Below are 72,089 nucleotides of genomic sequence, written 5' to 3'. Positions count from 1 at the left end.
AAGTTAACACCTCAAACTGTACCAAACTGCTCAGTGACTACCTACAACTCTTGTTCACCCTGTGTCATTTAGGTGATCTCTTTAAACCTGAATGACTGGGATCCCTGGGTGGCGCAGCGGTTTGGCGCCTGCCTTTGGCCCAGGGTGTGATCCTGGAGACCCAGGATCGAATCCCACGTCGGGCTCCTGGTGCATGGAGCCTGCTTCTCCCTCTGCCTGTGTCTCTGCCTCATTCTCTCTCTCTCTCTGTGACTATCACAAATAAATAAAAATTAAAAAAAAAAAAAACCTGAATGACTGTATCGCAGATTGTTGGTAGTACTGCTTAGCTGGCATCTCACATTGTACACTGTTAAAATTAGCTCTGAGACTCACGTTTTCTAACCTGATTTCAAGCCCGGCATTCATTATTCTGTCCCAAGGGTGTTCAGCTGGACACCTCTGCTATGCTGATCCAGAAGTGTAGCTTCACTTCATTCAGTCTTTTAAGTTTCTAAGGAAATACGAAATCATCTGTACTATGGACAAATACTCTTTCAACAATCAGAAAATAAATAAATATGGAAAACATTATCCTTACATATTCCCTGTCCACATGACATTACAAGTTCCAGCCTTGGTGGCATTAACTATTTCCAATTGATGTTGAGGGTTTTTTTTCCAGATGTACAATCTCTTGCTAGACACTCTGAGGTTCCTGAGCATCTTGCTCTTCACCAGCTTTAGAGCTAGAACGAGCCACTGAACTTTTTCTGGGTTTCAGTGTACACCCATGAAATATGAGTAATATGGCATTTGATTGTACTTGAGATCACTTCCTTCCTCTTCAAATGAAGCTTCCACCTTTAATTAATAGTGGTCTGTATCCTATTGTCCCACAAAGGGAAGGGACATGGGGAAGCCAGCACCCTGGTTCTGTGGGGTTGGAGGTCTATTCTGGGAGGACTAAGGAGACATACTCTTACAAGCATCTTGGGGGCACCCTCCCATGTATACATACACAGAGAATTTGTTCTCTTTCCCCTCAACCCACTTAAAAAAAAAAAAAGAATTGTGTTTAAAAATCAGAATTTTTTGTTTGTTCATAAAGTAGACAAAAATATAGCTCTCCCCATTTCCATTTGTAACCTGCAGGAATAGCATGAAGCCATGCCTCTGTAACAACTAAACTCTCCTGAGAGAAAGCACAAAAGCATGCACATAGGATAGCTTTGCATAATAATGGGGTTCTGAATAGAGTAGGAGGGATTTGGAAGTTTGCCTGTGTGCTAAACAAATGAAAGAGTATATTCTTGTCCATGTCCATCCATTACCTTTCTGACTAGGCAGCAGTCTACATAACTTGTTTCCATGGTACAGTTGATTGGAAGGGTGGTTGTCTCTTACCGTTTTCATATGTAGTATTTGAGAATCCTAAACAAAGCTGACTATGAGCTTGGCTGCCATAACTGGGAGGTCATATTGATGCTGGTCCTGGGGCTGCCATTTTAGGGAATGATAGGCAGTAGAAGAAGTCCTAAAAAAATTAAAGGGAGAGGAAAAAAAATAGAGGAGGTAAAAATTGAATAAATGTCTGGTGAAGCACAAACACTCAATATCCCTGTGGCAGAAGCAGAGCAGTGGCTGGACCTTAGAGTTGCCTGCATTTCCGCCATTCATAAGAATGACTGCTGAGACCCTCTGGAGTTCCCATATATGGACCTGCTTTTAAAACCTCCCCACTTTCCTAAGGTTGTTTGATCAAATCTCTGTTCCCTAAAACCAAAATTATGTGACAGATACAGTATTTGGAGGAGAAAACATTAAGTATAAGGAAGAATAACAGAAAAGAAAAACTCATGAATCTGGTAGGAGAACCTACCAAGGATGGAGATTAGAGCATGGATGTAGGGATGCGTGGGTGGTTTGGTTCAGTGGTTGAGTGTCTGCCTTCAGCCCAGGGTGTGATCCTGGAGTCCCGGGATAGAGTCCCCCATCGGGCTCCCTGCATGAAGCCTGCTTCTCCCTCTGCCTGTGTCTCTGCCTCTCTCTCTCTGTGTCTCTCATGAACAAATTAAAATAAAATAAAATAAAATAAAATAAAATAAAATAAAATAAAATAAAATAGCTTGGATGTATTTAGTCACACAGAAAAGATAAAGGTGGAAGAACTTTAGTTGGAGGCTGAAATGAGCAAAAAGGAGTCAAACAAGATGTGAGTATAGGGTAAGGACAGTTTAGGATGAAGTGAAAATATTGTAAAGGAGTAACCAAGAAGGTTATGTTTTCATAGATCTTCTCCCTTACAGATTCTTCAAATCCAACATTCTTACACCTCCTTTCTTGTACAAAAATCATGAGAAAAGATAGCTTTTCTTTTTTTGCAACATGTTTTGTATTAGCCTTTCCTAATTAAAATGTGAACTTTTGTTTTATTTATAAGAGATACTAAATGTTATTGCTACAGTATATACTGTTTCCCCCTTTAATAATTTGCAAGTAACATAATTCCTTAATATTTTTATGGAAAGGTCAGGGAGGCCACAGAGCATATTCAGCTGACAACAGTGGGAGTTTCTGCCTTTGAAAACATGTTCAGCAATTTCCAAGTCCATCTATTTCTTGTTTATTTGGAACTTTATTTTGTGAACTGTAAATGTCACTTTTTATTTGTCAATTTATTTATTTGCCTTCCCCTTGGGTCATAATGGGGACTGAGTAAGGCTTACTTACACTGCTACTTAATTTTTATTGTGGCTCCTAACAGAAATCACCCTGAAAACTTTGAATATGACACAAGAGTATCTTCATTTGGAGGTTTTGCTTAGTGTGGATCTAAAGGTCTTGATGCAGAAAGACTGCTTTGTTGGGGAGATGCTTTAGGGTTATTTGAAACATGAAGTCCATCATTAGAAACCAGCAGCTAGCAGTCCTTGACAATAACACCATATGCACAGACTGAGCCAACAGGCTAACTCATATACAAACACTGCAGCTGCCAGGTGTACAGATTCTCTTTGCCTCAGTGGCTCTCAACGTGGTCCAAGCCAGAGTTGGCTGCAGAGCTTTTTCAAATTACTCATGATATATATCGGTATGTATGTGTGAGTGCCCAGTTATCTTTATATATCCATTTTCATACACATAATACATGCACAGATTCATTCTTTTTTTTTTTTTTCACAGATTCATTTCTATGGATAAGAATGCTTCAGTATTGTACTGATCAAATGTCTGTTTGCGCTTACATCCATTCTTTATAAGGGAGGGTAAGGAAGCAGAGAAAGGAGGGTATGGGTGCTTGGTCCTTCTCACTTCTTTTTGCTGCAGGTTTAGCCACTGTGGAAACTCACATAATCTAATTAGTGGGTGCAGGAGACCTTTCAAGGCTAATAGCATATCACATAAGGATCTTTAAGGCATCGGTGGCTGCAAGCATCTGCGATTTCTGTAACCCAAGTAGTGAAGAAGGGGCTCAGGACAACAAAATGAATCTTAGTATTTTTCTGGGAGGGGGACTGTTCTGGTAATATAGGTAGAACAATTCAAATGAAATGTAGGCAACATATATACTCTGTATGCTTAGAGAAAATGTGAGTGGGTGACATCAGGGAAATAAAATCTCCTGTACTTTTTGTGAGACAAAAAGACTTGATTCTGGCTTTCTACACTTCTAAGGAACTCTCAGAAGGTTCAGCTAAAGATGGGGGGCATGTGACTTGAGTTTATTATAATAAAAGGAAAAATCTTTTATTATGACAAGAAAATGACATCAAAGTAAAATCACATTCCAGTGAAACAACTAGATTATCTGTCTGCTTTTCTCTATAGTCAGGCACAGTTCTCTCACTTTAAAACTGGAGTCATAGTAGCATTACTTTCATTGATTATTGGAAAGGATAATTGAGTTGATAATTGGTATTTGGCATAGTACCAGCCACCAAAGTGCTGAATACATATTAGCCATTAGTTCCAGTATTATAACAGGTCTTGAGTAGTATAATTTCTGATTTAAGGAATTATTTGAGAAAGGTGAGGCTTGAATTGTGTATTACCTGTGGATAGTTTAAGAGTTTAATATAGTACTTTGACTTTCCTTTCTTTCTAAAACAAGAGACTATGTCCAGTTTCCAATTGGCATAATGAAATACCCAGATACAATTACATACTTTCCCAAGGAGGCATTTCCAAGGCAACTCCCAAGGAGGCAACTCCCAAGGAGTTTCTGAAAGGTCTCAAACTCAGATCTTCTGACAGTTATAAAACAACATAAACTATGATAAGTCCTAAAAAAAAAAAAAATGTGTGGATAAATTCTATTGTAGTTCAGATTAAGAAGTGGGGGAATGTGTTATCAGAAGCTGGGATAAGGAAAGAGCATCTACTTGAAATTCTGTTCATTTGCTTAAGTTCTGCCTGAAAGTTTCCACAGATTGCACTGAATTAGTCCCCCTCAGTGCTGTGAGCTCCCCAATGTCCAAAGAATTTGGCCCTACAGATATTCCTCCCTAATCCAGTTATAATTGGCCTTTCCCTTTTCATTTACATGATAAATCAGGCTCCAGTTGCCCTATATTTGAAAGGTGTTGGGAATGAGTTCTAATTCAGAACAAGACCATTTACACTGTATGTGGGCAGCCCATGTGTGGCTCTACCTTGCTGCCAAACTAATTCTGAGTATTTCAGGGTATAACTTACTGGACTTAAAGTCCTAGATCAGCCAAGTTTTATTTTATTAAAGTCCTTTTGCCCTTTCTTTGGAACTAGGAGGTCTGTGTCAAAGGCAAAGGGGGTAGAAGAATTGGGCAATTCAAGATTGTTACCCTGGATGTCTTTTCCCAAACACCAGTCCTAAATGCTCCATGCAGAAGAGTTCTGTGATCACTCCACTTAGTAAAATGCTCTATTGCTGATTCATAATGAACATTTCCTTGGGACCAAGACCAGAGTGAGGAGAGTGGGGCCCCCATTTTGGAGCTAAAACCTTGATGGGTGCCCAAAATTTCAGTAATCATGATAGAAAATATTTAATGCAATATTAATTAAAAATCAAATGAAAAATGAACAATACGTGAAACCCATGATGAATATAATAACAAAATTTCAAATGAAGACAGGATTCAAGGCTGCATTTTATACTCCTTCCTTCCTCAACTCACCCTGGTTCCAATAAAATTTCATCTGTAAAAACAGGCAGCCAGCCTGTGGGCTGTAGTTTACCAATTTTTTTTTTTTTTAAGATTTTATTTATTCATGACAGACACAGAGAGAGTGAGAGGCAGAGACACAGGCAGAGGGAGAAGCAGGCTCCACGCAGGGAGCCCAATGCGGGACTCGATCCCCGATCTCCAGGATCACACCCAGGCTGCAGGCAGCACCAAACCGCTGGGCCACCGGGGCTACCCAGTTTACCAATTAAAAAAACAATTATATTAAAATATTTCTTTCAATTACTGAGTTTTTTGGGGTCTGTTGAAGTTTTGCTTCAAAGACAATTACCTCACTTGCCTTACCATGGTCCTAAATTAGGTTCTGAGTGATCTTGTAGCTAAGATGCCGAGTTAAGTAGTTGTAACCCATTGTCCACCACACTAATTTGCTCACATAATAATGTGTTTTGCATAATAACTCATAAAACTCATCTTCCAAAAAAGTCTTGGTGTGGAAAATTCTAGAGAATAAAGAATAATGGTACCTATTCATTTCATGCTCACAACAACCATAAGAAGAGGGCACTTTTATTATGATCCCCACCTTATGGATGAAAAAGACAAAGCGATAGTAATTAAATATAATTTTCCCAGGAGTGAGTAAGCACGAAGCTGAGTTTTAGATTCAGCTAGGCTGATTTGACAGCCCATACCCTGGCCTACTACATGAAGTGGCCTATATTTAGCAGGAAGCAAAAATGAGAGCCAGTGCAGTCACAGAAAGAGAGAGGAAAGAGTCATGGAATGTGGGAAGACTGTTTCTGGGGCGCCTGGGTGGCTCAGTCTGTTGGGCATCTGCCTTCAGCTCAGGTCATGATCTTGGAATTCTGAGATGGAGTCCCACATCGGACTCCCTGCGCAGAGGGGAGCCTGCTTCTCCCTCTGCCCCTCTCCCTGCTCATGCTCTTTCTCTCTCTCAAGTAAAGAAAAAAAAATTCTTAAAGAGTGTTTCCTATGGGTATTCTGGTTCCTAGTTCTGTCTTATGTGAGGCAAGCTACATATAGTCCTGTTCTTGGATTCCACAAGATCTTCAGGTATGCTCTTTAAAAAAATCCCTATCATAAACTCTGCTAGCTAAGGTAGATTTCGCTTGCTACCAATAATTTTTATTTATTTTTATTTTTTATTTTTTGGATACCAAGAATTTTTAATTAAAAAGATGCCTGGGATTAAGACTGTTTCTTTCAAAACTCTACTCTGACAATACCCATCTCTCTCACTTTGATAACTCTACTCATTTTCATAATTTCAACGATTATTCTACTTTTTAATGAAATGTTTAAAATTTTGTTGCTAGGTCATTTTAGAACTACTTTTATTTTTAAGAATAAATGTTTATACAAGTACTCACATGTCTTTTTTTCCCCCTCAGTTGCAGTAGCTTTCTGCTCCCATGGTATCCAGTTGTGTTGTATACACAGTGTCACACAATCAATATTTTAGAAAGAATAAAATCCACCTAATGGCCATTTTTATTTTTACCTAGATACAAGGACAAACATCATCTCCAACACTTTTAATACGTGGCCATATATTTTAAGCATAAAAAGATGTTCACTTTCTGTGCTGTTAACCCTGGAATACACAAGTCTGAATTATGAGATGCTGTAATTCCTCAGAGCTGCCGATGACAATAGAAAACATGAGTGCAAAGCTCAAATGGTTTGTGTGCTCACCAGAAACTCAATTTGAAATTATAGCTCAATAATTCAACTTTCTCCCTATGAGATTGTTTTATTTTTGTATTTATTTTTTTCCCTTTTTTAAAAAAATGTTTATTTATTTATGATAGTCACAGAGAGAGAAAGAGAGAGAGGCAGAGACACAGGCAGAGGGAGAAGCAGGCTCCATGAACTGGGAGCCCGGCGTGGGATTCGATCCCGGGTCTCCAGGATCGTGCCCTGGGCCAAAGGCAGGCGCCAAACCCCTGCGCCACCCAGGGATCCCGAGATTGTTTTATTTTTAATGTTATATCCAACCTAGATTAGAGTACCAAGTACCTAATATACATAGGCAAAATCAAACAGGCCCTGGAGAAAAAAAAATAAGTATTTGTAATTATGGGAAATTATTTTATGTTCATAATCTATACAATGCTGTGTGTGTGTCTGCACTGGTTTTGGATGGCAGTTCCTGAAGTTGTGCTTTGAGGCAAGTGGGGTTTGGAAACCCTCTTTGTGAATTTTTATACCCTCAAGGTTATCCACCTCTATGACAGGCATATTGAAGCCCAGCCAGCAAAATGCAGAATCTTAGAAAGAGGTACCGGTAATTCGAATGCAGATCTTAAGAGCTAAGCATCACTGAAAGGCCTCTGCTTGATAAAATAGATAAAATTACTATACTGAGTGAAACTTAGAGACTGGAAAAAAAATTCTATTCTCCCTCTATTTTGATGCAAAGTCCCAAGTGAAGGCTTAGCTCTCCCTCTCCACTCTCAATCTTAAAGGGTCAAAAACACATCCCTAAGGAGTCTAGCATACTTCCATTAGATTTCTGGGCCCCATATCCTCTCCTGTAAATTGGCAATGAGCATATATATTCCAAAAGATGATTGTGATGATTTAATCAGTTAACGTAGAAAGGTGTATTGACTGTATTATAAATATCTAACATTTCTGTTTTTGTTACCTGTTATGATTTTACGGTTAGAGTTTATCTCCTCACCATTAATTTAACTAAATCTTCCTTGAAACTATATTATGAAACTCTAACTTATAACATCTTTGAGGTTAACCAAAATATTCTCAGGTTTTTTTTTTACTCACTATACAAGGAGGACTTGGTTCAAAATTTAGCCTTTCAAATTTCTGAAAGTACATTTTACTTGCTGTCTACATTTACTTGTCTGGTTAAGGATGAACTTTGTTCTCCTCCGTCAGTGTTTGTCTTGACTGAGATTTCCCAGGTCATGCTGCACTTGTCTCTCTCTCTGGAAATATGTTTTGTTTAACTTGACTACTGTAGTCCTCACTTTTTGTTTGACCATGACTTTTCCTTCAAGATCGAATGCAAGCATCAGTCTCCTACTCAGGAAGACATTTTGGACCACCCTGCCATCTAACCAAAGAATGCCCGTCTTTTTTGTCTTATTTTCACTTTTTGTCTCATTGTCACTTATCTGACCTTCCGACTAGAATCTAAGCCTAGATCAATGCCTGGGTCATACAAGGTGTTAAACACATTTTGAATGAATCAATGAAAAAAATGTGTAAAATACATTTAAAATTTTAATATAATACTTAATTTTCATAGTCAACTGTTTCCTTCGTTAAAAGAAACCATCCTGAAAGATTTCATCATGCAGGCATTCATCACTTAGTGACTCTACTTGCCAAAAAGATCCTGACTGCCTAAAATAATGCCTATGAAACTCAGAGGTGCCAGTGGCATTCTAGGCAATGGGAGGATCCAGCTTATCCCTGTTATCAATAATAACAACAACTATGGGAATGAAGTGTGAACAAAATCATTTAATATTGTCAATTTCTAAAAATAAGCAGATGACAAAATCCTTCTAGGTGCTTATTGATTCTGTTTTGTTGTAAAGAATTCGGATATGTTTCAAGTGGGTATGTTCAGCAATTACGAATATTGGCTAAGTGTTATAATGACAGATAGCATGTGAATGGGTTTAATACACATTCTTATTTCAACCAGTAGCTGTTTAGTTTATGTAAAATTACAGAAATTTTTCATCCATGTTAGGGAACTCTATCAAAGTGAAAAGATAATCTATGAAAGTTCAGAGTATGTGATGCACAGATATTTTCCTAGAATCCTTTTTATGAACTTTTCATAGATATGGATCATTTTGCCTAAAACAAATTGAAAACATAAAGGCTATATGCATTGAAAATTCTGGTCCTGTGTGTAATGAAAAATATTATGTTAGATATTAATAAGATGGAACAGCCTTATATTTATTTCTAATCTAATTTGTTATGTTTGCACAGACATAACCTATGCAAAAAGTATATAATTAAAATGCTAAAATTGTGCTGACTATATTTAATTCTAATGTTATTTAACATGCATCCTTGATCAAATATGAGAGTTTACCAAAATATACAAAGAACTAACTGCAGCATTTTCTTTTTTGATATACTCTGGGCATGTGCCTATGATATTAATCATTGGAGACATCATGGACCAAATGCTTAATGAATAACTATGCCAAATTCATAGGAATTCAAAAATCAAAATTTCCAAAGATAGGGTAATACGTTGGAACACAGCGTGATTTGCCACTATTTGTACCTAACTCTGGTTTTTGCTTATCTTTCCTATTATCTTATACTCTGCCAATGACAACTCGAAATCATTTGGACCTTTAATATACGTAGAGAACCCCTCTGGAAAGTGTTACATCTATTTATTGAGCTAATTTGAGGAACACTTTTCTTCCTGCATATATATTCAATTACCCAGTGATTCTAGAGAAATGTTATGATTGTATTTTAAAAGTTTGAGTATTTGAAATTAGGAAGTGGCCAAGTTACTGCCCAATGTTGGGCCGGCGGGATCAAGGAGGATGGGGAGGCACCAACAAAATGAAGGCGGACACCCCCCCACCTTGTGGCCCCCACCTCAGAACATTCCCACTTCCAGCAGACCGCCCAAGGACAAGTCATCAGGGGAGCCTGGACCTATGCAGGAAACCTGAACCTACTTTACCCAGAGCCCATATAAGGGCATGGGCAGTTATTGCTCCAGGCCGATTTCACCAGGAATATGCCTAATACCTATCACCCCATACAGACACCCAACCCCTTACTGCCCCCCCCCCCCCACCAGAAGCCCACTTTCCCTGGGTGCAACTTCCCTGCCCTGGGGATTTCCCCACTCTCTCCCCCGCTGCGGGCCACATCCCATTAAATGCCTATTTCGACCCACCTTTGCCTGGCCTCTCTATTTCATTTCACTACCCATCGGATTGACCCTGACATTTGGTGCTAAAACCCAGGAGGAGATGGAGGCCCCACGCTGGTGGGGAGCCTCTCTCCTCTCACCACCAAGCCCTCAACTGAACACAGTGCCTGGAGATGCCAGGTAAGTTCCCCGATTCCGTGCCCCCGTCCGGGTGATCCTGCCTGAAGCCGCAGGAGCACCAGGGCACCTTCCCTGAGCCACCAACCGGGTGGCTCTCTGACGGTCCCTGGGGATCAGGAGATGTCCTCATCCTCACGGTGACCTCCGTTTCTGTCCATGACCCTGAGCTGCAGACTGGGAGGCCTCTTTTCAGTCTCTGGGTTACCTGGCGGGAATCATGGGAGCTGCCCAATCCAAGTTTGACCCCAAAACTCCCTTGGGTTGTCTACCCTCCAATTTTGAGACTCTGGGGTTCTCACAGGATCTCAGAAAATGCCGTTTTACCCAATCCTCAGGGACCTGGACAATCTCTGTAGATGCCAGGATAAGTGGACTGAGGTCCCACATGTGCAGGCTTCCTGGGACCTCCGCTCCCGCCCTCCCCACCCTGCTCCCAATGTTCCAGCACCCAGGTCCTTCAGGTGCGGGCACCGCTCCCTCCCCCCCTCCACCTATCCCCTCAGCTCCAAAAGCCCCCAATCCTTTCCCCTTCCCCTCCCTCGGAGTCCCCTGAGACCTTGGCCTGTCCACCTACTAAGGGGAAGCCAGCCCTCCCCGCTCCCTATCCAGAACCCCCTGCCCCTCCTTCTCCTCCTGCCTCCCAACCACACACTTTACCCATTTCCGACCCCCGACCTTCATACCCTACCTCCCCTCCGATCTCCACGTGCACCAGATCCCACAACCAGATCCCACAAGGTCTCCTCCTCCCCTGACCTGGCCTGCCCCCTGGAGAGGTGGTGGGAGCTGAAGGGGTTGTTTGGGGCCAAGACCTTTCCCAAATTAAACAGCAGCTAGGCTCTTACTCTGCTAACGTGGGAAACTGTACCAAGGAATCCCAACATTTGGCGCAAGCATAGGACTTGACTTGGCATGATCTGCATGTTGTCCAGACCACCACCCTCACACCGGAGGAGAGGGAGGTATTCAGGCTGCTGCCCGAGAGTACACCGACCAGGGCCATTAGGCTGATGACGCTGTGCCGGTCAGCGCTCGGCCAGACGGGCTTATCAGGCTGGCCTGGATGGCCACCGTCTCATCGCTGGCATGTGGCCTCTAACAAGGCTTTCAGCTATGATAAACTCCAGGAAGTCATTCAGAACCCAGATGAATACCCTGCAGTTTTCCTTAATAGGCTCACCGAGGCCTTACCCAGTACATTCGCCTGGAGCATGCCTCCCCGACCTGGGCTACTGTCTTGGCGACCCATTTCATCTCTCAGTCCTCCCCTGATATCCATAAAAAATTAAAGAAGGCCGAGGAGGGTCCTCAAACTCCCATTCCCGACCTGATGAAAATGGCATTTAAGGTCTTTAATACCCAAGAGGAAGCAGCTGAACTTAAGAGGCAGGCTAGACTCCAGCAGAAGGTCCAACTCCAGACCCAAGCCTTGGTGGCAGCCCTCTGGCCGGTGGGTTCCACAGAAAGGGGGAACCAATTGCACCCTGCCTGGGGCTTGCTTCAAATGCAGCACCGAGGGACACTGGGCCTGTCAATGTCCCAATCCCCAGGAGCCAACGTGTCCATGCCCTCAATGTCGAATGATGGGCCACTGGAAATCCTACTGCCCCAGTCTTGGAGGATCCTCTGAGCCGGTAAGTCCAGCCTTCCAACTTCTCGGATTGGATGATGACTGACAGGGCCCAGACTCGGACACCCCGTGACCCAGGCTGAGCCCAGGGTCCTGCTCCAGGTAGCGAGTTAGTCCATCTCTTTCCTGTTAGACATGGGGGCGACCTACTCTGTTCTGCCTTCATTCTTGGGGGCCAGTTTCCCCTCTCTGGTAGCAGTGATGGGTATTGATGGCACCTCCTTTATTCCACAGATTACCTCACTCCTCTCTTGCAGCCTGGATGGGTTCCCTTCTCACATTCCTTCCTTATAATTCCTTCCTTCCCAGCTCCTCTCCTTGGTTGGGTTATCCTGCACAAACTCAAGGCCACCATTCGTCTTTCTCCTTCACCCACTGTTTCTACTCACCTCCTCTTCGATGAGAATCCTGACATCTATCTATCAACTCCTCATCTAAATCCTGCTACCCTCCTACCTACCGCCTCTACTAACTCAGAACCCTCCCATTCCTGCCCTCAACTCCTGGAAGAGCTGATTCCTCCACATCCAGGACTTTCTGACCAACCCCTCCCGAACTCTGACTGAATACTCTTTGTGGATGGTACTTCTCTCATCACCCCAGATAGCCAGAGACATGTAGTATATGCCGTCTGGTTACCCTAGATGCCATCTTAGAGGCAGTTCCCCTCCCCCTGGGGACAAGTTGTCAGAAGGCAGAACTTCTAGCTCTCACCAAGGCTCTTCACCTGTCCAAAGGGCAACAAGTTACCATATACACTGACTCCAAATATGCCTCCCTCATCTCACATACATATTCTGTCCTCTGGTAAGAGCGAGGGTTTCTTACAACCAAGGGAACCCCCATAATCTATGGGCCCCTGATTTCAAAACTACTAGAGGCCCTCAGCCTTCCCACTGAAGTAGCCATTGTCCACCGTCATGGACACCAATCCTCCAAGGACCCAGTGTCCCAAGGCAACAACAAAGCCAACTCCACTGCCCGAGCCACTGCCTTAGGCTCCTCACCAGCTCCCCTCCTCTTCCTCAACACACCACATTCCCCCTCTTACACAGACAAGGAAACTCAGACACTAAAAAGGATGGGAGGAATAGCCGGGGGGAAAAGGCTGGATCTTCATTCAAAAGAAACTTGCTCTTCCAAACCATTTAGCTCCCATGATCGTTTCAGACATACCCCAATCCCTGCACATTGGTCCCAAGGCCTTACACCAGTTCCTAGAACCCCTTTTCCACTATCCACATCTCTGAAAGGTTATCAGAGAGGTGCATCAGTCTTGCAAAACCTGCTCCACTATATACGCTCAAGGGGGAATTTGCAGGCCGGGACCCAATCAGCAGCTCCACGGCTGCCAACCTGGTGAGGCCTGGCAGCTTGACTTAACCCACATGCCACACCATAAATCCTTTTGCTACCTATTAACCTTAGTGGACACCTTTGGGTGGATAGAGGCTTTCCCCACAGCTCGGGAGACAGCAGATGTGGCGGCCACCATACTCATCGAACACATTCCAAGATTCGGCCTCCTGCGGACCCTACAATCTGACAACAGCCCGGCTTTCATCTCCAGCTTCACCCAGCAAGTCTCCAAGAGCCTAAATATTACCTGGAAACTCCATATCCCATATCACCCCCAGTCTTCGGGTAAGGTAGAGTGGGCCAACGGCCTTTTCAAGGAACATCTCACCAAACTTACCCTTGAAACCCACCTCTCCTGGCCAACCCTCCTCCCACTGGCTTTAATAAGGCTCAGAGTTACCCCTAGAGGGCTGTCAGGTCTAAGTCATTTTAAGCTTCTCTATGGGCAGCCCTTTCTGCTCACTCAAAATCTTCCATCATCACTTCCTCCTCCCTTCTAAGAGCCCTCCTGCAGGCCCATGTGGATTCAGTCACCCCTACTCCAGGAGAACCCATACCAGATATTCCCCAAGCCTGGCCCCAGGGTATAGAATGAACACTGGTTTCTGTCTCCCTGGTTCCACGATTAACCATCTACAGTTAGGCAGAAGTAGCCCTCCTCACCAGCCCCCTGGAAAAGCAGAAACCAGTGTTCTTTCTCCCACTAGTTATTGGGGTCCCCCTGGCCTCAACCCTGGTGGCCACGGGATTGGGAATGGGGGCCTTAATCCACTCTGTACACTCTATCAGGGACCTATCTGAGAGCCTTCAAATGGCCAAGGAGGCCTCAGCAGAGTCTCCAGCTTCCCTCCAATGCCAGATGACCTCAGTGGCCCAGGTGGCCCTCCAGAACCAAGGTGCCTGGGACCTCCTCACCGCAGACAAGGGTGGAGCTTGCATGTTCCTCAACGAAGGATGCTGCTACTACATCAATGACAACAGGTATAGTTGAGACCATTCTCCACACCCTCGCCAAAGTTCATGAATCTCTCCAAAACTGGTATCACTCTGGCAGCCCAACTACACCCCAATGGTGGCAGACCCCACTAACCACATGGCTGCTCCTTCTTCTAAGCCCACTCCTAATCATCGACATGGTATTAATGGTGGCCCCTTCCATTCTCCAATTCATCCAGGACCGAATTCGGGAAATGTCTTATCTGTCCACCAACTCCTCCTCCACCACTACTCCTGTCTGCCCACTTCCAAGGGACCCCACGATGCCCCCTACTCAGCAGGAAGTAGCCAGATCTAAACGACGCCCTATAACAACAAAAGGATTGGAATGTTGGGCCGGTGGGATCAAGGGGGATCGGGAGGCACCAACCAAATGGTGGCAGACACCCCCCCACCTTGTGGCCCCCATCTCAGAACATTCCCACCACCAGCAGACCCCCCCCCCAGGACATGTCATCAGGGGAGCCTGGACCTATGCAGGAAACCTGACCCTTACTTTACCCAGAGCCCATATAAGGGCATGGGCAGTTATTGCCCCAGGCCGATTTCACCAGGAATATGCCTAATACCTATCACCTCATACAGACACCCAACCCCTTACCCCCTCCTGCCCCCCACCAGAAGCCCCCTTGCCCTGGGTGTGACTTCCCTGGCCCGCAACTTCCCCGCTGTCTCCCTCCCCTGTGGGCCGGGGAACCTCGCCCATCCCATTAAAAGCCTGTTTTGACCAACTTTTGTCTGGCCTCTCTTTGATTGCACTACTGATCGGATTAAACCTGACACCCAGCAAAAATTATGGACCAGAGATCCTGAAAAAAGCACACAAAAGGGGTGCCAAATCTGAAATAAGGCAGTTTGTACTTCTCCAATAATCATAATCATTTAGCTAAGTTGGGGGATCAGAAATTAAGTGTAATTCTAAAAGTTCGGAGCATGGAAGTAAGCTTTCAATGATTTCAAACATCCCCATGACCATGAATTTGTAGAAGGGAAATGCTATTTTCATGAAAAAATAACCCAGTTTTTAGTCCGTTTCAGTGATGCTGATCTGTGAGGAAAAAAAAAAAAATGGTCCCATTTACAACTCAGAACAACTTCCAGAGGGAAATTTAGTAATATCAGCATAACCCTAATCAGCAAATCCCCAGTCACAAATAAATAATTGTGATTTAATATCTTGAAAGTGAAACCATCACCCAGAACATTTCACTTCCCATGGCCCATCCGCATTCCTCATCCAATCCAAGTTACAGGATTTGACAGGGAGGATTGTTAGAGTCCAGGGAGGTATTTACATGTTCCGTAGTTCTTTGTAGCAGAACATTTTTGTGTTTCTCTAAAGATTATGTACACAATCTTTAAGAGCATTTTAGAAAGAGCAGGAACCTCAAACTCACATGTATTTTTCATTACTTTCCAGCTGCTATTTCTTAGATTGTCAGAATTGGGATAATAACCTGCAGACTATCACTTTGTGCTTTGCTCAAAGGGAAGATTGGGTTGCCACCAAATCCCTAATTGAGACCGAATTAGAATAAACGGTTGTTAAGCTCTCCAGCCTAATTGTGAATGGTGTGTATTTGACATTCACTAAGATATAAATTAAAATAAAAAGAGCATTTTCAGAGGCATTGGAGTAGCTTTGCATTAATGATGGCCTCCTTTGCACTGCTGACGGTTTGCATTATTCATAATGTCATTATCAGGACTATTCAGTGCTGAATGATTTGTTCGCCCAGAAATTGTACAGCCTGACCAGATAAGTAATATCTGTAGTTTGTATTTATTCTTATGACTGCTTACTCGGGTATGGCTTCTTTTATCTCTGTTGTGAGCTTACTTACTGCTGCTCAGCGGGATGTACCATCAGTGACATAAGCTTTATTCATTTATAGATGCAGAGCACTGCATCAAAGTATTAAATCCTGCAAATGTGGGGAAAACTCAAAGGCTTTAATCCTTGGACTGGCAATCGTCATTGTACTGCTGCCATATGTCGGCACTGAAGTTAACTTTCGGGCCTGTGCATTTACGGAAGGCATGCAGCCTTGTGCCGCCTGCTTGTTTGTTTAAGATAGAGTCTTCCCTGCCACTGCTATAACTTTGCCATTCAAAACCCTTTCATCTGCACAGAATGAAGTAACCAGAGTCACACAATGAAATGCCAACGTGTCCTTTCAGAACTGATTGGTCTATTTTATAACTTCTTTCTTATTCTAATTAAACTAGCTTAGGAGAGGACTATGTTTTAGCATCTTGGGTTTCTGAATGACAAGAGAAGGCAGGGGAGAATCAGAGCATTTAGAAAGCTCTCTGCTGTGAAAACAAGGTTTAAGGGTCTAGAGGTTTTCTTTCTTTCTTTTTTTTTTTACTTTCCCCCAGCAAAGAGATCATCTTTTGAAATCTTCTCCATCAGCTCCCCTCTACACATACCAATTTCAGTTTTATAACACCCCTTGCTGTGCATCTCTTGGCAGGAAACTTGCCCATCTTGCAGAGTCTTGCATGAATAATTCATTTAAGTGTCATGCTGACTCTCAAAAGCCTGGATTACTGCTTTGGAGGAAATGTTTAATAGGATTCTTCCAAACAATCCAAAATATAGCTCCGAGTTCTGTGGGTCCTATCTCTTAGCAGGTCTGAGTGCAGTGAAAGAATTAATGTGCCGAAAGCCCAAACACACTTGAGGCCATTCAACCTGTGTCTAGCTGGATTGTAGCCTTATAATGAAGGTTCGTATTTTAAATTAAGGTCACTGGTTTACAGAGACATGATTCTTAAGTACAGGGCTTGAGTCAAGATGTTGGCGCAATTACTGTTTGTTAGACTTGGGGTTTTGGCCTCTCTTAGATAATACCAAAGGACCTCAGAGAACCAAGCAGATAAGCAACTGGGAGAAGAACTGAGTTGGATGTAGGCAAACAACCCCTACAGTATAGCAGCCATTGTGATCACTTGCTGTTACTTTTGTAATCTTTTTGTGATCACTTTTCTTCAAACAGTAGTCCTGCAGTTGATCAAACCTGAATATTCAAAAATCTTTAGCCTCAGAAACTTAACCTTTGTAATCCATGCCTGGTGATTTTACTGTATCTCTTAACCTGTACCTCCCCCTTTGCTAGCTCATCAAACCCTTTAAGTCTTTTTTTTTTTTTTCTTTTTTTAAGATTTTATTTATTTATTTGAGACAGGTAGATAGAGCATGAACAGGGAGGAGAGGAAGAGGCAGGCTCCCTTCAAGCAGGGAGCCCCGTATGGGGATCCAATGCTAAGACTCAATCACAACCAGGTTAACCTACTGAACCACCCAGGCACCCCCAAAGTCTGAAGGTCTTAAAAAGATATTCACATTACCCTAAAGGATTGATGGCTTAAATTTTAACCCACTCTCACTCTCCTGGATGATTTGCATTTTAAATCAAGAGGAGTCACAAACTGAAAGGAATCTTTCCATGGAGTCTTTCTTAATGATTTTGAGAATGACACAAGTAATACTTGCTCATTATAGAAAAACAAAATAAAGGCACAAGAAAGAGGACAATTTGGGGCACCTGGGTGGCTCAGTCAGTTGGGCATCTGCCTTTGGCTTGGGTTATTGAGCTCCCTGCTCAGTGGGGAGTCTGCTTCTCCCTCTCTCCCTCTCCCCTTCTCTCTGCTTGTGCTCCATCTTGTTCACTCTCTCTCTCTCTCTCAAATGAATAAAATCTTAAAAAGAAAAAGAAAATTTTAAATGATAATCGCCAATAACATTATAGTATGTTAACATTATAGTATGTTAATCCATATTTTATATTTATATATTGATCTATCTATAGGTCTATAGACCCATGTATCCATGAATGTAACTTTACAAAGATAAGATGATCCACAGCAGAATTTCAAACAGTAGTGGAATTCCAGAGGAATGTCTTTTCCATAGGTGTGCCCTATCTAGATAAGTGGGTTTTAGATTATGTTGCACAGAGCCCTGATGATTAGTTGAAGGGTTTTGAGTTGGACATCTCCCCTCCCTCTCCAGAACTATGATACCTTTTTCTACTCTCATGTGCCTCTTGATGCTAATCTGAATGGATTCTATTAAGAGGCACCTTTACCCTCTGGCTTCCCATTGGGTTCACCCAGTGAGAGAATCAACAGGAGCTCATCAGAAGGGAAAATAATATTAGGGGATTTATTCTTCCCATTTCCTCTCTTAGGAGAGGGAGTTAATAGCATGAACCTCTCTCTGCTTCTTGGGTTTTAGTAACCAAAACTTTCCTTCTCTCCTTCAGGCCTAAGGGTAGTAGCAAATTTTCAATTTCATTATTGTTGCTGCAAAGCAGACCATCCCTGAACACAGTGACTTAAAAGTACAATTATGTATTTGCTACAAGATTCTGCAATATTTGCAAGGCTTGGTATTTCCAACGAAGATATAATGAGGCTGTTTCTGCAGGTGCTGAAACATGTGTAGAACAGAAACACAGCTGCTTCCAGGGCAAAGAATAGCTAAGGTGATGGGTACAAGAACAGGAGACCCATAGGAAGCAAGTAGGAAGGAGCAAGTCCCTTTTTCCTCCTTAAGCCTTCTATTACTCCCTATTGTCCTTGTTGGAAGAACCTAATGGTGAACCTCTTGGGAAGATGAGAAAGAGTCTGCAGAGTTCCAGCTTCAGCATTGCAAAGTCAAGTATACATGGATAGGTTTGTGCAACAGCTTATTAATTGGCAAAGTCATTTCTTATAAAAATCAGTTAATTATTTCTGCATAAAAATTACCCCCAAACATAGCAACTGACAAGAAACCCCAAACATAGCTCAAGTTTTGTTTTGTTTTGTTTTGTTTTCATAGCTCAGTTTTTGAGTCAGGAATCCAGGTGCAACTTAGCTGGTTATACCTGCCTCAGTGTCGATCACCAGGCCACAACCCAAATGTGAACTCTGGCTGCAGTCAGGGCAGGATCACCAGGCAGCTCATCTTCCAAGCTGTTCTCATGGCTGTTGGCAGGCCTCAGAAGACCCACTTCCAAACTCACTCACATGGGTGTTGGAAAACCTCATGTCCTTGCTGGCTTTTGGTTGAAGACTATATGGAAATAATTCCTCTTCCCACTGGGGATGTATTTCTGTCCTAGTATCTCTTGTCTTGATGTGAATATAGATCCAGGTAATAGTCATCTCATACAGAAGCCTGAAGTACCAGTTCTATCCTCCCAACTCTCATATTTGCCAAAGAAATGACCAAAGCAAAGCTCACCAAAGCTCAGCAATGACATATTGGTTTCTTTTAAGTTGAATCGTGAGTAAAGGAAAAAGGGATAAGAGGGAATGATGCAGATAATGCATTGCAGTGTTGACTGTGACAAGGCAATGTCTCAATTCTCTTCCCTAATTCTTTCATAACCTCCAGAAATCCCTTGGCTACTACTAGTAAGTTCAGTGAGCAACAGCTCTTGTCCAACTCCCTCCTAGAGATATCTTTCTAATAGATTCATTTTGTCAAAGTTAATAATTTTTGGTATTTGCTCTCATTAAAAACCCTGAATAATAAACTAGGGCATAATTTTAGTCTTTACATTTTTTCTCTAATATGAGATTAATTGCTGCTAGTGCAGAGAAATTCATTACAATAAGGCTTTTTTTTTTTTCTTTGAGAATTTTATCATCTCCTAGAGATTGCTTTGCATCTCTTGGAGTATATGTAATATTGATACAGAAATATTTAATTAAGACTATTCAATTCTTGTTATACCATGTAAATTGTTTCCTCTATTGATTTTTGGAGAGTAAATCCAGTAATTAAATATCTAGAGAAAAGCTGACTGAATTCTTATTTATTGGAAGCTTATTACACATTTATTATACAATAGGAATGTAATGTAGCTTAGTCTCTTTGTCATGTATACATATAAATGTTTGATATACATATATATAAATCTATTTGTTACAAATTCTATGTATATATGTAGGTAAGTATGTATGTATCTATCTATTTATATATGTATCTATCCATCCATCCAACATCTACCTATATATCTCATTTATGTGATGCTGGCAGATACATAGTTAAGGACTTACTGTTGAGCATTCTTAGCTTGGGCTGCCATAACAAATTACTATTGATTAAGTGGTTTTTAAACAATGGAAATTTATTCTTACATTTCTGGAGGCTAGAAGTCTGGGATTAGGGTGCCAGCATGGTTGGGTTCTGGTGAGAGCTCTCTTCCACATTGTAGATGATCATCTTCAAGTTATGCCTTACGTGACAGAAGGAGAACTAGTTACCTCTCTGGTCTCTTCTTAAAAGGTCACTAAAGCCATTCATGAAGGAAGGCTCTGTCCTCATGACCTGTCTCCCAAATGCCCTACCTGCAAATACCATTACTTTGGGATTAGGCTTTCAACGTATGAATTTGGGAGGGAGACACAAACATTCATCCCATAACACATTTTCCTAAGCTTTCTTTTCTAGTAAGTTTTATGATACGGAGCAATATGGGTTTTGACTTCTTTGGCAAGCTTGCAAGTTCTTCCATTAAACAACCTTCTCATCCTGCCAAAATTGAGATAAAAAGTAAATGGGAAAAATTGCATTTATTGAGCATTTACTATGTACCAGCCCATCAAGCTTGATATTTTCAAAAGTTACATCATACGATTCTTGCCATAATCCAATTACATAGATAACATGTTTCTTTTTTCTATTTTACTATTGCAAAAACTGACATTATAAAACACATCCAAAGAGGCACATAAAGTAAATGAGGTAGGCAAGATTTGAAGCTAAAAAAAATCTTCAAAAAGGTTTAAATTCCCTCCTCCACCAACAGTGGTACCACTTTTAGCCCACTTGGTGTCTCTGTGTTAGGAAGAGATGTCTCCCCCATATGGACAAAACCTTATGGATTTGTCAATTCCATTCTTTTTCCAATTCTTGTCAAAAGAATTAAACCTTGGTGTGAATTATAGAAAGGTACCTCTTCTTCTGGATAGGTACAACCCTGAGTCAGATTACGCATCTTGGAGAATAGAGTATAGGTTTGATTTTCACCTCAGTTCACTTATTTCATCCCTCTGAACCATCAGTTCATCCCTCTGATGGTTAGGTCCCTCTTATGTGGAGTACAACCTATAGAACTGAATATGATTATCTTTCCTCCACACTACTGCTTCCAAAAAAGATTCTTATTTAAGATCTCTCCTTTATTCAGATTTCAGCTTTATGAAGAACTGCATACTTTATGTCCTAATGAGATTTTCCCCCTTATCTTTCTCTTATCTTGCTACATAAGAAATTATTCTAAAATGTAGAGCCTTAAATAACAAAATTATCTCACACAGATTCTGTGGGTCAGGAATCCAGGAGTAGCTTAGCTGGGTAGTTCTGGCTTAGCATCTCTCATGATGGTATAATCAAGCTGTTAGGGTATCAGTCATCTGAAGTTTCACTCAGGCTGGAGAATCTGCCTCTAACCCTCTCAGATGGCTACAGTCAGAGGCTTTAGCACCTCACAGCATGGACCTTTCCATGGGGCTACTTATAATATGGCTTACCCCAGACTGAGTAACAAATAAAAAGAAGGATGATGGCAACCATGATGGAAGCTGCAGTGACTTTTATAATATAACCTTAGAAAAAATTTATGTGCCTTTCCTTCTGATGTATTCTTTCTATTGGTCACACAGACCAATCCTGATAAAAAGTATAAATCATTGGGGGACAAGTTACACAATGGCTATCACATATAGCTAGGACTTATGGTCTTATATGTGCCAAAAATCCCATGAGATAAAAGTGGCTGATACTCAGTTAATCCCCAACGGTACAGGCATTGACTTGCATTTATTTTGGTTTTGTTTGTTTGTTTGTTTTCTCAAGATTTTATTTATTCATGAGAGACAAACAGAGAGAGAGAGAGGCAGAAACAGGATAGAAGCAGGCTCCATGCAGGGAGCCTGATGTGGGACTCGATCCTCAGACTCTAGGATCACGCCCTGAAGCCAAAGGCAGATGCTCAACCGCTGAGCCACCCAGGCGTCCTGGCCAGCATTTATTTTGAACAAATGAATGTTCTGACTTTTTTATTTTTGTGCCCAACCAGTTGTTAAATATTTTGAACATCATTCCTGGAAATAGGTATTATTATTATTATTATTATTATTATTATTATTATTCTCATTTTACAGATGTTAAATGTGAAGTTGTTAGACCTCAATTTCTTCCTCACATAGATGCTGTAACTGGGATTGGAACCCAAAAACTTTAAATTATCATACTATTACCTACTTTAGTATATTCAATTTTCACTTTAATCGACCATTTCTGGAAGTTGGCACCACACCAATATCAAACATGTTTATACATGGATAAGTTTCAGTAACATATTAAATATAAAAGGCCCTTTTAAAGCTGACTTGATGTTAAAAATTTAAAAAAAATAGATTTTATCATTGGATAGATCAGAGGCTCATTTTACCCTTATGTTCAAAGAGCAGAGCCCACACTTCAGATAAAGAACTTATCTCTTTTTGAAGAGGACATTCTACATTACTGTTTTCCTTCTGGCTTATATAACTTTGGAATTTAAGTTTTTTTTTTTTTTTTTTTTTTTTTTTTGGAATTTAAGTTTTAAGGGGATAACCCTGTCACCAAATATTTACCTTATGAATGTCAGTTCCATAGGAGTGCATTGAGGGTGATGGGGGTGGGACATTTATATACTCCTCCAAGAACAAAAAAAAATTCAGTTCTATTTACTAAAATTATCAGTTAAAACTGGTTGACAGAACAAAAATGGCAATTGGGCTGAAACTTTCTATTTTCAAACAGATATTAAGCATGTTATATAAGTGCCACCTGAAGGCTGGGTTTGGGTTTTAAATGGTAAATAACAACAAATATACTGTGTAAGAAAATAATTATTGAATGTTAGTTTAAAAAATATGAGCATATGCATAGGAAGAACAAATGCAAGTTATTAATAATAAGTTATTAATAACAAATTAATAGTTATTAATACCATTTCATCTACTCCCTAACTAAGGCAGAATTTACAAAGCCCACGAGAAATTAAAGCAGAAGCAGTTACCTGGATATGAGCTCAGGGCAAACCCCAACATTTCACTATCATCTGTTAGAGTGAAACACACCCAGTACCCCCAGTATATCAGGTGCTCTTTGGCTCTAGAGTAATGTGAATTAAGACAAAACCTATTTGGTTTGCATAAGCTTTGGTTATTTTATTAACCATGTGGCATTCCTCCACCTATGGAAATTAAGCTTTGTCCAGGGCCAGGTCTGACTAAGAAAAATAGGCTATCACACCATTTTAATAAGCTCACACATTTTAATATCATCTCTTTCACTTTTTCCATTTCCTGCCTAACCACTCCCATACTAAAAAACATGGGGCCTAGGGGTCAAAACCTTCATCTGTTTTTCGGGGGGAGTAAGCTTCCTCAGTTAGGCCATAAATAACACTATGGTCCATGCCATACCCCAAGAAGCCCAAACAAATATCCATTATGTTTCTCACATTCCTGCTTGTGCCTTTCTTATGGTGCCTTTCCTAGATGCATAGTTCAAGAGGTTTACTGTTTCACAAAAGTATTTTAATTCAATTATTTATCAAGGAAAATAGCAAAGGAAAAGCATTATGGAGATATCTGGCCTCTCAAGATATGTTGCCCTGAGAAGCTCATGTTAGAAGTACAGAAGCCTGATGGGGCACCTGGGTGGCTCAGTCACTTGGGCATCTGACTCGATATCAACTTAAGTCATGAGCTCAGGGCATGATCTCAGGATCATGAGGTTGAGCCCTATGATGGGTACTTAGTGTGGAGTCCGCTTGTCCTTCTCCCTCTGCCCCTCCCCCAACTCTCACACACTTGCTGTCTGTCATAAATAAATAAATAAATAAATAAATAAATAAATAAATAAATATTAAAAAAAGAAGTGTAGAAGCTGAATATTTCTGTCTGAATTCCATTTCAGTTAGATTTTAATATCAGACCCCCTCTGATTATTATATTACATCACATGATTAATTTGCCCCGTGCTACTGTTGCTGGTTCTGTGTTTCCATTATCACTTTTATCTTCACACTGCAGTCTCTACTGTCTTTGTGAACAAGCTCTCAGTCAAAATCTTATTCTACTCTTGAAAGGGTAGCATTCCTCAAATAAGTTTATGAAACTATAACCTTTTCACTAAAGCTTGAAATCAGTATTTTGTTTTAAAGATTTTATTTATTTATTTGAAAGAGAGACAGAGAGAGAGAATTAGCTATGGGAAAGGGGAGACAAAGAGAGAGAAGCAGACTCCCCATTGAACAGGGAGCCCGATGTGAGGCTCCATCCCAGGACCCCAAGACCACGACACAAGCCAATGGCAGCTGCTTAACCGACTGAGCCACCCAGGTACCCCAGAAATCAGTATCTTCTTAACATCAATGGTTTAAGACTAATGTGTTCTTAGAATGAAGAAAAAATGGGAAGGGAGATTGGCAAATTTTAATAGCTCTCTTTTTCCTTCTTCTAATGAAGATTTAAGATTGTATGCTACTTAATGAGACAGTTGTCTATTGACCTGACTTTTATGAAGTATCTTCTGAATAACATATGAAATGGATCACTCTAGGGTAAACAAGAGGTTCTTTTTCTTTTTTTTTTAAGTATTTAATTAATTAACTTATTTAGAGAGAGCGCGCAGCCGCGTGCACGTTCACATGTGGGGTGAGGGGCAGAGGGAGAAGCAGACTCTGCTGAGCAGGGAGCCTGATCTTTGGCTCAATCTCAAGACTCCTGGATCATGACCTGAGCCAAAGGCAGATGCTTAACAGACTGAGCCACTCAGGTGCCCCGGAAGGGATATACTTTATATTTAAATCGGCATATGACATTAAGAATAAAAGATGCAAAAACAAATTTACATACCACAAGTGGAAGAACTCTGATATAAATGTATTTGCTGTTAAAGTTTTTATTGTCTTTATGGCAATTGAATCAACTCTCTCTCTTTTCTCTTTTAAAGCAAATAGGTTTGATTTTCTCACCCAACTTCAGTTGGTAGTAGCCACCAATCATCCTGTAACAAGAATTTTTGACTGTGTGAAGTTAGTGGAAAGATTATCATAACCAACTAATGACACCCATCATGAATTTGAGAGGGAGGGTGGTCACATGTATTTGTAAAAACATTTTGCCTTCCTGACATATGTAAAGTCAAAGAGCAATACTGACTACACTTTCCTATTACTTAACTTTTGTTCTCTAGGGCAATGTTTCTTGTACTTATGGAATTAGAATTGTCAATGCTGGGGGTTGGAAATGCAGATTTTCAAAAAGTTTTCCAAGTGATTCTAAAGACTAAAGTTTGGGAAACCTTAAGGACCAGACTTAATATCAAACATCTTTTGCAGCTCCAAGGTAAGTGATAAGCAGTGAGTATGTTTGTATATGTGATGGGTGGAAGAGAGTGGTAAAGAAACTAAGCAAATTCTTGTTTCATAATAGAGGCAAAGGATTACTTTTGTCCTTTGCAATTTTTTTTTTGCATGCACGTGTTTTTATTAGCCTAGAGACAAATTTGGGAAAATAAAAGGTAGACATAGACTTGTCCAGGAAAACAAGAGTGAGATAGAATATAATTTCCATCAGGGTCTTATATTCCTCTTGTTTTTCATTTGGAATGGTTCACCTGCCTTATATAAAGTGGGAGTGGAGAATTGTGGCAATTATTTTGAAATTCATTGAATTACCTGATAATTGTTTCAAGTTTCCATTTCAGACTGTAGAGACCTAACCATAATTTACTTCCTGGTTGAGTGATCTTAACAATGCTTGCACTGTTCTCTTTTAATAAGGTACAATTTTATCACAGACCATAGCATCTTATAAAGAAATACATGAAATGCCTTACCTCTTCCTATACACTTAGAATTTCTTTGCTTCTAAAACCATGGAGCAATAAATATCTAATTTTTTCAGAAATATGTTTTTTTTAAGATTTTATTTATTTATTCATGAGGGACACAGAGAGAGAGAGAGAGAGAGAGGCAGAGACACAGGCAGAGGGAGAAGCAGTCTCCATGCAGGGAGCCTGATGTGGGACTTGATCCTGAGACTCCAGGATCACATCCTGGGCTGAAGGCAGGCCCTAAACCACTAAGCCACCCAGGGATCCCTCAGGAACATGTATGTACATCTTTCTGTTCTCTCTCCTTCTCTCTTATACACACACTATGTAGCTATTTATGTTAATGCATTCTAATAAAGGAAAACTTTGAAAAAGTCCACAAAAATTAAAGTTTATCAGGATGAATCATGATCTAATGGTTAAAAATAACAATGTTTTGTAACATGCAAAATTACAACATATTGCAAAAGATAATTGAAATTCCTACATATGCCTAGGATATTAATATTTTTCCCTGCTTTTTTGTAATTAGATTGATGTGAGTATTTAAAAATCTGCTCCCCACATGTGCTTAAGGATGCCAGGTTTTTCCTGAGTCATTTTGCCAATTCAGATACTGTTTGAATGTGTCTTCTATTTCAGTGGTAGTACGTACACGTGGTATTTTAACATCACTCTAATGTACTGGTATGCTGGGAATATCAGCACAGATGTAAAAACACACTATCATTACAAGATGATTGACAACAGTGATCCTTATAATTTGATCTGATTTATGTCCTCATTTACCATTTGTCTGCCAAAACCAAGAGGCTTCTGGAATGTAGAAAAGTTCTGAAGTGTTGCTATAGACTGAATGCTTTTGTCCCCTTCCCCACCAATTTTGAATGTTAAAATTTGGAAATTTTGGAAATAGGGACTTCGGGAGGTGCTTAGGTCATGAGGGTAGAGTCCTCATGAATGGGTTCAGTGCTCTTATGAAAGAGGCCTCAGAGAGCTCCTTTGTCCCTTCTACCATCTGAGGACACAGCAACCAGATGGCTGTCTATGAGCCAGGAAATGGGCCCTCACCAGCCACTGAATCTGCTGGTGCCTTGATGTCAAACTTTTCAGCCTCTAGTACTGTAAACAATAAGTTTCTATTGTTTAACCCACTCAGTCTATGGTATTCTGTTATAGCAGCCAGAACAGATTAAGACAAGTATAAACCTTATTTTAGACCAGTTATCTGGTTATCTAGAAGCAGTTATCTAGAAGGAGAATTTGACCCAGGTCTGAATGCACTTGACATATTGAAGGAGTGCTCTTAGGAGGAAAGGACTGAGGGAAGCAAGATAGGAAGAAGATGGATCAGCAAGAGTTGTTCTACCTTGAGGCAAGAGGGTCAGCATTTTCTACCCCCAGTTTATTAGTTTGCTAGAATCGCCTTACCTAAATAGCACAGATAAGGTGACTTAAATGACAGAAATGTATTGTCTCACAGTTATGGAGGCTGTAAGTCCAAGATCAAGGCACAGCAGGCTTGATTTCCTCTGAGGGCCACAGGGAAGGATCTGTTCCAGACTCCTTCCTCGGCTTTCAGATGTCCACCATCTTGCTGCCTTTTCACATGGTCCTATCTTTGTTCACTAGAGACATTGGTTTCTCTTTTATTCCATCCAAATATGCTCTTTTTATAAGGACACTCATCAGATTGGGTTTGAGCTGACCCTAAGGGCCTCATTTTAATTTAGTCACCTCTGTAAAGGAGCTGTCTCCAAATAAGATACTGGGGGTTAGAGCTTCAATGTATGAATATGGGGGTGGGGCACAATTCAGCTCATAACATCCACCAATCTGTCATTCAGTGGCTGTAGGCCACATCTGTGGAGGAGGGTGAGGAGTAACCTTCTAGTTGTCTCTGAAAGCACTTAGAACATCTAAGGCATGAATAGATGTACTGGCTGGGAAAGGGAATTAAGGCAGAGCACCCTATAGTGTCCACTGCAGAAATGATTGAAAATAGCAATAGCTAGTATTTCCTGAGGCTTACTAACATATTTCATCAAATTTAGGACCCCATAGATTGTAAAATGCACTATTATTTTAACTACTATAAAGAAAGAAAAAAATGCCCAAGATGGGGATCTAATAGGAAAACTCCACATAAAACTAGGACACCTAAAAGCTAAATCCTTAGTGTCAGAACAAATGAGTAATAAAACCACCATGCAGAAAAAAGCAATAAGGAACTTTCATGTTTCATCCTTGGCACAGGATAAAAGGAAGAAAAAGACAACTGCCCTAAGAATTAGGACTACAAGCTCTTATTAACATGGATTTCTCACATATATTCTCATTACCAGAGAGGTTCAAAATCTTAAACAGACAATTTAAAGTGCTGTCAGGTATGTGGTGCTCCAAATAACTGGCAGAAGCAAACACAAATCTGGCTGAAAGTGAAGTGAGATACCTCTAATGAAAAAAACATTTCCTCAGAAATATGAAATAATGAAAATAAAAGATAAAGATAATAATAAAATAAATGATAATTAATGATAAGGACAGATAAAGTTTAGTATGTTCCAGAACTGACTTTCTAGGTGTTGGCATATAAAAGAATGTGGCCCAAATCTGGCTGCCATCTTTTTTGTAAATAAAGTTTTATTGGAATACAGTGTAGTCATTCCGTGGCTGCTTTTACATAGAGTTGATTTTTTGTGACAATATGGCTTAGAAAACTAGAACGAGTTATTATGTGACTCCTTGTAGAAAAAATGTGCTAACTCTGATGAACTTCCACTTATAAATTAGGTAATTTTCACAATAATCTTATGAGGCGGGTAATATTATATCCCCACTTTATAGACAGGGAAACAGAGACAACAGGAAATTAAATGCATTACCCAAAGTGTTATAGGTAGTTAGCAGTATTAGAAATATTTAATCATAAGTGTGCCATTCTTATCTCCAGTATTCAACTATGCACAGAAATCAAGATGCATAATAGGAGCTCAAGAGACAATTTGTAACATGAATAAGTAAATATAGTAGGGAGTAGCAGAAGTAGAATTTGAACCCAGTCACTCTGAATCTGAATCCCATTATCTCTTGAAAATTACATTAAAAAATTAAATGAACAGGGGCACCTGGGTGGCTCAGTGGTGGAGCATTTGCCTTTGGCTCAGGTAGTGATCCCAGGGTCCTGGGATCAGGTGTTGCATTGGGCTCCCTGCAGGAAGAGCCTCTGCCTATGTCTCTGCCTCTCTCTGTCTCTCATGAATAAATAAATAAAATCTTAAAAAAAAAAAAAAGAAAATTAAAAAAAAAATAAATGAGCTATGGAGACTCTCTTAACCTTTCCACTTAACTAACTCACCAGAGCAATATACCATTTCCTCCAATAAAAATAAGCTGACTCATGCATCCAATAGACTACTTTCAAATACTTTCATCCCAGCAGTTGAGGTGGATGATTCTTACTTGCATCAGTATTTTAATTAACTGGCCTACTACGGTCTTGATTACATTAAGAAAGTACATCTGGATATTGAACCTTTTATAAGTTATGGAGGATATAAAGACAGAAAATATGTCTCCTTGACAAAAGGAGACAGGAAGATATGTTGTTACCTAACATATACAAAGAAAGTTATTATTTTTGTTAATGATTAAGTTGAAATTAATTATAAGCTGTTTGAATTTAATACTCAGTATGAATTTTAAAATCATTAAAAATGAAGTATTTATGTATATATGCTTATAAATATTTCTATAAAATATTCCACATAAACTCTTTTTAAAAGGATTATTTTTAAATAATGGGAAAATAATAGAAAATAGTACTAGGAAACATTAAGAAAATAATAGGAAAAAAAGAAATGATTTTTTAAATTATTAAAACTTAAAAAAAAAATGTAAGCAGGATTGTGCTAACCTGCTGGTGATATTAGCAAGAAGGCATGTCTATTCTCAAGAGAAGCTCACTGTCCAGTGGGAGATCCTATGAGGCACTCAATCAGTTCTGCCTCCAGAGTCTTGTTTTTAATAGCTATATTCTATGTGCCTTTTCCTGGGAAATGCCATCCTGCATAAAGGTCTATATAATATGCTTAAGGAGCTTTCTAATTGGAGCAGAAAGAGGGAGACATTTAAAATGAGTTTTGAACGGCTTATGGGAGCTCAGCAAGAAAACAAAGAAAATAAGGAAAGTGGGTAGGTCAGAGGAAAACCTAGTGCAAAGGCCAGAGGCATGAAGCATCTCAACACGTTTAAAGAGTTTAAAGTCATCTGGTGTTAGTAGAGATGGCATACATTTTGGGGCATAGTGGAGGATAAAACCAGGACAAAATGCATGCAAATTCTGGAATGGGAAGAGATTTAAAAGTCAAGCTTGGCCTTTAGCCAATGAGTAGTGGAAAACCACTGAAGAGTATAAACAGTGGAATAAAAAACTCATACTTTCATTATTGAACAGTCATCTGTTATTACCGAGCAGTCTAAAATGACTTGGAATGGGGAAGAAAGGAGTGTCTCTGAACCTTCCTTAGCAGTGCTCTTTGCTGATTTCTGTCTTGCAGACTCTTCCCATATTGCTATGATGCAAGAGGCAGTCCTTGACTTCCTTCCTCCACTCTCTATACACATCCATTTTCATGACTCACAAATCACTATGAGCAAATGTGTGCTGAAGAGCAGTCTAATGCTGCATGCTAACTGCAGCTTGGAGCAGAGGACTCTCAAACTCTATATATCCAAATATGACTTACAATCTTCCAACCCATATCATGGTCTCAAACCAGTAATTGGCCTTACTCTTTCATCAAATGGGCACACCAGGAAATCCGAAGTTTTCCTAAATTCCTCTCTCTCTTCCCCACGACCCCCATCTTTTTTTTTTTTTTAAAGATCTACCCCCTTTAATTTTATAGGCCCAATGTTGTATGGCACATCACTAGAGTTTTTTTATCTTAGATAACTGAAATGCTATGCCTGCTGAACAGCAATTTCCTGTTTTCTCCTCTTCCTAGCCCCTGGCAGCCACACTTTACTATTTCTAAGTTTGATTATTTTAGATACTTCATGTAAGTGGAATCATGCAATCTTTGTCCTCCGTCTAAATTCTTCTCTATCATCACTTCCTCCATTTTATCCTTCAGTTTGAAATGAATACTTGAGTTTTGTTAACTCAAACTATTAATAGCCTCATCCCTGCCTCTTGGTGTGGCTCCTCATTGACTCTCTTCTGAGAGAGTTAGAAGGTCATCTCCCAGTAGAGTAGGTCTCTTTCTGTGTCTAGTTTTGCCCCTCTTCCATCTATTTTCCACACTGTGATACACCATTCTAAAATACCATGCTGCCTCCTGCTTAAAACTGTTTCCCTGCTGCCCACAAGATATTCAGCACAGTTCTCAACTCCAACTGTACAGTGCAATCTCCTGAGGAGAATTAAAAATCTATAGATTTCAGAATCCCAATACCCAGAGAGTCAGGTGGTCTGGTGTGAGCCTCAAAATGGTTATTTTTTAAAAGCTCCCCAGGTAATCCTGATGTGCAGCTATGGGCAAGAATCACTGTCATGAGCTCATGTGGCTGTCCATGGTTTCCCCATTGCTTACATCTCTGGTTTCTCTCTCAACCTCATCTCACTCTCAGTCCATAGCTTATCCTTTAGCCACATTGTGAGAATGATAAATTATTGAATATGTCAATCTTATTTTTAAAAATATATATATTTTTAAATTAGAGAGCGTGAGAGAGAGCAATTGGGGGGGGGGGGTAGAGAGAGAAGCAGACTCCCCACTGAGCAGGAAGCCTGATGCAGGACTCAATCCCAGGACCCCAGGATCATGACCTGGGCCAAAGGCAAACACTTAACTGACTGAGCTATATAGGCACCCCTAGAATATGTCAATCTATTCCACACCCTCCAGCTTTCACTTATGTGATTCTCTGTGGCTACATTTCTCACCTTTCCTCCTCACTCTTGCCTGACTTCTCATCTAAAGTAGAACAGACTTTGGCCTCTAAGCCATCAGGTACTCCTCAAATTTTAGAGCATCTATCACTGCACTTGTTCTTTACCTATCTATCCTCCCCCATAATAATTCCCTGAGTTGGGAGATCAGGTCTAATTTCATTCCTAGTGTTATCTCAGTATCTTTTATCAAGAACAGAGGTTCCCAACTATAGTACTATTTATATTTCAGAGTAAATAATCCTCTGTAGTAATAGGCTGATTTACCCACTGTGGGAAGATTAGCAGCATCCCTGGTCTCTAGCCTCTAGAAGTGTTCCTTCTCCCACATGTGCTAATCAAAAATGTGTTCTCTGAGTGGAAGTAGGAGGCAATATTAACTGTGGATGAGGAAAGCTGAGATGCTAATGCTGATGGAGGAGGGAAATCATTTGAGGCTTGGCAGACTTCTACATTCATGGTTCCTGTGAGTCAATCCTCCCATTTGTTCATACCTATGTGGTTCCCTGCCATTTTGACTCAGGGATTGGCCATGTGACTTGCTTTGGCCAAATGTCATCAATAAGCATGACACCCATGCTGCTTATAAAGTGCTTGTTGCACTAGGGATTGCTTTCTTGGAATTTAGATACTATGTACAAAGCCCAGGATATCTCCTTGAGGATGAACAACCACAAGGAAAGAGAAGTACCCAGATGATTAAGAGAAAGAAGCCCAGCTCTCAGCTTACCTATCACAAGAATATGCCCAGATGAGACCAGAGTCAGAACCTCCCATCCAAACCACAGAATCATGAGGCATAATGAATCTTTGTTTTAAGCCACTAAGTTGTGGGGTGGCTTATTATGTGGTAATACAGAACAGGGAGGTTATTGTAAAAGTCCACGGGATGAATCTAGAGTCTGAACTAGGGTAGCGTTAGTGAGAATGGACAGCTTTGTGGGGGTTAGTTTGCTTTTATGTTCTTTGCTAGGCAATCTCTGAAGTTTCCTAAAGGATTTGAACTTATAAATCATTGATGATTTACACTTGGACATCTCTTTAAGGATTCAAAAACCCTTATATATCTTAGTAGGTTTTAAATTAAGTGTGTGCCATGCATTGGGCACTTTCCAAGCATATTTTGTTGAACTCTCAATAACATTATAAGGCAAGGTATGGTATCATCCCATTTCATAGATGAAGGGGCCAAGGCTCGTTGAGTTAAGGACTTGGTTCCCATCAAATATCTAGTAAATGGTGGGACCAGGGTCCAGAGTGAACTTTATGTGACTCCCCAGACACTACTTTTAAACACTCTACTACATTTTTTCAAAAAAGCCTTTTGTGTAATTTAAGATCTTCTTTATTTGTTCTTTGTGGCAGGCAAAAGAAGCAGTATACCATTTCTTCATTTTCAAGAACTTCTTTCCCTGGTATATCAATGGTACATCTTCCCTTTCTGAACTACGAAAGCTACAGAAAAATAAATGTAGACGTGGACTTCCAGCCTAAGTTAGCAAACATGACAGATTATTTACTCTTAATTAATCAACCTCTCAGTTCTCTTCTCTTTCTCCAAATCTAAGGGGATTCTATCTTTGCCAGTCGATTCTAGGGCTTCCTGTGAAGCATCATCAGGACCTTGTTTAGAAAAAAAAAAGTGAACATATAAAGACAGAAGCCAGAGGTGTGCTTGTGCTGAAAGCAGGGTTTTGAGGGGAGATAAAGATGGGATGGGCTCCAAGAGGGGACAAATTCACTATGAAGGTTATACATTCCTTTGGTGGTTCTATTTACAACCTTCCTAAATGTTGCTCATACATCTGAGCAACAGATGTATGGTTAAGTGGTTAAGTGAAGCCACTTAACCAAGGACTATAAACTTTCTTGAGGAAAAACTCAAGAAACTGAAATTTTCCCCAAACTTGGAAAAATACAGGAACATGATTGTAACTCTGTTTTTGCAGCAGTGGAAGATTTCCTTTTATTTTTGTTTTGTTTTGTTTTTTAAACTTCTTTTGAAATTCATTCCTCCCCACCACCAAAAGCAGTGTCAGGAAATCCCACCTGAGCAGCTGTTGTTTATTAGCCATCATTTCAAATTTGGACTTTGAGATTCCAAATTAAATTAACAGCAGCCTGTAGTCTTGATTGCTTCCAGACACAAAGTTGCATAAAATATGTCTAGTCATCGCATATAAAAATTTCTTATCGTGTTTAAATTTCTTACAGCCACATTGACATTAGTAATGTCCATTCAGATTTGCTGAATGAGTAGTCCTGGATCCCATTGTTTTGCTCCAAATTTTAGTTACACCACTGGCTCAAGATAAGAGCATATTTCGTTAAGGTGAGCAAGAACTAACATTCTTTTGACAGTGAGACATATGGTATAGTCCAGCGCTTATTAACTGACTGTATATATCTAAGTTGATAGTTCTCTGGAAAATAAAATAAATTTTATTCAGTGCTTCAATCTAGGTTATTGTAGCCCGGGACAGGATTTTTCTTTATTATTTAATCTGGCACATGACCAGCAGGGGGCACTGATCAAACATCACTGCTTTTAAAATCAGAAGCCTTGTTCACTGAATGAATAGCTGATCAGTGCTTTTAGATGTTTTCTCTCTCTCTCTTCAAGCCATTTTCTCAGTGGAAGTAAAGTTTTGAAAATGATGTGTACACAGGCCTTGGTAAATGGTTTATGGATTTAAAATAATCATTATTTGGCGCATGGGTGGCTCAGTCAGTTAAGCGCTCTGCCTTTGGCTCAGGTCATGATCTCAGGGTCCTGGGATGGAGTCCCAAGTGGAGTTCCCTGCTCTGTAGGGAGTCTGCTTCTCCCTCTACCCCTCCCCCTGCTTGTGATCTTCCTCTCACTCTCTCTCGGACAAATAGAGAAAATCTTAAAAATAAAAAAACTTTTTAACATAATCATTTTCAACACAACTTCAAACCGAATCTTATACCAGAACTATCCAATTCAATAGCTATTTGCCAAGTGTAGCTGTTGAGCACATGAAACATGGCTATTTTTAATTGACACACACTGTTAAGTATAAAACACAGATTTTAAAGACTCAGCACCAAAAAATAATGTTGCTTTCTCTCCGTGTTTCTCATACTATCAGATGAATCCAGAAATTACAAGGCCCAAATGGTATAGTGGTATTATGGGAATTACCTGAAAAACTACTTTTAAAAAGCCTAAGGCAACCTTAGAGCTTTTGTCATCACCCTGGGAGACAGTCTTGAACTCAGAAGAGATCTCTGAACCCAAGAGTGTGTAACAACAAACAGTAAAGATTTGTTTGATTAAAAAAAAAAAGAAAGAAAAAGAATAGTGTTCTTGGTTAAATGATAAGGTCTTGGAATATAGCTTCATATAAACAAATATTTGCTAAGCCCCTACTTTATGCCATAGTCTTTCATATAATTACCTCATTTAATTCTCACAATAACTGAGCAAGAGTCAGAATTATTCCCATGTTATAGAAGAAAAATTGAGACCTGGAGAAGTTAAGCAGTTTTGCTGAGCTCACACAGCTGGTAAGAGGCAGAAGTGACCTTGGAACCTGGGTTTGTTCAGTCTGTTTGATATGCATGTCACTGGCAGATGAGCATTCTGGGTCTGGGGGTTGGTGACTGTCCAACAGTCAGTGAGTGGGTTCTCAGGTGGTCATTAGCTATATCAATGAAAAAGTAGAGAGCTGATGGCTTGGGCACAGGGACATCATCTTGGACAGCCATGGGATGCTGAATAAATCACACTTGCTGTGCTCAGAGAGAGAGAACACATATAACAGAAAACAGCCTCTTTTTTGTGATCTTAATAAGACGAATGTTTCATTGTTCTCACCTCTGGTTGGGGCCTATTTTCAGCAACAAAATATCTGCTTTAGAACTATAAATATTCTGCTGATTAGACAAACTGGGTTCATTAGAAAAGATCAAGCCCAAAAGAAAAGTTAGAGAGAAAGCAGAATTTATCAGCATGGTTCAGACACTTGGGCTTAATGCATTGTCATTTTCTCCACAACTGGATTCTGGAGAAAAGCAAAGCTATCTCTTTTGTCATCACCCCTACTGTTATCTAGCATAGAAACCAGGGAAGTGTCAATGTAATTGTGTTCATGGCGTCTTTGTAATTTTCTAGGCTTTAAATGAGCGAGCCTTAAAACAGTGGAGATCAAGCTGGTGTAGGCAAAGTGAAACTCATCCTGCCAAGAAGAACTAATGGCCTGGTAAAGGCTGAGGTGATCCTAATAGCTAACATTTATTGAGCATTGACAATTTGACGAATGGTCATACGCACTATTTCACTTAATCCTAATACACGTTAAGAGAGTAACACAGAAAAACTTCTGCACAGCAAAGGAAACCATCAACAGGAGAAAAAGCAACCTACTGAATGGGAGGAGATACTTGCAAACGACAATATCTGATAACGGGCTAATATCCAAAAAATACAAAGAACTCAACTCAACAACAGCAACAACAAAACAGATTAAAAAATGGACAGAGCATAAGAGTAGATCTTTTTCCAAAGACCTACTAATGGCCACTAGACATATGGAAAGACACCTGACAACGCAAACCCAAACCAAAGTAAGGTATCATCTCATAACTGTCACAATGCCTAGAATAAAAAAAGACAAGAAATGAAAAGTGCTGGTGAGGATGTTGAGAAAAAAGAAGCCTTGTGCACAGTTGGTGGGAATGTAAATTGGCACAGCTACAATGAAAAATAGTATGGGTGCCCCTCTAAAAGCTAAAAAAACCCCTACCATATGACCCAGCTATTTGATTTCTGGGTATTTATTCAAAGAAAATCAAAACAGAGACACATGGGCCCCCAGCTTCACAGCAGCATTATTTACAATGCCCGAGATACATAAACAACGTTGGTGTCTATCAATGGATGAATGGATAAAGAAGATGTGGTATGTGTACACACATGCACACACACACATAAATACTACTCAGCCATTTAAAAAAAGGAAATCTTGTCATTTGGGACAACAACGGTAGACATAGAGGGTATTTTGCCAAGTGAAATAAGACAGAGAAAGACAAATGATACTGTATGATTTCAGTCATGTGGAGTTTGAAAAAAAAAAAGACCATAAACAAATGAGCAAACGAAACGGATACAGAGAACAGATGAATAGTTATCAGAGGCGAAGGGTTTGGGGATTAGGGGGAAAAGGGGAACAGCTACATGGTGATGAATGGAAATTAGAATTATGTGGTGATCACCTTATAGTGTATAAAAACACTGAATTACTATGTTGCATACCTGAAGCTAATGTAATATTATTTACCAATTTTAAACTTAACTAAAAAAAAGGAGATAGAAAGTAAGCAGTATATAATTAGCCCTGTTTTACTGAATAACACAGGCTGAGAAAGTTTATGGCTATTAGAACTTATAGAGCTCTCTAGAGTTAGGATTTCAATCACTGAGTCACCATTACACTATCCTGCGTTCCTTAGAGAATGTCTTACTATCATGAAAAAAGTTACATTTTCTTTCTCTGGCCCATTTCTTGAAAATAATGCAAAAATCTATATCGAAGGCACTCGCAATGCACTAGATGCTTTTATCTATTTTCATTCTCTTACTAACAAAAAATTGATACCAAATGTAAGTCCATGTATTTATGAAGGCAGTTCCTTCCTGCTCACCTCATTTTGCTGTTTGCTTTTACTGGAAGAAAGGAATAACTGAGAGCAAACTTTACTGCTGTAATTGGATTTTTGCCATCAGGTATGGCTTGGTACAATTGTATCCTAGAAGAAATAATATACATTTTGGGTTTGGTTTTATAGTATCTATTTTCTGTAACCTTAAAGGTCTTAAATTTTATCTAGGAATGCATTATATTCAATATCTTCAACTTGCTTGTAACCCGCTAGGGGGGAAAAAAGGCTAATTTAAAAAGATCTTTCTAATCTTGTCTTCCAACCTTCACAGTGAACATACCCATCTGAAATTTACATTTTTAGTAATTGTGAACTTTGCATAAAACTTCAAAAATACTCTTATCTACAAACTGCAGGAACCTGAAGGATAATTTGGTCTCCAAAATCATTACTGAAGCACTTTGGTGTCCTTTGTATTATGTGAAGATTTTGTCATATCTTTTAGTATATGGTTTTAAAAACCTTTGTTTAAGGCCTGAAATGTCATGCAGATGGGATTAGATGAAAAGTTAAGGTTTGAAGGAACTATTAATATTATTATTTTATTATTAACAGCTTGGCGCTCATGTTTTAAGGAAAACTACTGAATCGGGCAGTGATGGGGAATTAAGAGTTTTCAACTTCTGTTGGAGCTGCAAAGAGGCCATTAAGTAAGAGTTTGAGAGTCGAAACAAAAAAGGGTCATAAGGCATTTTCAGGGTAGCCTATTGCTTTCTAGTGAAAATTCCTAACTGAAAATTTAACAGTTATCTGGGGCCTTATAAAGTTATATTGTGCCCCACTGTTAGAAATGACCTAAAACAGAAAATGCAATTCAAGATAGCAATTCTGAATACATTTTTTTCAGGAAAGCCTAAATTCCTTAAAAACTGAGTGACAGATAATCCCAAGAAGGAATTATTATAGATTCTTCTAGTAATAGTGGTACTTCTATTACTAGGTATCAAATAATAATTCTGTGGATATGTATCATCTATCTCAAGAGTTTGAAAAAACAGCTTCTTGTCTTTTTTTTTTTAATTGTCCAGTCCTGATCTATCCCCTTAGAGTCAGACTTGACGAATCGATTTGTTACTTGACATATCCATGTGTCTGAAACAATGCTTACCAAACTTTAAATTAAGTTCAATTTAACTTTAATGCCTTTTTACATGCATCACCTGAGCATATTGTCAAAATGCAGATTTTGATTTAACTGGACTGGAATTGAGCCTGGGATTCAGCATTTCTTACAAGCTCCCAAGACATCTGTGCTGCTCGCCAGTAAACTGCCCTTTGTGTAGGAAGGCAGGGGAGCTCTGCTACATCCAGCTTCACCATCTCTCTGGTCTCATTCAGTCCGGGTGCAAATCTATTGGTTTACCTTTAAATTCTACCCTGTATATTACACCATCTCACCTAGCTACATAAATAGGACGCTAGGCCAAGCCACCATCATATCCTTCCTAACCACCATCCTTGCTTCCTGGCTTCCTAAATGGCATTTCTCCCTTTTAAGACTGATATACAATTGACATATAAAGTTACATTTGTTTCAGTATTGTAACATAATAATTTTATATTTGTATATATTATGAAATGTTAACCAGTAAACCTGGTTAACTCCATCACCATACATAGTCATAATTTTTCTTCTTGTGGTAAAACTTCCCAGATCTACTCTGAGTAGCTTTCAAATATACAATACAGTATTAACTGTGATCATCATGGTATACATTATATGTCTATGGTTTCTATGACTTATTTATTTTGTAACTGGAAATTTGTACTTTTGTCTCCTTTCACCCATTTCACCTGTGTACCCTTCATCTCTGACAGCTACCAATCCATTCTCTGTATCTGAGTTTTGTTGTTTTTTTTTTTAGACTACACATACGAGTGAGATTATATAGTATTTGTCTTTCTCTGATTTCACTGAGCATAATGCTTTCAAGATCCATCCACACTTTTGCAAGTGAAAGGATTTCCTTCTTCTTTTACGGCTGAATATTTCATCCTGTGTGTGTGTGTATGTGTGTGTGTAATGCTGCAAACAACCTCTCTCTTTGATTCTAGTTCTTGTTCTAGGATGTTCTTCATAAAAATGGTAGTGAAATCTTTTTTCAAACATAAATAAATTATAGCAAACTTACTCCTAATTATCCTCCAGTTGATAGCAAAGTAACTTATTATAATGAAATCTAAACTGTTTTCCAGCTAGAAGATCCTCTATTAAGTGGCCCCATTTCCTTTTCCAGAGAAAGTAAGTACGCTTTCTCTGCCTTTTATTCCACTCCAGCCATACAAAGTGTCTTGTTATTCCTTTAAAATACCAAGTGCATTCTCACCTCAGGGCCTTTGCACTTGCTGTTTCTTCTTCATTGAAAGATTATCCTCCTTATCTTTGAACAACTCATTGTAACATTATTCAGATCTCTGTTTCAATATCTGCTCTTTAAAAAACCTCCTCCATCCATGTGTAAAATGCCTTCTGTTCCAATTATCATTGCTGCACAACTAATTACCAAAAATTTTAATGACTTAAAACAAAAACATTGGTATTGTTCTCACATCTATGATCTGCACAGGGCTTGGTGAAAACAGTTTATTTCTGTTCCACTCAGCTTGGCTAAAATGGCCAAAAGGATGGACACTGGAATCATCTGAGGCCTCATTCATATACATGCCTGACACCTGGACTGAGAAGACTCAACAGCTGGGCTCAGGCATCTGTTTTTGCCTCTTGTGGTATTACCACATGGTCTCTTTATCAGAGTTGCTTCAGGTTAGCCAGATTCCAAAAGCACAGGGGAGGGGGAAAGCCAGGTGGAAGTCAAATGGCTATTTGTGACCTAGCTTTGGAATTTACTCACACACTATGATTTCTGCTTTCTGGATGTCTGTCAAATTCTATTTACTGTAAACAAATCACTAAGGATCCCCATATTCAAGGGGAGGGGGAATTAAACTTCCAACTTTTGGAGGAAGAATGTCAAAGAGTTTGCAAATATTTTGTGAAAAAAAAATCCCATTTTCCAAGTATTCATCCAGCATCCTAATATTTCTTCCTAACATTGCTTATCATAGGAAGTCACACTCTTTGCCCCTTCTACTAGAGGGACATGAGTGGGAAGACTTGGTCTTCTTTACTTTTCCATCACCAGTGACTCAAAAACTGTTGAACAAAGAATAAGCATTTACAAGTACTGGTTGAGTTGATTTGTTTATTGAATATTTTCTCTCCAGAGCTCAGCTGAATTCCATTTAATGTTACTATTAATTAATTGATTTAATATATGAAATCTGCTTAGAATAGTGCAGCACACATAGTTTATGCTTAGTCAATATTAGATATCATTCCAAATAATAGCTCGCATTGATGGTATACTTCATACGCACCAAATACTTTATATGGAGTATTATTTAATATCCCAAAAAATATATCAGATGATATTGTTATTATGTCCTTATTTTACATAGCATCTTAGAGGCAGAACTGGAATTTAGAACTGATCCTGCCTGATTCCAAAGAACAAACAAGCTCTCAATCTTCCTCTATGGTGTATTTTAATCATTTATATTGGCAAAGTGGAAAGAAGATTGTTTTGGGTTGAGAGAACACAGTACCTTCCGATTCCTCTATTTTACTTCTTTGAGCCTAATTTCCCCCATTAGTAAAAGTAGAGTGATAATACCTATTTGAGAGGGGTACTGTAAGTTTCAAATGAATTATCTGTGAGAGTGGCTGCCAAAAGTGTACTACTAAAGGAATATCATATAATTCTTAATGTCTGCATATGTGTCTGGATCATTGCAATAGACATTTGCATATTTTATCCTAATTTATAAATTTTTGTTCCCAGGACATGACTGATCATACTTTTCTATCCCATAGTTTGATAAACTTTTTAAATTAATGAGTGGGGTCTAAAAATCCTGATGTAAAAAATAATCTTATAACATGTATATTCTCTATATTTATTTGGCACTCAAATGGCTCAATTTCTTTTAGAAGTAAACAGAGTAATTGTCATATAATGGCCACTTGGCTTATTTTGCACAGAACCATGAAGTGAGAATAAGGAAAGGAGTGGTTCAAAATTCATATATACTTCTTCGTAGAATGGGCAAATTCCTAAATGTTTTTATTTTAAGCTTCCACTCCCTCCTCTATAAAATGGAGATTGTAATATTAACCTCATAGGGTTGATTAAATGGTATAATGTAAATAGAAGTGTTTTGTAATATATATTATTGGGTGTCATTTTCTACTTTTAAATCTAGACAAATTTCTACTCATCTTAGAATGAGTGGTATATACTGCCAATTTTTAAATAAGATTTTATTTATTTATTAGAGAGAGAGCATGAACAGGGGCAAGGGGCAGAGAGAGAGAGAGAGAGAGAAGCAGAGTCCCTGCTGAGCAGGGAGCCCAATGAGGAGCTCAATCCCAGGACCCTGAGATCATGGCCTGAGTAGAAGGCAGACACTTAACCACCTGAGCCCCCCAGGGGCACCTATATTGCTGATTCTTAAAAAAACAAAGTCCTAAATATCCTTTTATTTATGTTTTATTGAGCCTTAGTTGATATGTATTGTGTTTCAGGTGTACAACACTGGTGTGATAAATTTATATATATATATTGCAATGTGATTACTACTATAGTGTTAGCTGACATCTCTATCAAGTCACATAATTATCACTTTTTTTAGTGAGAACATTTAAGATCTAGTCTCAGCACCTTTAAGATTTATATAATACAGTACTACTGACTATAATCACTAGGTTGTGCATCAGATCTCCACAACTTATTTACCAACTGGTTGCAAGTAGGTACACGTAAAAAACATCACCCCAATTCTTCCACTCACTCCCCATGACTCTGATAACTACCAATCTACTCTGTTTTATGAGTTCAATTTCTTAGATTTCATAGATAAGTGATATCACATAGTATATGTTTCTCTGTCTGACGTTTCCCATTTAGCATAATGCCCTCAAGGTCCATCCATGTTGTTACAAATAGCAAGATTTCCTTCTTTCTTGTGGCTAAATAATATTCCATTGCGTATATATGCCATAACTACTTTATCCCTTCATTCACTGGTGGTTATTTGGCTATTTTGAATCATGCTGCAAAAAAATAGGAGTGCAGCTATCTCTTTAATATCTTATTTTCATTTCCTTTGGATAAATACCCTGAAGTGGCATTGCTGACTCATATGTTAGTTCTATTAATTTTTTAAAGGGATCTCCATACTCTTTTTCACAATGGCAAAAGAAATTTACATTCCCACTAACAGTACACAAGGGTTTCCCTTTCTCTACATCCTCGCCAACACTTGTTATCTTTTGTCTTCTTGATGATAGCTATTCTCACAGGTGTAAAGTGATATCTCATAGTTTTCACTGGCCTTTCCCTGATGATTAGTGATGTAGAATATCTTTTTGGGTACCAGTTGGTTCTTTAGAGATTACTAAAAATATGTATTTTAAATTACCAAAGAAATGAAATCATGAAGTTTATTATGGAACACAGATTTTTGCTTTATATTATATGGAAAATTGTTTTTGTGTTTTGACATTACCCACAAATGTTGTTAACTGATGCATTCCAAATCCTTTATTGTTACAGGGTAGAAATAGGGCATGCCCTGGGATGAATCCTTTTTTTCCAAGTATCACTCTCCAATTGTTGCCTTGCTAACAGGTGTTTGATTTCTTTGGAGTGGCAATGTGACCAGCCCCAGGGGATGTTCATAATGGACTTTAATCCGTGGTATCTTTGTTATTTTTTTTCTAGAAATCTGCTTTTCCCAGTTCATGTGCAGCTAAAATTGACCATGCAATAAAATTATAATCAATAAAGTATATGTGGAAGTCCATACCAGGGCTTCTAGGGAGGAGGTGCTTTCTGTTAAGACCTATGTATAAGAGGCAATCCCACTGCTATATTCCTCTCCATTCCTTCCTGTGTAAGGCATTGATGACTTCCTCATATTTGCAGCCATGAGAAATAGGCCAATAAATGTGAAATATGTTCTCATCTAATAGAATCCTGATATAATTGAGGCTCTCAATAAGCCTCGTATAGTCTACCTACAGACTTCTTAAGTAAACAATAAAAATTCTACGATTAAAGCCACTCTTCATTTGGTTATTGTTGTGGTTACCTGGAGATGAATGCATCCTAAATGACATTTATTATACTACCTCAAGAATCCAGAAATAATGGTCATAAATTAGAGGGTTTATTTACTATATTGAAACAATAGCATCTTGAAAGAAGCCATTTTGACTTCAGGAAAAATAGGAACAAAGAAAAACAACTAAGTTCATTTAAAAAACCACTAATTCTAATTCTCTCGGTTTTCTGTGAGCCTAACAACATTCAGAACATACCCTTCTCATAAAAGACACCAGGTAAGGCTTCACTGATTACATTTAGCATGACCAATTGAAAATAACAACGGTGAAAAGAAGAATTTTTAGATTACTGTTCATCAGTCCTACTGACTTAGAAATTTTTTACTCTGTTCATTGTTATTTAGGAATCCCTTACTTTGTATAATTTTGCTATTTCAAATTCTGCAAAGGAACTTAGATCGTTGTGAAGGAATTGAAAGCTCAATCCATCTGGATCTAAGAGAATGAAAAGTCAGATGGTGAAGTGATCTAGTAGAAGTAAAAAGCAAGAGTAAGACCACATGAGGCCAAATTGGAGAGTTGGCCCTCTGTCATAGCAGCAACAAGGTGCAACTGCAGTATCTTAATTATGGAGCGACTAAATGAGATGTATATTTTAATGAAACCATTCTGACTACAGCATAAATAAGATGGGGAAGCATGGGGAAAATGACCACTCAGTTGTCATAATTTAGGGAGAGATAATGGTAACCAAAATGTGGCACTGGAAAGAAGTGACGACGCTTGAAGACAATTTAAGAAAGTATATATGAACAGACAGGAGTTTGTGTTGGATATAGACATTCAGAGAATCGGAGTAGTTATAATAAGAAAAGCATGTGAATTTCTGATTTAAAAATACCACACAAAAGACAGAGGGACTGTTTGCTGGGATTAGTAAACTACCCCAAATATTGCAAGGAAATAACATTCAAAGATGGAGAAAGGTATAGAACACATTGGTGAACATGTTTAGAATATGGCCAACATGGGGGAGCCTGATAATTGTGGGTTGAAGAGGGAGTACATAGTGAATACTCAAGAGAGTGAAGGTACATATATCTTGGAGGGATAGAAAAAAGAGGAGTTAACTGGACAAAAATGGAAATGTGAGGTTGAAGAGAAAAAAAAAATTGAGAGTAACAGAGCTGAGCAAGTTTCATGGATCCAACCTGAACAGTGATTATTTTTACTTTCATGTCTTACAAATCATATACTACAACAAACCCAACTTCTGTTGTTTTCCTTAGACTTATTTGGTGCCACTGCAGACAATACAAAAAAGTTGGTCAAAAATGACGAGAATTTAACCCTAGAGGTAGCACTGTCACTCAGAAACCAAAAGGGACTATTTCTGATTTGGAAACAATAATAATGCAACCCTACTGGGATTATAAATGCTCCTAGTCACCTCTTCGATAGCAGACATTCCCCAGAGGCTGCTGCTTGCTACCTGCCTTCTCCTTTGGCCAAAGATGTTTCAGGAGGAAAGAGAAATCTCTAGCGTGCAGCCTTCCTTTTCAAAGGGCCTTCTGTTTATTTCCTACTCAGAAACCATTTCAGTTTTTTGTTTAACTGACTCATGTTGAAGATAGGCCCTTTCCTACAAATAAGGAGTCAAATAGTTCATGGGTAGAATTGTTTATCTGACTTGGAAAACTGACTATATTTGTGGTCGATTGACTATGAGTTCACAATACCTGTTTTCTCCTCCCCCTGTGTACTTAAGCTGGACTATATCTCACATCCTTTGCTGCTGTAAAGTGAGGTCATGAGTAATAAAGAATGTGGGCTGAAATGATATATCTGACTTAAAACCTCCAAATGTTTTCCTATATTCTGTTTCCCTTCAGCTAGCTGGAATGGATACAATGGCTATATGGCAGACTTGGAAGTTACTTGTTGAAGATAATGGTGTCACAAGATAGGAGTGTGTGTCTCTAATTCACCACCTGAACGGGGAGCAATCTGACAATCAGAAATTTTTATCAGTAAGAAATAAATTTCCTATTGTTTTAAATCTCTGAAATTTTCAAGTTTATCTATAAAAAATTAGCCAAAATAGTAACAAATACATTATACATCATAACAAATGTATATTTGTCATGGTACTGATACGTGTTATACATTGATTTATTGAATACCACTCACTATATAACTATTTTATTACTTAATTCTCTTATCAACTTCATGAAATAGTTATTATGCCCATTTTACCAATGGGGAAAGGTAGGTTTCAGAGTTATTACCAAACTGGCTCCTAACACTCTATAGCAACTCTCCAAAGGCCATCTGGAAACTAGTAGTGTCTTCACCTAAGACATCATTATGAAACAAAGTCCGGAAAGGTTTGCCTTTTCTTTGTGATTCCAACTTCAGCACAAAAGTAAGTTCTTAATTCCTTTTTAAATGTGTATGTATAAATCAACTGAAGCAGGTATGTCTAATATATAATAACTTACAATATTATAATTCAGAATAGCATTTTAATTAGATGTTCTAACATGCATAAGAAAGGTCAAATGCTAGAATCTCTTTGAACATAATAAAAAAGGGAAAGGTTCTCTCCTGTTAAAATAACTCCAGAATACAAGGGTATATCACCTAATAAAAACTTTCCAGACTATACCTTTTCTTGGTGTAACCAACTTAAAATGAACAGCTCAAAACCAGCCTTGCTTGACCTAAGTGTATATGCTTGAGTATTGCACAATCCTGAATATTCACATCATGGTTCATTGAAAAGGCAATGGACTTTGCAACAAGATTGACAACAAAAGGAAAAATGATGAGGAAAATTGCCTTACTTATCTGCTACAGTACTCCTGATTGCCAACTGTAATTTTACGGTTCATTATAAGAGGGGGAAAAAGTTTGACCGTTAACTTGAATACTTGTATATTGTATTGATACAAAGGATAAGTTGCTTGAAATATTCTCTAATGAAGCTTCTGTAATTGTGTTTTTAAAGCATCATCAGTTTTCATCAGTTTTACCCCGATGGAATTATATGGGGGTAAAATATTTAAAGGTCACCAGACACTGTAGGACGTGAACCAACTGTAGAAAAGTGAGAATGTTAAAATTACATGGGGTGACACAAGCTATTTTCTGAGTTATTGCTTGATATAGCATGAGATTTGACTGGGTAATTGAGGCAAATGGCATTGCTGTTATAGATGTCATGATAGATCAGATTGGGTCAGAAAACATAACAACTTTAATCACCCTTTAACATAAGAGAACATCAGTCTAAGGTACTGTGGGTATGCCCCATTTAAAATTGTATTTCCCCATTCTACTAATAGTCTTAAACTTCAGGTCTCCAAGGGATACTTCCCTGCACAAAGCACTTGAGTAACTTCTTGTTATTCAGAACTGGACTATTTAATATGCTATAGCCACTAGCCATATAGGATTATTCAATTTAAATAAATTAAAATTTAAAAACTTCAGATCTCAGTCACAGTAGCCACATTTCAAGTATTCAGTGCTTTTAGAGGGCTAGTGGCTAACATATTTGACAGTGCGACTCTACATTTGCATCAACTCAGAAGGTTTTATTTGATAGCTTGGATCCAGAGCTAGACTACCCAATAGGATAGCCACTACCTGCAATGGATATTGAGCACTTGAGATGTGGCTAGGGCAAACTGAAATGTGCTATAAGTATGCAACACCCAATTTGGAAGGCAAGTCAAAAAGAATACTATGTCTCAATAATTTTTTGTGCTGATTACATATGGAAATGATAATTTTAATATACAGCTAAATAAAACATATTATTTAAATTAATTCCACATGTTTCTTGTTACTTTATAAAATGTCACTACTATGAAATTTAAATTTACATATGTGGCTCACATTATAGTTGTGTTGAACAATGCTGATCTATGGTGTTAAAGTCTATCTGATAAAGACCACCACAGACATAACCTATAATCCAACTATGTTAGGCTTAACTTGCTGCATCATTGAGTCTGCATACTGGAAGAACCATGGAGTTTTTTTCACCAAACAGAAGCAGAGACACAGTTGCAGTAGGGATCTGAGGAACAGTGGAATTTAAGTGATGTAGTATGTTGATAGGCTCAGGGCAGATAAGGGCTATTTGCAAAGGATTTAACCTTAAGCCTGAGGTTAAAGCAGACATTTATGTTAGCTTTGGAAACTATAAAGTTAAGATAAATGCAGAGTGCATTTAAACGATGACAGCAACAACAAAACCCTTCACTGAAATTCTTCAACCAGGTTGGAAACTGAAGCTGCTTCTTGTGTCAAGAGGAGTTGGTCCAGACAAGGGTGAGATGCTCCACTCTTATTAATATGATTCTTTAATGTTTATATCCTTTTGCTAATTACAAAAAACAATTTTTACAAGCTCATGGGAGAACAAAGTTCATATTTCTTGATCTAACATTAGAGTCCACCTAGGTCTGATTCTGTTATTCACAGTAATCTCTCTTATTATATTCTTTATCATATATACTATGATTATGCAAAAATGTTCTCAGAATAGGACTTGTTCTTGCCATCACTTTGATTTGCTATTCCTAGAATGTTTGTCCCACTCCTCTTGAAATCCTTCAAGGCTCAGTTCAAATATCACAGCTTCTTCTAAAGGCTTTCCAGATTTTACCTGCTATAGTTAAGCAAGCATTTAATCAAATATCCCTGAACACTGGATCTTGATCTTTATTGGGCAAATGAAGGGCACACTTTCCACCTTGTGTTACATTCATTTGGACATATGCTCTCTTTGCTCCCTACTTGACCAGCTCCTGGAAAGGAAGGGCCATGCTCTTGACTTTATATCCCACTTAAAACAGTCCATTTCACATGGTAAATTTGCCCCCCCCCCAAAAAAATCTGATAATTGAATATTTATTTTTCTATAATGAAAAAATGTAATCATGGTAGTAATGAAAAAACAAAACATTCAGCATGGGTTAAGCTAAGACAGATACTGAGATCTGATTATTTCAAATACTGCTTTGTCTTTCTTCAATGCCTTTAGCTGTTTGGGTGCCTAGGACTCACAATTTAGTTTGCTGGTGTAGAACACACACACACACACACACACACACACACACAGTCTAAATCTGTGTATGCTGGAGAGAGGGAGAAGAAGAAAAATATGACCATTGCTTTAGGGAGTTAGTTCAGAGTCAAAATATCTGCATGGCTCCTACTAAACCACCTTATGTCTAATTTGGTAAAAACATCCAGTAACCAGCATCCCTAAGAACATCAGATTGACTCTGAAAAAGTCTTCTCTTATTCATCCATCTATCCATTCATTCACTCACTTTCCACTCATATAATTCATGTCAGACATTGCTAGATAATGGATGTATAGAATGGAAAAGTATTAAACACATTTTGTAGGCCATATATAATCATAAAGGGGGAAGGCAGATCACTAAGTAATATTCTTTGAGGAGTCTTTGTAAAATCATCTAACTTACTACTACCCTGTTATAACATCAAAACCCTAATTTTTCTAATAAAATATATCTTACATAAGAAATGCTACCATAATACCATAAGGAAGCCAAAAATCAAAATTTGGGAAGTATTACTTTCTCATTTATTTATTTTTAAATACCAAGCTATCTGGAACACAAAGATATTTTGTGCTTATTTTTCCCTTAGGTCAAAAAGAAAAAAAAAAAAAGGAATGAGAAGTACAGCATTGTTTTCCAAACTCTTCTAATAAGAATCAGACACAAAAAACGTTCTCAGGTCAGATCCTGGGGATTATGATTCAGTGGGTTTAGAGAAAAGTCTATAAACCTATAGTGTTTTGTTTTTATAAAAGGTCCTGCTGATTATAAGGAAAGTTTGAGAAATTCTCTCTGATTTAGATCCAGCTTCACACTTCAAAGTGTATAACAATCACTGGGAGGCTTGTTAAAAAATGCAAATTGTAGGGTCTCACCTCTAATGCTTCTGATTCAGCAGATCTGAGGTAAGGCCCCAGAAATCAAAACTTTAATGAGCATTTCCAGGTAATTCTGATGCAGGTATATAGACCAAAATTTGAGAGATAAAGATCTCAGCCATGAATTCGTGAGTTTAGTTTATCAGGTTGATGGCTATAATTCCAGCAACCAGAGCAGAATGGGTACTCAGTAACTACTGCTGAATCCAATGAATGTGACTTACTATCTGTTTGGTTTTTAAAAATCTAAATAAAGACATTGTTATTTGGGTATAGTAAACGAACTAATTTACTAATAAAATAACAAAGGTTAATTTATTGCAATACTACTTCAAACTCTTCAGTACTTTAATGTCCCCATTCACTTATTCATTTATTCATTGAAATACTTCTTGAGCTCCTACTATAGGCCAGGGACTCTGTAAGGAACTGGTGGTATAGCAGTGAGCAAACAGAAATGGTTCCTATCCTGCTGGAACCCATGGTGTAGGTGGGTTTTCTGGCTATCTATTGATAGGTAATGAACCATTCCAAAACTGTTGGACTAAAGCCCAATAATCATTTATTTTGCTCACAAATTTACACTTTGAATAGGGTTAGTGGGACAACGTGTCTCTGTTTCATATGGCATCATCTCGGGCAACTAACTATCATTGGGAAATCCAATGTCAAGAGGCTGGTTGGTGCTTGGTGCTGTCAGCTGGAAGCTTTAGTCGGGCTTTCAGCTGAGGGCCTGGTTCCTGTCTATGTGGCTTTCCAGTGGCTGCTTGGGTTCCATACAGCATGGAAGTCTCAGGGTAGTTGACTTTTTATGTGGGGGCTGGATTTCCTCAAAAACAGTGTTCTGGAAGAACAAGGCGTAGGCTAGCATCCTTCTGAGTTAGCCTCTGAAGTCACAGAATATCCCTTACATTAAATTTTATTAGTCAGTCAAGTCATAGAGGCTGTCTCAGATTCATAAAGTGGAGACTTTTCCTGTAACTCTCAGTGGGCGGAGTAGCAAAGAATTTTCAGCCATCTTTAATCTACCACAGGGTGAGACAGATATTTAATAATGAACTAAATACACTTGCAATAAGTACCACTAAGCAAAAGTATCTGGTGCTGTGAGAACATAAAACAGAGGGAGGTAATTAGGAAAGGACCCCCTAAGGAAGTAATATTAAAGATGAGACAGACTCCATGTCTGAGTGCCACATAAAATGCAAGGCGGTAGTAATTAGAAAGCAGGTAGAATAATTAGGGAAAGAAATGAGGGTGAAAATAATAAGGGCTAGTCTTAATTATTTGCTTTCCCTGTGCCAAGCACTGTTTCCAGACTTTGCATGCATTATCTCATTTAACCTTCACAAAGATCTCAGGTTATAAGTTATCATATCCCCTTTTTATGCATGCTGAGAAATAAAGAATTCCCCAAGATCATGCAGCTAGTGAGTGGCAGAGTCAGGGTTTTAGGGTCGTATTGTATTGCAGAAATTTGAGAGTATGAGTAGCCTTGCATTAAAGGCGATCACAGTGAGGGGCCATGGAGAGCTCAGAAATTCCAATGGGGGACCTGGCACCTGAAGAGAAAGTTAGGCAGAAAGTAAGAGTGAGCAAACACCAAAGACAAACTTCATCTCCTGCACCCCTGGCTCTGGTGGAGGGTTGTAATTTTCTCTCACAGCAGAGTTTCAGAAGGAGATTGAAAAATAACAGCTGGACTCCTATTTTTAAGCAAGGAAGGGGCATCATTTTGTTTGATCTGGCTCCATTTCCCCACTCGGATTTTCTTAAAGCCCAGAAAAACCCTAACTGCCTGTCTCCCCAGGTACAGTAGAAAGGGATCCTCTTCTTCAGAATCAGACAGCATTTGCTAAATAAATAATATTCCTTCAAATAAACCTTGAAAGGTCTAAGCCACTTGTGTAGGTTTCTGAAGGCCTGGTGCTAGTACAGTGAATGCATCACCTGAGTGACGTGGTTCTTATGATCTACAGATGTAATACTTCATCTGGACCAGTGTGATATACTATCAGGTCTGTGTTGCTTTGATGATGTATTACTTGGTAAAATAAGGTTAGCTGTCAAAAACTCATTCCAAGGAACTGAAGGTTTGGCTGGGGGAAAAAATTCATTTCAGGCTTTAAAAAAATACATTTTTCATTTAGTGGAGGGAAAGATGACATGGCTAGAGTCAAAAGGCTTGAGGGCCTTGTGAACCCTGGTAGAAAACACATCTTTCAATACAGACAACTCAGGGGGAAAGGTAAGGGCCAAATCAATGAAACTGGAACTTCCTGTTTTATGGGAGCCAGTCACGTACAATTGTAGAATGGTGCAACATGGGGGACTTTTTGTAACTTCCCACTGCTATATCCTTGAGAAAAGATAGGCTGTAAATACTAGTTTGAGTAGGTATTTCCAGAGACTAAGTTTTCATAATAAACATCTGGAATTAGGGATTTGTACATGGGTTAGAGATGCCTTATTATTTAGCATATCCCTATTTATGGATGCTTTAACAACTGTTGTTTTATAGAGGGTGATAATGTATTCTAAAATGATCTTTAATACTGATATTTCAAAATCTGTTCTTAAATATGTGTGTGTCATCTGAAATTAAAAAAAAAAAAACAACTGTCTTTCAACATTTTATTTTCTTTCAGATGTGCTGATTAATCTTGGGATTAAATTTACACTTATCACTAAATTCAGCTTTAAGACCCACCTTCTTTTAACTCCTACCTGAGCTTAATATTTTCATTATAATGCAACCTTCAATAATAAAGTTTTAGGGAAAATAAGTACCTAAAAAAATAAAACAAAACAAAATAAAACCTTTGAGGGAGCCAAATGGAAGAACAGTTTCTTTTTGGTAAAACAAGCAGGTTGTTGGGAAATTCAAAAGTTTTAGAGTTGGGATCTGAATGTTGGTAACAGTTGGACTTTCTTCTCTTGTCTAGAAGATATAAAAGAAAAAAAGATCATCTATTGATCACCGAGGTGAATGTTACTTCTTGATGTTAAGACTAAGAATCATTTAATAAAAGACTGTATGACCGAAACAAAAGGGCCAAATAGTGATTGTAAAACCAAAATATTTATATTTATTCTTTGTTTTCTCTTTAAAATATAATATAGTTAAGAAATACAATGTTATTTCAAATGTTAGACAACAAAGTGTTCAAATTTTGTCTGCAACAATCTGTTCTAATTAATTAAAACATGTAATTATACCTGCATGGCTCCAATATATCTTGGTATGGGGATAGATTGGAGTGGGTTAAGGTGTATTGGAGACATGATCCAATTAATTATTTAAAAATGGATATAAAGAAAGACTCATATAAACTCAATAGTTATTTTATAATAAGTTCATGTATTAACATTAGTTTACACCTCAGAGTAAATTTTCAACTAATGAGTTCATCAACAATAATTTTGTCAAATAAAAATTGCAATTGCTCATAGAGCTTTTCACCACTTCTTACCCAGAAGAAAATATAGCCTTGGGAGAAGAAGACTTTTAAATATATCAAGTCATATAGACTTCTAAATTTCCTTTTTAATTTAAATATACTTTTACTTTATTTAAGATTCCTAGGATTTTTCTAAAGAATTTTTGAAGGGAAGACCCAAGAGAGTGTATTATACCATATCACATTTTTTTAAAAATGTCAATGTGATGGATATTTTAATTATTTAGTATTTTTTTTCATGAGTTTAGAATTGTTGATTTGTTACCTGAGAAATTGGCAATGATGGATTAAACTCAATTTATATTGATGATGATGATGATGATGATGATGGTAATAAAAATAATAATTGGGTATTGTTTTTAAAACCCCCAAATTCTGTGTTTAAATGCCCAAACCATTTTAATAGCAAAGCTAAGAAAAAGGAAATGCAGGATGGATATATGAGTAGATTATTTTTTTATAGCAGGAGAGAATGTGGGAATTTAGAACATCAGAAGTCTTATAATTAAACACAAATGTATTGAGGCTGTAGGGAAATATTTTTAATTTAGAAATATGGAAAAATTCAAGGAGCATTTTGAATGAACTGGAGACCCTAGTATGTGGGAACACAGGAGTCTGGAAATAGACTGTCATGGAGGACATGAGAAACTCTGGGACATCTTTTCATCTGAGAAATCAATTTTGAGGAGGAATAAATAAGTCAGAGTGGCTTACATTGAACTGGTTAGGGGATATTTGAGTGGAATTTTTACAGAATGACATAGTGAAATATTTAAAATCACAGACCTAAAGCTGGACCTGTGTACTCCCCAATAGAGCAGAGTATGTGTGTTAAACTCTTCAGCTAAAACTAATGTGTCTTGGAATGGAGACTTGTCACTCTCACTTTACCAGGTGCCTGGAGGAGCTGGCACAGTGTTAGGATGCCTTGTTAAATGTGAGGACAGTACAGAAAGTTATAGGTGCTTGATGATAAAACAATATAAAGTATACTTCAAAGAAACATTTGCCTGTCCTATATGCACCTTTACTAATGTTATAGTTACCTTAAGGGAGAAGGTTTCAAGTGCACATTCTATTCTTATATGCCTCACCATTTCCAGCATACTCCTGGGAGTACTAAGAATGATTTCAGGTGGTATGCCAGAGACTCCTATTTTTAAGCTGATTTGTTTTCCAAATATATTAGAAAAATACATGACCGGATCATGAAACTCAAGATTTCACGAGAATTATTGCTTAAGGTAAAGTCAAATCAACATTTAAGTAAACTTTGAAAAAAAGTGAGTTTGCACTCATTAAAAATGTTTAGGGCACTCACATATGTAGAAATAATAGTTAAGAGGTTGTTAAGTGGAAGACAGAGAACAGAGAACCCCTGGTTCCCTATCTTTTCTCCTATAGCCTTTTATGTCTCGGATATATTCTAGATTTCATGATTCTGTTCCCATTCTCTCTTTCTCACAACTTACAACATAATTTGTGAGGCCCAGTGCAAAGTGGAAATTCCAGGTTCTCTGTGTAAAAATCATAAAGAATTCCAAAGTAGTAACAGTAGAGCATTAAATCAAAGTTGGGTGCTTCTGAGCACAAGGCCCTGTGTAATTGCAGAGGTCATGCACCCACAAAGCTGCTCTACTCCCTCTGTATGTGAAGAGACAGGTTAAGTTGGGATCTGCCAAAATGTGATGTTAGTCTTTGCTGTAGGAAATCTGAGATGCAGTGAGAAAATCTGTGGTGTATGTGTATATATGTGTGTATGTGTGTATGTATGTGTGTATGTGTGTGTGTGTGTGTGTGTGTGTTTGGTGGGGAGAGGAGGTATGGTTTCCCATGGAAAGTCAGAGAGAATATAACACAACTCTGAAAAAGACAAACATCAAAACTTTCTCTCTTGTTACATATGCAATTCTGTGAATTCTAGAAACTGGGGTCCAAGTGGCCTCCTTTTGGAAGATCTTAAGATTGCATATTGCTCTTTCCTGTGAAATCTCCTATTCCTTATGGATAAATTTTCCAAGTTACTTTTTTCTAAGTTAATTTGGGACTCTCAGGTCATTGCTGCTAGGAAGACAGGCATTTCAACCTCAGAGCACAAAATGGGACATGATATGACTATTGTTTTCCTCTCCAGGCTCATTTCATCTCAAATCTCATTTCATCTCAAATCTCATCGAAGCTGCAGAAATCAGAATGTTCTCTCAACCTCTCTCTCGTCTCTGTTTCTTTTACACACACAACTATCCCTACTTTTCATTTCATGTTTTACCTTGAGGTCTCAGCTTAGAGGACCTCTCATTTTGCATTTCTGAAGCCCAAGTATTGATCCTGCTCTGTGTACCATGCTACTTTGTTCTCCTCTGTGATTTTCCCTAGAAGAACACTTGCTGTGTTGAAGTTGCTGGTTTGCTTTGTCTGTTTTCCTCCAGATAATGAGATGTGTGAAGGCAGGACTTTATCTTGTTGAGTGCTTGTTCTCTATATTCTGTCAAAGTTCCTGGCATAAAATACATATTCGATACATAATGGTGAATGAATGAGTAAATGATTGAATGCATCATTTAAAATATATGTGAGAGGTGAGAGCATTAAGAATGTCTACAAAAAGACACAAATCAAATAACTTAAACCATATTTTTACTGTTTACAACTTTTAAATTATGGTCTCCATATTAATGTTTAGGCATTTATAAATATCTCCATCCTTATACTTTGGACCCATACTATACTTTTCATATAAAGGATTGCTTTCTAAAATATTTTCAATGTTCTTTAATGTCTAGTTTCAAAATAGATTTCATACTGAATATGTGTACACACTAAACTAATAATTTTATTGAAATTATAGTTTTTATTATAGTTTTTATTTAAATTATAGTAGTTATTATAGTTCTTAAGTAATATTTTACAAAATCACCAATATTTGCCTTTTAAATATATAAACCATGTTTGTGCTCCATTGTTGTTATATATAAATCTACTCTTCTGCCCCATGTAAACAAGTTTTAATTTGTATAACATCCTCTTGTAATTATGGGGACGTATTGTGATTCATGTGATAAATCATTTCTGATTGCTTAAATATAAGTTACAATGAACTTCAAATATGCAGTCTTTTTGACATCCTAATTCTAGAGTCTATTGCCTTGATGTCAGATGCCTATGGTTGTTATAAAATATCCATTCCTGAGACTCTTAATCCCATAAACTCTGGACTTAAATTCAAGTATTAGCTATAGATCAACAAAATAATAATCCAGTGGGTCTGCTTATGCATATAAAATTCACAGGTTGTGTGTGATTATATTATTGAAAACTCAATACATTTTCAACTGTCTTAGATAAGTATTCCATCATCAAGAAATTTTGCAAAAAGGGGTTCTTGGGTGGCTCAGTCAGTTAAAAGAGTCACAGTCTTGATTTTGACTCAGGTCATGATCTCAGGGTCCAGGCATAGAGCCCTGGTTCATGCTCTTTGCTCAGCAGGGAATCTGCTGGAGATTCTTTTCTTCCTCTTTGTCCTCCCCTCCCCCACCCTGCTTGCAATCATGCTCTCCCTCTGTCTCTCAAATAAATAAATCTTTCAAAAGATAAATTTTGCAATAATAATATGATATAATGGCTTAAGAAATCTATGAGCTATATGCAAATAATGTGGATAAAATAAGCTTTGCAGAAAGATATTTCTGCCAGTGAGGTATCCTGTTGAAAGGCTTTGGAAGATGGAAGATCTGACAAGGGGATGGACAATCTGAATCTTTTGATGAAAAAATATTTAAAAATAATTGAGATTCATCACAAATGTTCTCTACCTTTTTCCATGGAAAGTAAGAGGCTGAAATTACTGTAATAAGAATAAAAGTGGGTTCTCTTCTTAAGTGGAGATAAATGGGGACACAATTATAGTAGGTGATGTCTCACTTCCTTTGGATTTGTACAATTCATTTCTTACATCTTTTTTACATCAATAGTCAAACTTCATTAGAGATAAAAAACTTTAGTGAACATATTTTATTTTCTACTTCCTCTCTTCTCCAGTGTTGGTATTGGATACAAAATGTATTCCCTTAAAGACCATCCTTTATATAACAAGGGTGAACATATGGATTTTTTTAACTTTTTAAAAAATATTTTATTTATTCATAAGAGACACAGAGAGAGAGGCAGAGACACAGGCAGAGGGAGATTTGTGGAACTTGATCCCAGGATCCAATCCTAGGACCCCGGGATCATGACCTGAGCCAAAGGCAGATGCTCAACCACTGAGCTACTCAGGTGCCCCAGGGATGCTTTAAGAAATACTTTATTTATTTACTTACTTGTTTGTTTGTTTGTTTATCTATCTATCCATTTTTTGAGAGGGGGGCAGAAGGAGAGGGAGAATCTACAGCAGATTTTGCACTGAGTTCAGATCCCTTTGACCTCAAGATCACAACTGAGCTGAACCATGAGTCAGACGCTTAACCAACTGAGCCACCCAGGCACTTCCATAAAAGGGTACCTTTTCATTTCAGGCAAAGAGAAGCACAGAATGAGTGCTAGTGCCTGATATCAGAAAACCTTTTTCACATGCTGGCAACATCATGACCAAAGACCTTCATCAATAACTTGACTTCCATTTTGTGTGTGCGTGTGTGTGTGTGTGTGTGTGTGTGTGTGTGAGAATTCATTTTTTTTTTTAGAGTAGTTTTAGTTTCACAGTAAAATTGAGAGGAAGGTACGGAGATTTCCCATGTTTCCCCTTACTCCAACAGATTCATAGCCCTCCATTATCAATACCACTTACCAAAAAGATAGCTTCCTTTTCTTTTTATTTAACCAAGGATGAACTTACATTAATACTTCATAACCACTAAAAGTCTGAAAGTCTGTAATTTACCTTAAGGTTCACTTTTGGTATTGTACATCTTTTGGGTTTAGACAAATTATAATGACATATATTCATCACTATAACACCATACAGAGTATTTTTACTGCTCTAAAAATTTACTGTGCTTTCCGTATTCATCCCTTCTCCATCTCCACCCCTGGCAACCCCTGTTCTTTCTATTGTCTCCATATTTTGCCCTTGCCAGAATGTCATCTAGCTGAAATCACTTAGTATGTAGACTTTTCAGACTGGCCCTTTCACTTAGTATATGAATTTAAGATTCACAATGTCTTTTCATAAATTGACAGCTCATTTATTTTTAGTGCTTAATAAAATTATATTGTCTGGATGTTCCACAGTTTATTTACCCATTTACCTACTGAAAGACGTATTGATTGCTTCCAAATTCTGGCAATTATGAATAAAGCTGTTGTAAACTTTGGTGTGCAGGTTTATATATGGACATAAGTTTCTTTTGAATTCTTATTTAAATTTCAGTTAGTTGGGGATCCCTGGGTGGCTCAGTGGTTTAGCGCCTGCCTTTGGCCCAGGGCGGGAGCCCTGGGATCGAGTCCCACGTCGGGCTCCTTGCATGGAGCCTGCTTCTGTCTCTGCCTCTCTCTCTCTCTCTCTATCATGAATAAATAAATAAAATCTTTAAAAAAATCCAGTTAGTTTAATTCATTTGAGTAAATACCAAAGAATGCACTTGCTAACTCATATAATTAAAGTGTGTTTAGTTTTATGAGAAACTGTAAAACTGTCTTTCAAAGTGGCTGTACCATTCTGCATCCCCATAGCAATGTATGAGAGTTCTTGTTGCTCCACAACTTTACAGAATCTGATGATGTCATTGCTCCAAATTTTCACCATTCTAATATGTTTGTAGTCATATCTCATTGTTGTAATCTGCATTTTCCTGATGATCTATGATGTGGAGCATCTTTTCGTATGCTTACTTGCCATCTGTTTGTCTTTTCTGTTGAAAAAGATGTGGTATACCAGATGTGGGTATCCTGTGCCTTTTAAGGTCTTTGGTCCATTTGTTAATTGGGTTGTATTCTTAATTGCTGAGTTTTACAAGTTCTTTGTATATTTTGGATGACAGTCTTTTCTCAGGTATGTCTTTTAGCAAATATTTTCTCCCAGTCTGTGGCTCATCTTCTAATTCTCTTGAATTGTCTTCTGCAGAACAGAAGTTTCTAATTTTATAAGTAATAGAAGCCTATTAATTATTTCCTTTGTGAATCATGTCTTTGGTGTTGTCTCTAAAAAGGCATCACCATACCCAAGGTCATCTGGGTCTTCTTCTATGTTATCTTTTAGGAGTTTTACTGTTTTGCATTTTACACTTAGGTCTGTGATCCATTTTATGATGATACTTGTGAAGGGAGTAAAGTCTGTGTCAAGGTTCATTTTTCAAATTTGGATATCCCGTCATTCAAGCACCGTTTGTTGAGGAGACTATCTTTGCTCCCTTGCATTGTCTTAGCTTTTCTCCCTAGAGATCAGTTGGCTATATTTTGAGGATCTATTGCTGGGCTCTTTTTAGTTCCAATGTTCTACTTTCTATTCTTTTGCCAATATCACACTTGTCTTGATGACTGTAGCTTTATAGTAAATCTTGAAGTTGGGTATCATCAGTCTTCCAACCTTGCTCTTCTCCTTCAATACAATGTTAGCTATTCTGGGTTTTTTGCTTCTCCTTATTGCATTATTTTATCAAATAATCCTCCCAACTTTATGAAGAAATGTTACTATAATTCTCAGAAAACTAGGGCTTAAACCATTAAATAACTTGCCTAAGGTCACACAGGTAATATGTTTTGAAATGAAAATTCACTTGTGGGTATTCTGATTCTGAAATCTATTTGCATTTTTAATGCTTGCTTAAAGATCAGCACTACTATTTCAAAATTGAGGCACTGGAAGGAAATACACTTATGTTTGTGTTTAGGTACTGCCATTTAGAAAATGATTTTAAAATAAGCTCTTATAATAAATCTAATAACAAAGAGTAGGTCAAAGGATCAACAGAAGAAGATTGTTTTATCAATAATTACTCTATGTTTCTGTCATTTTGGAATCATACTAGCATTCAGACATTAGTTCAAAGATGAATTTAATTGAAGAGGCTGTATATAACCCTTCCCATCACCTCCATCCTACTTTCCTGTTCAACACACATGTATATATGTCATATATTATATGTAAACAAAACAATTCTACCATATAAACTTAGAATTCCTGGAAGAAGGTGTGTACTGAAAAGAACTGAGCTTGCCTAAAATTTTTATAACTGTCATGACCAATAAAATACTTACTGGTGTAACTTACAAATTTGTGGAAAATAAAGTTTAAAAATTAAAAGTTCAAATTCAAGTATGATGAGTATGAATGTTAGGAAATGTGCACAGTTAATATTGGGCAATACATTAACAGTGGACTGGAAAATCTTTGCTTTTTTCCTCATAGGCTCATGTGATTTTTGAAAGAACAATTTCATAAAAAGAGGCTGATAGCCTTGAGCTACAGCCTCTAGTAAAGTTTGGTTGCCAACTGCCACATTAATTTCATGAACTCTTGAGAAACAAAGCCTACAAATTTCTGATTGGACATTTGGAGTCTGTAAAATAATTGGTAGTGATATTTACTAGTTAAAACTTGGGCTTTAGAGTGAAACAGACAAATATGATTTGGATCTGTGGTATATTCTTTATTAACTCTGTGATTTTGGGGCAAGTTAACTAACCTCACTCACCTTCTCTGTAATGTGATTAAAAAGCTTCTCTTTCATGGTGATTTGATGAATTAGAAGGAGATAATTCAGGTGAAGTGAATATGTTCATAATGTAGCATATAGTAGGCACATGAAATATACTGGGTGTTTTAATCACCCATTGTTATAATAAAAATGGTCTCAAATGAATTTTGTCTCAAAGCTGACTATTGGGGCTCATGTATTGGAGTAAGAAGCTAAAAGTCTTACAGCGTATTGTACACTTATTTTAGCATATTCATTTTTGAAAACATATGCTATTTAAAAACTGTCTATATTGTCAACAACCAATTTGAAGGAAAAAAATTGAAACTAACGTAAATTGTCAGAGACAGTACAGGCTGTTTAGAAACTTTTCCAACCTCTCTTCATCCTATTTAATACATGAATGCAACCTGTATGGGTTGATCTAAGGACTAAGGACACTCAAAGTATCTTTACATTTACCAACAAAACACTCAGAATTTGCTCTCTCAAGGCCAATGTGTGGAAGGAATTCAGGGTGAAGGGAAGGATAGTAGAACATTTGATCAAACTGTTGATTCTTTTCTAAGACAACATATATGCAGTGTAAAACTTTCACTTCCTCATTTGATTGTGATATGTTGGAAATTGTGAGAAAACTTATCCTCTGTCTTCAGCCAGGTGTATCTACTTATTACTTCTTGCAATCCTAGTCAACAGGCATTCTGAGACTAAATTATGCCCTCTGAAAAATACGAAAGAGAAGCCTTGCCTCAGACTTAAGTTTCCTGCTTAAGCTATTGTGGGTCCTGTGTATTGATTACTTAAATTATTGCCAAGTCATCAAGGGATATATTAATATTTGAGAATATGTGAGACATGAGGTATTTTAAAATTATCAGATTAACAAAAGGCATCTAGATGATTTCTACTCAATATCGGTGAAGATATTTTGAGGGAAGTGATCTCCTACTGCATCACCTATTTTCACCTTGGCCACTAGCCTGGCTTTCTGTTTGTTTCTTTTTCTTTTTCTTTTTTTAAAGATTTTATTTATTTATTCATGAGAGACACAGAGAGAGAGAGAGAAAGAAGCAGAGACATAGGCAGAAAGAGATGCAGGCTCCATGCAGGGAGCCCAATGTGGGACTTGATCCCAGGACTCCAGGATCATGCGTGGGCTGAAGACAGATACTTAACCATTGAGCCACCCAGGCATCCCTGTTTGTTTATTTTTCTCAAGAATGAGGTAGCATCTCTTCCAAACAGCCCCAGAAGATTTTTCCTCTTATCTTATTGACCCACAGTTTCTGAGAACCTCCATTCCTTAACCAGTAATTGGCAAGGGGAATAGAATTGTGATAAATAATTTAAGCATATCAGAGTCCTCTTGGAACTGGGGCTAATTCCACCCCAATGATATGGCTGCTACAAATTGGGAGGTGGTTGAAAGGATGCGGGGGGTCATTGCTACAATATCCACCACTTATGGTAGACAGTGTTTTGGTGTTTGCCTACCTCTTCCTTTCTTAGTGTATCCAACCTGTTCTTACTCACATGTTATTGGGTAGCTGGTTGCAGATGTGACCAAATCGCCTAGCCACAGTTAATTGATTTAAAAATGGACAGCTTTATCCCTGATTAAGCACTCAAATCCCTTCCTTGGAAATTAAGAATGAAGATAAAGAGGCTAGTCACCCTCTTGGATGCTTGCTTGACGAAGTCAGATAAAAATTTAGCAGCTGAAACCAGTGGCTACTCTCTCAACTAGGTAGCAGAGAAAGCTACTATTCAGTAAGACAAAAGAATAAATCATGCATGTAGGAACAAAATAGAAAGTACACAAAAAATAACAAAATTACACAAAATCCCACGATTCTTTACAGCACTCCAGTCCCTTACTGTAGACATTCTTGAGCCCAATCCAACATCCTCATTCTAAATCTCCCTTCTTGCTTGAACTAAACTCAGATGGGTTTTCATTGTTTGACACCAAAAGAATGCTAAGGAAAACAGACATCCTTTGCTTAGATAACAGACATCCTTTCCTTTCCTACAAATTACACTTTTGCTATGAACACACACACACACACACACACACACACAAGCACACACAATGTTCAAAGTATATGGGAAGTAATTTATTACTGGGATAGAAAGCTTAGAAATTAGAAACAAATTATTGACTTGAGGGTTTTATTTTTCTTGGGATGAGGTAGAGAATATAGGACCCTATACGGTGAAAGCCTTATTATTTTTTTAAAATTAATAATGAGATATGGTTTGGTATGGTCATAAATGGAGATGGATTTTGGAGGAAGCAGACAGTGATATGAAAGTAAAAACTTGCATCCATCTATAAAATCTTTATAAAAACTTACCTTTAGAGTGAGACATGCTTTTTATTGCCTCTATTCTGAGGTCAGACTTAGCTCCTGGGTTTATTATCAGAAGAACTTGTGGCTTCTCAACATCGTTCCATCTCCTAATGGGTCACAACAGTCAGGAGAGGAGGGTGAGAATTACTGACATTCTAAGCCCCTGATATATAATCAGCAATATGTTGTGAGTGAGTAAAGCAAATCAAGTCGATATATACCATAAATTTCATATTCTTTGATGTCATAGGAAATTTTTCTTACACTTTTGAGTACCAACCCTATACTTCTACTTATAGAACATAAAATCACCATATTTTAAACTCAGAATCATTTACACTGAAATCTTTTAGATCTTTGCTACTCAAAAAGTGTGATCCAGAGATTAGCAGCAATTGCATCATCTAGGGGTTTGTGGAAGTACAGAATCTCCCTACCCTTACCAGTTGAATAAGATTCTATATTTTAACAAAATCCCCAAGTGTCCCAATGCACATTAAAGCTCAGGAAGCAATGGGTTACATGATGTGTTTTTTTTTATGTTGTTTTGACACTATGAAATAGAATAAGCCTAACCTTGATAAAATGTAATATTTTCCACTTACACTGCATCATTTATTTCTTGTCACAGATATTTATAACTAATTTGCTATGCTAAATCACAGAAATCGGTAATCAAATGAGATAGGCTCTCTAAACCCAAACATTGATGAAAGTGATATTTAAAAACATAATAAAGAGTTTTTAAAGAGATAATGCTTAACTCTGGGGTATCAGATAGTTTTATGTTATGGGATTTACGTTCAGGAAAAGCATGATTCTTATAATAAATGAATTATAGAGATCTATAAAACTACCAGATGTATTGATTTCTATGTTTGTTGGTGTTTATGTATAAAACTGGCATTTTTCAGGGCGTATCAGTTGGCTTAGAAGATTTTAGGATGTATTCTATTAATACTATCATATTATCTTTTGATACTAATTGGCATTAAATCCAGAAGAAAAAAAATCACTAACTGTATTAGTAGTTATACATGAGTATCTCAGACCGTGTTATTACTTCAAATCTGGATGTCCTCATAAGATCATTTTCTTTCAAAATTGAAATTGTATATTGTGCTACTTGGTTGTTTACATAGCTTTAAGGGGGAATGGCTGTTCATCAATCATTTAATTACAATGAATTAAAATGTATATATAATCACTTATACTCTATTGAAGTTGAATATATTGATAAGAAATTCTAGATGAATATTAATCTTAGCACCATGGAAACCAGATTCTGATTATATAGGTCTTGTAATTCATCCTTCTACTGTATCAAATTAACTCATTCTACTGTACTTTCTAAAGGCTTAATGAAGTAAGAATTCTTCCAATAACTAAATCCAAGGGGGAATTTTACCACATTCTTTTTGCTTTTTGTTTTTTAAAAAGCATGAATACATTATTTTGACCTGAATTAGTTCTTTCAACAAATATTAGTTGAACCCCTATGTGAAGAACATAGTCTGAGTACAGGGAATATGGGAAAACAAATTGTGAAGATACAGTTTCAGACCATAAGCAGAATATGTATGTATATGTATGCCCATCTTCGTGTATGTCACCATCATTGAAAAAAAAAAAAGGCTAATCATTCCATCTAATTGTTATTGTCCATATATTTCAGGCACTAGCTAGTACTATAAATAGGTATTAGTAGGTTAAAAATAGGCCTTAGTAAGCACTGTAGGATGTCAGCAACTTTGCTGTGCATTTCTATTTCACTATCCATTTTAACTTACTAAAAATTCTATGAACTAGATAATATGTGTTATTTCATTTTGCACATCAAAAAACAGAGGCTCAGAAATGTCTTGTGTATCTTATTCAAGATCAGAGAGATAAGAAGGACTAGATCCAGAAATCATAGCCAATGCCCAGGGTGTGTACCTGTGCGTATATTCCTAAATATGAGAGTCATTGTAAAGCTTCTGATTGTTGAATAACTGTGAACAAACACCACATAAAGAAGCCTCAAAAACAATACAGAAAAGCTCATTCTGGCAGTACCACCCTTGACCAAGTCATGCACCTTTTCTACCATGGAGGTTTAAGAAACAAGATTGAACATTAGTATTTTTCAATATGCACAAGTTCCCTATTTTGGCCTGGTTTTAAAAGGAGTATGATATTCTATCATAGGCAATACCAATTTACTAGTGTAAGTTTCCATCCTATGACAATACAAAAATTAATTTTCCCAAGGGACAGAGAATGAAAAGAAAGTTTGAATATGCTTATAATGTCTGCCAGAATGTAACCACTGCCATCATTCCCTTCCTCCTACACCTACCTTTTTTTCCACAGGATGCTTCTGAGTGTTACTTTCTGACTTGATGCTTTTCCTTGAAAAAATAAAAATATCCTTGAAGGCCAAAGATGGAGAGGCCTGACTGACAGTAGCCAATGGTGCCAGACACTCATGTTTTTCATTGTTTCACAGCTAAACTTTTAAAGCAGAAAATGTAAGACAGGCAACCTTGTACCCCCTTGAGGGCCTTTAAAATGACTAATGTATACTTTGTTTTGCAATCACATGGGTCTTGTTAAAGTAGAGGAGTGACTACTTTTATCTAATTGGGTTAGAGGTTGGACTCCCCATTGAGAAATAAAGAATGGGAATCTAGACCATCATTTTGGAAGTACTTTCAATTGAAAAAAACATTAATGCTGGAGGCTTGAACAGGAATCTTCTTGGTATCACAGAAATTAGAAACTCCTGTATAGGTTCTGCATGGAAGACTCACTGTTACCCCTTATTTTGTTGTTGTTGTTGTTGCTGTTAAATAATACAAGGACTACTGATTTTCTTTCTTTTTTTCTTTTTTATTGTGGTGTAATGGAATTATGCTGGTTTTGCAGTTTTATGAGTAGTCTCTATATTTTGCATGGTTTAATATGTTATATATTAAGATTCAGCTGTCACTCTCCACTGCCTACTTCTAACACATTTGTAATTAGGAGGAACTAGTTCATTTAAACCAAATTAATCACATTCTACCTGAATTAATATTTGTTGGCATGAATTATATTGATGGCTACTTTACATTTTCATATCCCTTCTACTCCCTTTTTCCCTGCTATCATTAAGCCTAGGTGTACCTTATTATAAGAAGACAAAATAAAGAAAAAATAAAGGAAAAAAATCTGGGCCCAGAGCTAAGTGTTGGATGGAGATAATGACAGCCAAGAAGCAAAGTGGAATAATGGGAATTTGTCTTAAATGATTTCCTTATAAATCGACAGTTTATTTAGCTTTGGAGTACCAGTGAAATGATCAAAACAGTACTGCAATTAATAAATAATAATATTTGGAAATAGCCAGATTCATATTCTCTCAAGTCCCATCCTGGAAATGATATACCTAAAGTCCAGTTAGGTGTTTAGGGTTTAATTTAATGACCAGGCATAATGAATACAGTTACTATCCAGTGGTGTGCTAGAGACAGCTTGTACATTTTTTGAATTTCTATCCAAATCCACGTTCAGTGATGTCACATTGTTGGTAGAGAAGGGGTCATAGCAGGAGTATTTATGCTATGGGAATAAAAAAATGGTACAAATCAGGGCTCCCATCCTTTCTTTTCTATCCATAGAAAACCTCCTGTTGAGCATTTGCTAGTACAACACTACATGTGACCATACAATTTTTTCAGACCTGTATTATCAACACAGGAACAACATAGCTTCTTCCTTTACAAATATGTATCATTATCTACAAGGCTAACAACATATTAACCTAAATAAGCTGAAAATTAATTGGAAAACATTGCCCCCAGAGCTCACATATTATATTTCCTGGCTACCTTTGGCACAAATTAGGACCTCAGTCAATATTTTCTGAGTGAATAAATCACTAGATGTAATAAAATAAAAGTCTTATCTATTAGTATATATGAAGTTCTCTTTATAAACAGGTTCATTTAATGAGGACTTGTTCCTCTTTGAAATCTCAATATACTAATTTACAATCATGGAGGGAAAGTTTCACATGACAAAAGAGAAAAAAAATTATTAAAGAGATAGAATTGGATTCAAATTCTACCTAAACTACTTGTTAACTTTGGAATCTTAGACTAGTTACTCAAATTCTATAGATTTCAGATTCTTATTTGAAAATACAGACATTAATATCAACCAATCTTTAATGTAAAGATTCTAGTAATATTCTGGCTTGTAATATGTATTTTAAAATGGCAATAGGTATTTGCCAATATAAAGAACAGTAATAATTATTTTTCTTACTATTATTGTCATTTTACTATAATTAAGGATAACAGACTTTTCTAAAGATTATGTGATTGAGGGACACCTAGGTGGGTCAAGGCATAATCTCGGTCTGGGGATCGAGTCCTGCATAGGGCTCCTGGCGAGGAGCCTGCTTCTCCCTCTTCCTATGTCTCTGCCTCTCTCTCTATGTCTCTCATGAATAAATACATAAATTCTTAAAAAAAGATTATGTGATTGAGATAAAAATATCACATGATTTTTCAGTTAGGGAGACATTTTGGTAATTTATTTAACTGCACTGAAAATAAATCTCAATTAGTGGGATCTTAAATGAAGACTCAGAATTTAAGAAAATCTGGCCTAAGCAATGTCCTTACCAAATAATAGGATTCTTTTTCAATTGTCCAGCTAAAATTTACAATTATATTTGCCTAAAGAAGACATTTAAGGGGATGCTTGGGTGGCTCAGTGGTTCAATGTTTGCCTTCAGCTCAGGGCATGATCCCAGGTTCTGGGTTCCAGTCCCTCAGTGCCGGAGCCTACCTCTATCTCTGCCTCTGCAAGTGATTTACCTATACAACATAAAGATTTCTCAAGAGATGCAAATCAGCTAAGCCTATGTCTCTGCCTCTCTCTGTGTCTCTTATGAATAAATAAATAAAATCTTAAAAAATAATGTTTAAGTTAGCAGTAAATTTCTTAAGACCACAGAGAAGCAATTCCCCAAACATTTAGGAACTGGAACATAGACACCTCCTGGACTTTATTTTCCTTAAGAAAATGGAAAAATAAATAATCATACAACAATTTCATTCTAAATCAGTGGTTCTCAAACATCAGTATGTAGGAAAGCCACCAGAGAATGTTGTTGAAAAAATGCTGATTATTGACACCCTGTTCACTAACTTCCTAGCCAGGGAGGAAGGATAAAGAAGGAAGAAGAGAAGAGAGAAGGAGAGAAAGGAAAGAGGGAGAAAAGAGAAAGGAATGAACAGGAGGAAAGAAGGATAGTAGGAGAGAGAGAATGGGAAAGGTAGTAGAAGAGTCCAGGAGGGGAGAGAGAAGAATATTTTTGGAAAAGATTCATATTTACTTCTGAATGTCTTCTGGTATTCTAAAGTGTCAACACTGGGCTTTCTATTATTCCCTCATCTTCTGTTCATTATAAACACATAGAATGAATATTTTATTTTATTTTTAAAGATTGTATTTATTTATTTATGAGAGACACAGAAGGAGAGAGAGGCAGAGACACAGGCAGAGGGAGAAGTAGGCTCCCTGCAGGAAGCCCAACTTGGGACTCTCTCCCAGGTCTCCAGGATCACGCCCAGGGCTGAAGGCAGCGCCAAACCGCTAAGCCACCAGGGCCATCCTAGAACGAATACTTTAAACTGAATTTACTGCAGCTTTATTTTAAGTGACCCAACCTTATTTGTTTCATATTCCCACTTATTTTCACTTTCATTTGATGGCATTTTTTGTGCAATCTTTAAATTTGGAGGAAATGAAACAGGCTCTAAATAAATAAATACAGTTCTGCTTGAAATATAATTGTGGAGTATATATTAAATTGTGAATTTTTTTTTGGATAGACTATCTTATTAACCATTATTCTCCCAATACCAAGGGCCAGAGAGTGACTTTAGGATATGTGTGTGTATGTTTCTTTAATTAAGCTTATTTGAATTTCTATGTCCAATTATATGCCATGAAGATATTTCTGTGGTGGTAACCAATTTTTTTCTACTTCCCAGTCCTTATAAGTATGCATGCCTTTTAAAAAAGAAAGTGTATTTTTCCAACTTGCTTTTTTTCTGATGTTTCTCTGACTTTGGTATTATATTTTCTCAATTCACTGTGACATATTTAGTTTAGAAAGACTCTCTTCCCAATTACTAAAGACAGATAAACATTTTTTTTTGTTTTGCTATATAACTGGTTTGCATTTCTATAGCATCAGTCAGTCTCTAAGACAACAAATACACAATGTAGAGACAAAGTCATCTTTTGAATACCACCAGGATGTTTCAGACTACAGAAGCCTGGCAATTCTGACAATTCCCCTCCCATATTTTTTAATAAGGTGTATCTCTAATGTTAAAGTAATTTTTCATTGTTTTTAAAGAATAAGTTTGTAAGTAACATCAGCATGGTCTCTCAACAATTGTTGTCAGTAGATAATGTGCTTATGTGTTGCTAGTAACACTGTAACTCTCTCATTGGGTATCTACACAGAAGACAATGAGATTTATTGCCTAAGAGTCCTATGGTTATTTTATATAACTTGGCTTGGGATCATGCTAAGGAACAAATAACTTCTAGGAGCTATTTTGTTTTGGTAATTTTGTGTTGTTGAGATCACCTGGAGAGGCAGGCTGCTCTGTAGACTATGGAACAATGAGATAGCATATGTAAAGCAGAGCTGATACCTTGAGGTAATTCTCCTTAGCAAACGAAAAAGATATTCAGTAATCAGCTACAGCTAATGTGTCTCCAGGATAACATATTCTTGTCTTGAACACAGCAATTTTTTTCCTGCTAAGATATTCCTTTCAGCACTTATGTCTCTATCTACCACTCAATTATATATGCATGGGTTCATGGTTTCACATTGTGTGTTTTATTCACGCCTTCCTCTACACTTGAAACAACCCAACAGTGTATTATTTATCTCTGCTGAGCATTGTGTTCATACAGCTACTAGCTTATGCAAGAACTTCCTAAATACCACGTAATTACAGGTCAACAAATCCACTTGTTTTGTATGCATTTAACAAAACAAGCACTTAGTTTTAAAAAAGGAAATGTCAAAGAAGCAGGTTTTTAAAAACTTAATTGACTTGCCCATTGACATTGGTCAAAATACCACTGGATGAAAAGTTATTTTGGGAGACAAATATACTAAAATAGCCCATTTGGAAAAGTCCTTTTCAAATGACGGATAGGTGAAGCTCCTCTTCTGAGATTCTAAGAGAAAGGGAAGCGTCTGATATATCTTATTGACTGTGGTCTTATTTGTTAATTTGTAAACTCTACTTTCTTATAAACTTATATATGGATATCCATCACAGCAACATCTTTATGAGCGAAAGTTTTGTTTTTGTTTTTTACCTTCTTTTGCATGCTTACCACATTGGTCTTGTCACTGGAAGGTAAACTGGGATTCTACAGCTTCAAAATGTACTCTGTGTCTACTTTGACACATGCCACTCACTTTCTTTTCCTTGAACCAGAAAACCCTCACAAATATTTACTAACTCTTCCTCTCTTTTGGCAGATAGTACACTGGCAACTCATGTTGGTTCTTAATAGTTCTTGGAGCTCGCATCTTTTGGACGTCATGAAAATAAAATTTCTGAAAGAAAACTCCTGATATATCACCAACATGGACAGAGGAAGAAGATAACTTCTCTATGTAATTCAGTAATATCCTTTTTCTTTTTAATAGGGGATTAAATCTTTTGTAACCTTCTTAAACTTTTGTTACCTTTCTAATTTAAAGTGACAAGTTAAATGCTAATGCAACTGATAGGGGTGAGCAACTGGTCAATGACCAGCCTGATCAGACTACATAATGTAGCAGAAATTGCTAAAATATGCAGGCCCATTGTAATTTTGACAGAAAACAGTTTCCTGCAGGGCTTTATATCTCCCTGGGTGATATTAAAAGCCAGGAGTGTTGTAAGTACCACATGTCTTTCTAGTAAAGTTGGGAAATCTTGGCAACCTAAACTCAAGTTATAAAATACACACACACACACACACACACACACACACACACACACGTATATATAATTTTGAGTATCTTGAAATTGTATCTGTGTTTATTTTGAATGGGAAATGTAATGGTAAGTTATGTTAAAAACAAGACAACAGGCCCAGAATAGATTTGTTCATGCTAAGCTCCATATCACCATATTGAGACTTAACTATAGTTTCAGCTCTCCCAGAAATGTGATCTTAAACCAGTTCATCAGGAATCCTCTGATCCGCACTAGTAGGTCTAGTTAGGTCTGCCTTATAGACTCCTGACATCCCCCAAAGAAAAGAAACTTGGCAATAACCAAATTGCTTTTTGCCTCGTCCAAATTCCTTGTTCTGTTTCTCTCTGCCTATAGTCATTTTTGCGCAGCTCCACAGAGCTTCTTTCTATCGGCTAGATGGGGATGTTACCCAATTAGATCTGATTTTTTGCTCAAGTAAACTCTTAAAATTTTGAATATGCCTCAGTTTACCTTTCAACTGTTCTGTTGTCAGAAGAGGGATCCAAAGGAGACCTCCTTCCTCATCCCAAGACCCCCTTGGAACAACCCAGCATAGGTACCTGTTGAATTCCTTGAGCTTGCTGCTCTCTTGCTGTCTATAGAAGGGGTGCTTAAATCCCTCTGGGATCCTAGCTCTGCAATTTTTGCATTATGGGCTTTTGGACTTTAAACATTATTTTTTCTGGATTGGGTCCCAATTAGAAACTGGACTAGG

The sequence above is a fragment of the Canis lupus genome, chromosome 19 (assembly GCF_048164855.1).
Source record: "Canis lupus baileyi chromosome 19, mCanLup2.hap1, whole genome shotgun sequence".
In the NCBI taxonomy this organism is placed as follows: domain Eukaryota; kingdom Metazoa; phylum Chordata; class Mammalia; order Carnivora; family Canidae; genus Canis; species Canis lupus.
Note: the sequence above shows the minus strand (reverse complement) of the source record.